The following is a 72,089-nucleotide window of genomic DNA, read 5'->3' as shown; positions in this document are numbered from 1 at the left end:
TAGTCGGGTGTGGCGCTTGTGTCCTGCTCGCATAGAGGTCGCTGCTGTCGCATTGTCGTCCTGGAGAGTGGTCAGTCTGCGTGCAATTGACGGACGCCTTCTTCAAAGCAATCTCTGCTCTCTCTTTCCCGACTGGCGTGCCGGTGCTTGACGTTACGCAGTAAAAACAACTAGCTAGTTATAAGTAGCGTACGATATTTCGTTCCTCATGCGAATATATATGTATTGGTTGAGAATCGTTGTTGGGGCAAAAACAGATTGTAAGGAAACTGGTAACATAAAACTGCTTGCATTTTATGCTGTTACTTCTCACATGATAAGCTCATTAGAAAAAAAAAAAAAAACTTGTGAACGTCAGGAGACACCAAGCTAATGCCACATCCAGCTTTCATAATAGCCGCCGCGCGTGATTAGCCGAGCGGTCTAAGGCGCTGCAGTCATGGACTGTGCGGCTGGTCCCGGCGGAGGTTCGAGTCCTCCCTCGGGCATGGGTGTGTGTGTTTGTCCTTAGGATAATTTAGTTTAAGTAGTGTGTAAGCTTAGGGACTGATGACCGTAGCAGTTAAGTCCCATAAGATTTCACGCACATTTTTCGTTATCGCCTCAGTTAAGCGAGGGAGAGACTGCGCAAGTTTGTTCACCCATTCCACACAGAGCTGAAACCACCTATTGGTGAACCACTGATTAGTGATTTAGTCGTTAGAAATACCAAAATGCGTAAATGTTTATTGCTAGACTCACCATCTGTCCCATATAGACCCACATATTTTCTACTGGATTGACATCTGCTGGTGAAGCCTATCGCTCGACATCTGATGCTGTGCCCCAGTGCACGGTAAATCAGGAATACATGCATACAGCCCTACGACCACGGCTGTTGTCACCTTGGAAGACGGTGGTGTCTACAAAATGCTCATCATATCGACGTAGTTTCCTATCATTTTTGTGGTGATCGACGACGGAGGATTTTTCTCTACCCAGCTCCTCCATCAGAATAATGTCATGCAGATGAAGGTGTAAGTAGATGAATGACGAACACTAACTTCACCTATCGAAGGTTTATTCACCACTTGCACATACAAGAGCTCGGAGCGAACGGCATCCGCCTAGATCACATACGGTACATATACAGCTACAGAACATTCCAGTACAATGATTCTTGCCATTTGTGGACACTTCAAGAATGTACTCGAACCAAATATAGAAATTAAAATTTTACAGTCCAGGTGAGTTTTGAACTCACGACCCTAGATACATCAGTTTAGTACAATCACATCCACTAGAGTACGGTGCTACTCAGCTTCTTCTGCCACAATATGTAGAAGAAAGCACGACACTTTGTAATCCAGTATGTTGAAACAAACATTCTGGCCCATTTTCACAGTGACTGGAATGAGTGGATCCAACAGATGATACGAGAAATACCGACAAATCATCACAGACCCAGCTCCAGCTTCGACCACCCGCTCCACAGTGCAGGTCAGATGTTTCATGCGGCAACCGGTGGTCTTGACGCCTCATACGATTTGGAAAGAGGTGAAGTCGTGACTGGTCGTACCATATTACATGCCTCCAGTCGGCCACTGTCCACATTCTGTGTAGTACGGCCCCTTCAAGACGAAGTTTGATACGCTGCTGTGATCAGTGGACTTTTGCGAGATACTCGGCTTCGAATGTCCATTGTTTGCAGGTACAATGTTTGAATGGTAACTGTTGTGGACTGGCAAGACAGCCAATCCACGACGGGTAGCCGAAAGGCACGCGTTTTAAGCTCACGCAGGCTGGCGTGAGGTCTGGAACAGTTAAAGGATTTGAGTCTAGCAAATAAAGTACGTAGCTGTTGGAATACTTAACTTTAATCCATAATTGGTGAACATCGGTCTGACGGTACATGCATCACAAGATAAATAGCAATTGATAATGGCGCCTTGCTAGGTCGTAGCAAATGACCTAGCTGAAGGCTATGCTAACTATCGTCTCGGCAAATGAGAGCGTAATTTGTCAGTGAACCATCGCTAGCAAAGTCGGCTGTACAACTGGGGCGAGTGCTAGGAAGTCTCTCTAGACCTGCCGTGTGGCGGCGCTTTGTCTGCAATCACTGACAGTGGCGCTACGCGGGTCCGACATATACCAACGAACCGCGGCCGATTTAAAGGCTACCACCTAGCAAGTGTGGTGTTTGGCGGTGACACCACAGTAACGACTAGAAATGGACCTGCATTCACTGACAAAACCAATTACTTTGATGTCTTAAACCAGCTGCCACTGAGAAGGTGTGAAACTCTTCTCCGGTCACTGTGTTAGGATCTTCTTACGGCTACTGCTCCTACATCACGTTACATAGCTGTGAATGATACAGCATTACTCTCAGGCATTTTGGACGGCCCATGTTGATACACCAACAAGTCTAACAACTTTCTTCACATCGTCTTGATGGCTACGGATAAACACGATAGCTCCTTTCTGTCATTCTATCACATCACCATGTCGACTTGTCGTAGTGCACTTATTCCACACATGACGTGATTAGCTCTTTCTTATCATGACTCTAGCGGGTAACACGACCGTCTGGTACCACTTCTACGCCAACTGTAGCGGTCCAAAGCGACCACAGTGCTCTTGTAAGAGGGTGCGTAACGTTTCGTGCTGTTAAGCTTACCATGTTAAAGTAAACCTAACAGACACTTTGCAAGCCGTCACTTGCTTTAATCATAAATATATCTCCGAGTGATGCTAAAATGTTATTGTTTTTGCACAAAGAAAAGTATTATCCCCTCAGTGACCTTTAAACTGCGAGCTAAAGCCTTAATATTTTATTTATAAAATTAGTAAATGCACTCATGTCACTTTTATTGCCTATGTCTGCGGTCACTTTCAGAACTCATATTAATAGTCAAATTAACTAATTTAATGATATTCGACTTTGAATAGCTGGTGCACCTATGTTTTACCACAAGAAACAGTGAGTAACTGAGCAATTATGAATGAGAACAGTGGCATATTTAAGTTTGCAAAGATAATGGCAAGTTTTTAGTCATAGTTTTATAGCTGTAACGAGCTGATAAACCTTACAAAGGAAACGACAAACACACATCAGAAAAGGGATGGTGCTTGATGGGCAAAGCATTAATTGGGGTGGAAACTATGGAAATTATGGCATGAATTAATCCCTTTTGCTAAGCAATCGGAGTTCGTTTACACGAGTCCACTGTGAGCCCCAATCCTACTGAAACGGAACCAACGACTATCACGTACACCACACTCTATGTTTCACGGCAGAACATGGAGCTGTGAATATCATCTAACAGCCCTACGCCGGTGCAGCAATACTTTACCCTTTTACCTTGATTCAGGCGGCATCAGAAAAATGTACGCTGTGGTCGGCGAGCGACGCGTTGCGGCAGTTGTAATGTTGTGACACATCCACGAAAATCTGGAAACCACGCAGACTGGCGTTCTGATTATTAGTACGCGGCAAACGTCCCTATCAGAGCTTTGAAATCCCAGCAGATTTCTGTGTGAGCAGCACCCGCTCGCCGGTCTGGCCAAACCAACTCACAGGCACGACAGTGCGTGCTAGAATTGCCAAACGTCAGATGGCCGATTCAGGACGAATGAGTTCATCGTCGTGACACACGATATGTTAGATGATATGCAGTTCCACTGTCGGTACAGTTGGAAACTGCCACTGTCTCTTAGTCCACCACGAGACCACTAGGGAAGAACCCGACGTTCTCGACCAGGGAGGGCCAGAAGATGAAGAAAACAATGAATCACAGTCACTTTCCACCAAGCCTCGGTAATGGAGACGAATTAGAAAAAAAAGAACAAAAGCACCTCGACGTTGTACAAACCAATCGAACTATCATCTGCTTATTGAATCTGTCTTCTTGAGTGTTTTGTTGACCTGGTAGCCAACCCAGCACCGGGTTCCCACGGTGCGGTAGTAAGCATCTGCTTTGCTTATCCTGAAAGGAGCCAATCAGCGACTCAAAATCTCTTTTGTCGCCAGCCGCTGTGACCGAGCCGTTCTAGGTGTTTCAGTATGGAACCGCGCTGCTGCTACGGTTGCAGGTTCGACTCCTGCCTCGGGCGTGGATGTGTGTGATGTCCTTAGGTTAGTTAGGTTTAAGTAGTCCTAAGTCTAGGGGACTGATGACCTCAGTTGTTAAGTCCCATAGTGCTTAGAGCCATCTGAACCATCACTTTTGTCTGAAAAATAAGATTTTAGACAATGGGGCGTCGTCCTCGTGGTAGGTATACAATGTCTGAGCAGAAAAAGTCTACTTAGACGGGACCACAGTCTCTCATTTATGGAGGTATTTAATCTTTCCAGGCCGACCATTTCCAATTTCAGGAAGAAAGCTGTTAAACTTCCCATAAGTTTTATGTTTTTGCTACTCGCTCAAAGAACTTGCCGACTTCCTGGCATCACTCTTGCCTCCACTAAAAACATATGTCAGCCGCTCTGTCTGTATCGTTCCAGCTTCTAACATGGGAATGACTTGAGTTTTATTACTGTCGAATCGTTTGCATAGAAGCTCAGAATACAGCAGCCTCTCTCAAATAGCTTCCTCCACCAACTTTCTGCCAACTGGCCACCATCGCAACAGCCTGTTGCTGGCACGTGTAAAATATTTTGTGAGCCGGCGCTGTCCTGCTCCGACCCTAAGTGGGAGGAGGGGAGTGCCACACAGCGAAGTCCCTCTGCAGCTACAACCCACAGAGCACTGCTTCCCAGAATCGTTCGCACAGCCAGGTCACTGGACGCAGCATTTATGACCTGCAATCCATCTTTGTCCCTGTTCTCCATTACCTCTACTACCGCCCCTCGGGTACAAGTTCTGTACAGGCTACACGTGCAGTTGTATGAACTTTCTGCCCACAATTTCATCATGTAAAACTCCATAAACGGCACATATCAAATGTAGTACTGGGGAACAATGAGATCATGACCTAAAATATGAATATTAATTTGACTTAAAGTGTTGCTAAAGTGAGAGAGTGGTATGCTACCTCTCACCTTGTCCTTCCCACTCTTACCTCCCCTTCGCCCTATTTCCCCTTCCATTTTCTTAGTGTACTTGTGTATCACTAGTCGAGTGCTGCAATTCGAACTACAGCAGCACATCAAGGGACACAGCTACTCATAAGAAGCGACCTATTTCAAATTTCGCTGTATTCTTTAGTTTCAACTCGTTGATTTGGTGCTAATTTTTTTATTGATGTGGCACAGTTTAATTTACTGTCTAGAGTACGTTATCGCCATACTTAGTATGCATAGGAACTGTGAATGCCGTGTTCAGATGAGAGCTTAATTGTTGACACTCGCTCACAGCTCCAGGCAGCGTTGGGTTTGGTCACGTACCTTCAGGCTGTTGCACATGAACATCACTATGAGGGGTGGGAGGGGTGATGTGAGGGATGTCCATCATGACCTATGTGTCCGCTCATCAGTCCACTACTGTGGCCACCCCAGGTACTGCCTGCAATGAGGTTGACTCTTCACCTATGTTTGAGATGGAGGTCGTTCCAAGGTATGCCAAGCAGTAAAAGACCATGTGAGGAGCTTTTGGAGAGTCTATCCAGTCTGTCAGGTGAATAGCTTTCAGACCCAATCTGTGGCTGACAAAGTCCCTGGACAGGCCCTGTCACTCGTCCTGTTCCAGGGGAGGCGCGTCGGCCCCCACGTCTCGGCATTCAGAGGCGGTAGGATTACTGGCAGCTGGGAGCTCCAACGTTGGGCATGTAATGGAGCCCCTTAGGAATATGGCTGCCGAGGAGCGGAAGGAATCCGATGCTCATCCTGTGTGCATACAGGGAAGAGCCATTCCAGATGTGGACAGGGTGTTTCCATATGCCACATACAGCATGGTGTGCACCCAACTGCAGGTGGTGGCCCATGTTGGTATCAACCATATGTGTCACATTGGATTGGAAGAAATTCTCTCTGGTTTTAAGCGGCTAGCTGAAGTGGTAAAAACTGAAAACTGCCAGCTTTGCTTGTGAGATGAAGGTGGTGCTTACCATCTATAGCATCGTCGACAGAACCAAAGGTGGTGCCTTTGTACAGAGGCGAGTGGAAGGTCTGAAACAGAGCCCCAGGTGGTTCTGTAACTGTATAGCGTGCAGAATCTTCGCCGTAGAGTTATGGGTTTCCAGATTCTGCTTAATAGGTCTGGGGTCAACTACACACAGGAAGCCGCCACATGGGTAGAGCAGGCTTTGTTGGCTAGACTGTTCTTTAGGTTTGAGCAGCGGTTATCAAACTGTCTTAGACTATTACCCCTGTGTGTAATCAGAAATTACCTACTACCCCCACCCTCCCCCTGCCTTCTGTTGCCCACCTCCTTCCCCACATTATGACCAACTTCGGCACGTAATTAGAGTGAAAGAATGGAACACTTCCATTTTTAAAATAATGAAAGATGTGAAAGATGAATGATATTTTGTGTATGTTTCTGTGTATGAGAATGAATGATGAAACAATTCACATTGCATCACAAGTGCTAACCACAACTCCTCCTCAGATAAGAAAGCAAACGATCCAGAGTGAAGGTAGACACTTACCATAAAATATAATTGCCTGCATTACGCCTCTCACCTATGGCACTTGCGTGACCTGCACGTTGCTAATCCACTTAAGATAAAACAAGTTCAGACGTGTGTACTATTCTTACTGTTGGAGAATCACTTGATCGTTGGACCCCCTACTTCTGAACTGGCACAAACTGGACATCATCAGACTGTTAATGCTTTGTTTCTAACCATTCTATAATAATAATAATAATAATGATAATGATACAGTGTACAGCCTTATGTAATCGTAGTTACCGCTCGGTTATGCTGTCAGTTAATTCATTTCTCTGTTTCGAAAAGCACAATGAAGCAATTTCTGGATGACTGCAGGTAAAACTTGCAGGTATAACATTTTCTTGAGATGTTTAGCATTTCTTATGTGTGTCTCAGTTTTATCATCAGCGATGTACGCGACAAAGCACAATATGTGTAGTGGGTGGATTATGTGAGGAAACTGTAACCTCCACCTCATTAATGCTACTGAGAAAAAGTAATTATTGACAACTTATATAATCAGTATTAGAGTCTTACAAAGTTGTGATAACAGTGATGATGTTTTGAAAAGTAATTTAGTTTCATAACACAGTAAATTTCATTTTACCCCTCAGGGGTACTAACCTCGAGGTTAGAAGGCACTGGGTTAGAAGGTCACGGCAACTACGGAAAGGGCATGAGTCTAAAAGGCTACTGGGAAAACAACGGCAAGGTAGACCTAGCAACAATCGGTATTTTGGTTGTAAATTTTCGTAGCAGTGTTGCGAAAGAAAGAGCTACAAGAGCTAATAGAAAGCGCTGAAGCTCAAACCACCATAGGTATGGAGAGATGGCTAAAGCCGGAAATGAGTTCTTCCGAAATTTTTACCAAGGACTTACATTCGTTCAGAAAGGATAGATTAAAAACAGTTGGTGGTGAAGTGTCTATCGCTGTCGGAAGTAGTTTATCTTCTAGTGAAATTGAGGTAGATAGTTCCTGTGACTTAGAATGAGTAGGGATTGCACTTGACAACCAGAATCAATTAATAATTGGATAGGTTCAGCTGATACAATTGCTGAACGCTTCAAAGAAACGTGAGTTATTTCAAATAAGTCCCCACTTAAACAATTATAGTTGGTGGCGACTTTAATCTACCATCGACATGTTGTCAAAATTGCATGTTTGAAGCCCACGGTAGGCGTAAAACGTCGCCCGAAATTGTATTGAAAGCTTTCTAAAAAAATTATTTTGAACAATTAGTTCAGATGTCGACTCGAAGTGTAAATGATTGCGAATACATACTGGAACTAATAACGACAAACAATCCTCAGCAAATAGGGAGCGTCATGACTGATACCAGGGTTTGTGACCACAAGGCTGTTGTAGTGAGACTGAATATCGTGACATCCAAACCCACCAAAAATAAACGCAAAGTTACATGAATTTAAAAAGGCAGACGAAAATTTTCTTGATGCCTTTCCAAGAGACAGTATCTACTTCTTCCAATCTGACGATGTAACCATAGACCAGATTTGGTTTGAATTCAGAGAAATAGTACCTACGGCAATTGTGCGTCATATATATCAAATAAATTAATACGTGATGGTACTGTTCCCCCAACGTGCGCAAAGGATCAGAACATTGTTGCAGAATCAGCTAAAAAGCATGCCAAATTGAGAAGTACGCAAAATCCCTAAGATTCACGAAGTTTTACAGAAGATAAAAATTTAGTTCAAACTTCAATGCCAGGTGCTTCTAACCGTTTCCACAACGAAACCCTGTCTAGACATCAGGCGGTAAACCCAAAGAGATTCTGACCATACTTGAGGTACTCCAGGGGCGAGACCAGGGGCAAGACCAGGGGCAAGACGCAATCATTACCTTCACTGCGCGATAACAGTGGTGATGTCACTGATGATAGGGCCTATTTTTAAATCATTAGTAAAGGCAAGGCCTCCGCTTCAGATTGTATACCAATCAAGTTCCTTTCAGAGTGTGCTATAGTTCCGTACTTGACAACCAAATACAATCTCTCGCTCAGCGAAAGATCCGTATCTATGGACTGGAAAGTAGGACAAGTCACACCAATACACAAGAAAGGAAATGGTAGTAATCCGCTGAATTAGAGACTCATATCACTAAAGTCGATTTACAGTGGGGTTTTGGAACACGAACTATCTTTGAAAATTCGAAGTACATCAAAAAAGAAAACGATTTATTGACAAACAGTCAGCACTTGTTGAGAAAATGTTTTCGTGAAACACAACTAGCTTTTTATTTTCACTAAGTAGTAAGTGCTGTCGACAGGATATGTCAAATTAATTCCATATTTTTAGATTTCCAAAAGGAATTTGACGCCGTTCCTCACAAGCGCCTTCCACTTAAATTACGTGCCTGTGGAGTATCACCGCAGTTGTGCAACTGGAGTGATGAGATCCTGTCAGAGAGGTTACAGTTCATAGTAATTAACAGAAAGTCATCCAGTAAAACAGAAGTACTATCCGGCGTTCCCCAAGCAAGTGTTTTAGACCATCTGCTGTTCCTACATCTACATCTACATGGATAGTCTGCAAATCACATTTATGTGCTTGGCAGAGGGTTCATCGAACCACCTTCATAATTCTCTATTATTCCAATCTCGTATAGCGCGCGGAAAGAATGAACACCTATATATTTCCGTACGACCTCTGATTTCCCTTATTTTATCGTGGTGATCGTTCCTTTCTATGTAGGTCGGTGTCAACAAAATACTTTCGCATTCGGAGGAGAACGTCGGTACTTGAAGTTTCGTGAGAAGATTCCATCGCAACGAAATACGTATTTCGTATTTCTGTGACCTCTCTCCCATATTTCGCAATAATACAAAACGTGCTGCCTTTCTTTGAAATTTTTCGATGTACTCCGTCAGTCCTATCTGGTAAGGATCCCACACCGCGCAGCAGTATTCTAAAAGAGGACGGACAAGCGTAGTGTATTTTCTAAGTGTCCTGCCAATAAAACGCAGTCTTTGGTTAGCCTTCCCCATTAAATTTTCTATGGGTTCCTTCCAATTTAAGTTGATCGTATTTAGTTGAATTTAAGGCTTCTAGATTAGACTGATTTATCGTGTAAACGAAGTGTTACAAGTTTCTTTTAGTATTCATGTGGATTACCTCACGCTTTTCGTTATTTAGTGTCGATTGGCACTTGTCGCACCATTCAGATATCCTTTCTAAATCGTTTTGCAGTTTGTTTTGATCTTCTGATGACTTTATTAGTCGATAAACGACAGCTTCATCTGCAAACAACCGAAGATGGTTGCTCAGATTGTCTCTCTAATCATTTATATAGATAAGGAACTGCAAAGGGCCTACAATACTACCATGGGGAACATCATAAATCACTTCTGTTTTACTCGATGACTTTCCGTCAATTACTACGAACTGTGACCACTCCGACAGGAAATCACAAATCCAGTCACATAACTGAGACGGTATTCCATAAGCACGCAATTTCACTACAAGCCGCTTGTGTGGTACAGTGTCAAAAGCCTTCCGTAAATCCATAAATACGGAATCGACCTGAAATCCCTTGTCAACAGCACTCAGCACTTCATGTGAATGAAAAGCTGGTTGTATTTCACAGGAACGATGTTTTCTAAGCCCATGTTGACTGTGTGTCAATAGATCGTTTTCTTCCTGGTAATTCATAATGTTCGAACACAATATAGGGTTCCAAAATCCTGTTGCATATCGACGTTAACAATATGGGCCTGTAATTTAGTGGATTACTCCTACTACCTTTCTTGAATATTGGTGTGACCTGTGCAACTTTCCAGTCTTTGGGTACGGATGTTTCGTCGAGCTAACGGCTGTATATGATTGTTAAGTGCGGAGCTAATTCATCAGCATACTCGTAAGGGAACCTAATTGGTATACAGTCTGGACCAGAAGACTTGCTTTCCTCATATACATAAACGACATAGGAGACGATCTGAGCAGCCCTCTTAGATTGTTTGAAGATGATGTTGTCATTTATCATCTTGTAAAGACATCAGATGATGAAAACCAATTACAAAATAATTTAAACTTGATATTTATATGTTACGAAAAGTGGCAATTGACTCCAAATAAAGAAAAGTGTAAACTCATCCACATGAGTACTGAAACAAATCCGTTAAATTTCGGTTACACGATAAATCACACAAATCAAATGGCTGTAAACTCATCGAAACACTTAAATCGGAGCGATCACACAGATAATGTGGTGAGGAAAGCAAACAAAAGACTGCTCTTTTTTGGCAGAACACTTAGAAAACACAGCATGTCTACTAAGGAGACTGCTTACACTACTCTTGTCCGTGCTCTTCTGGAGTATTGGTGTGCGGTGTGGGATTCACATCAGGCGAGATTTACGGAGACATCGAAAAAGTTCAAGGAAGGGTAGCTCGTTTCGTGTTATAGCGAAGTAGGGGAGACATGATAGGTGGATTGGAGTGGCAATCATTAAAACAAAGGCGTTTTTCGTTGCGGCCGGATCCTCTCGTGAAATTTCAGTTATCCGCCTCCTCCTGAAATTGCAAAAATGTTTCGTTGGCTCCCACGTACGTAGGGATAAACGATCATTATGATAAAATCAGAAGAATTAGAGCTAGCAGAGTGATATTTATGTGCTCGTTTTTCCCGCTCGCCTTTCGAGAGTGGAACGGTAGAAAAATAGCTCGAAGGGATTTGATGAACTCTCTGCCACACACTTAATTGTGCATTGTGGAGTAGTCATGTATGTGTAAATCAATAACTGATGGTAGTACTTAAACATTATTTTTCGAATTATGTTAAATTTTTGTCCTGCAGTTTATATACACATAATACAATATTCATAAATGAGTATTCCACCCATTTAAACCAGATCCTTCTGACTATATTTTAAAAGTTCTCAAAATAAGTAAAGTAAAAGAAAAACTGGTGGTGTGCCACATATTAATATTACGATTTATCGTTGACTACGGTTTTTATACTGTAGGATTTCTTTTGAAACAGATGGTTTTTCTGTACAGGCAAACGACAGCCGTCTACAATGAAGTGGTGCATTATATTCCTGTTTTTGGTCGTGCTCATAGACAAGAAAGAGAACACTTCATACGGAAGCAAGACGCTGAATGGTGACTTACACAGTGTGCTACGTAGGTTCATATCGGTAGTAATTTTAATTTTTTCCCAAGTATAAATTCCAAAATATAAGTTATGGCAGTTGTTCGTGCTTCCCAGTATGCGACTGCAGGTATTTACGGTATAAGGCCACCCAACTAATGTGGGGTATCTTAATTCATCACCTTTGCTTTCTATCATTCACATTTTTATTTATACGTATGTGAATTCTTTATTGTGTTTATTTCGATATTGCGCTTTCATTTCTCTTGCTTAGATCGACTTTGAAAATAGACTTGAGTCTTCGGTTCGAAGTTATAGAATCTGTAAAACTGTCGTGCAGAAAACTACGTTGCTTCCATAACAGAACAATGCGTATGGGAGTCAATATCTTTGTGTTAATGATGTCATGTGTCGCTCGGACGTTTCTAGGGCGGAACACTCTCGCTAACTAACATTAATATCAAATTTCTGCCCCTGGTAGCCACATTATTCTCTGGTGTGAACAATAAAAATAAGTGCTTCGTTGGCTGCACACCACATATATCCAGAAAGCCAAGTCTGACATGACATTATCTGCTGTCATTTGTCTCGGGTAGCTCCTGCCTAATAGGATTTGCCAACGGCCACGCCCTGATCCACGCTGCGAAGTTAGAATTAATACCCTCCTAAGCTGAGGCGAACGACTTGGGTGGCCGAAATGTCCCCATTGTGAGCAACTTGGCAGATTCGATAACTTTGAACGTTGCGTCACGAGTTTCCTAACACCCCCCCCCCTCCCCCATCCTCGACAACCCACTAGTGTGGCTGGGGATTAGCAGTGTCGCTAATGGAACGTCGCTACACGATGGGCAGCGCTCGAGTTCTGTCAGACAGCGTCGTCCACAAGATACACCGACCGCGAGAGTTACTTTGGAGGGTAGGAACACACAAAATATGCGTCGTGTGCGCGCCTATTTGCGAAAACTTAAGGGGAAATTGTACCTTCATAGGGGGCAAAATATAAACACTCCATGGAGCGTATTTTACTAGATAAATATGTTTTCTAAGGGAATATAACCTCTAAAGGCTTTAAATATTCATTTACTTTAAGGGCAGCACATGTTGGCACGCCCCCTTTTGCCTCCTGTCAACTTCTTGAACTTCTGAAATCTAATTTGCTGATTTGTGAAAATATTTCGTGTTCAGAGTTGGCTGCCCTGCTCGTGCGCTACATTCACTTGTTGCTTGTCCTTCCAGAACCCAAATTAATCATTTAACAGTGTCATATGGTCTAGAATTCCTAAAACAGTATTTGTAGGTAAAGAGACATTGAATTTGGATGTTTATGATGCAGTTCTTTCATTTAATGATGGCAATGTGGGGAGAGTTAGGCTGCTTCAAAAGTTATGTATACAACCTGCGGAAAATATGGTGATGGCATGTTCCGATTTGGATGCTGTCCGTGTGAAGAAAGCAGTTTATGAAGGGCCTATGATAGCTAGGAAGGCAAAAATGCACACAAGGAATGCTAAGAGTGCCAAGGAGGGTGAAGAAAATGCAGATGACCCAGGATATGGTGCAGGGATGTCTAAGGTCAGTATCAAACGATGTTCATCTCTAAAGCCGGAGTCCTGAGATTTTATTTGTTCAATTATTAGGTACTTTTTTTTCAGGAATTTACCATCATATAACAGTGAAACTTACACAACTTAAAGGAACTGGGCTGAACATCAATGATGTATTTTTAAAAGAAATTAATGTTGTAGAAATTATGAATTAATAAAGCTTAAATATGTAGAAAAAATTTTATAACTTGCAAAAATTTCTCTAAAAGATAAATTGTACAAGTGACATATCTACAAAAAGGACGATAGACAGAGGCTCTTCCTCCACCAGCTGTTAAAATTTTATAACATTATTCTGAACCGTTCAGTAGATAAATATACCTAAAATGGACAAATTTAACGTTGTAAGTATGTAAGGTACAATCTCCTCTTAAGGGCCTATAATACCTTCGTACCACGAAATACTTCCATTTCCTTGTGGTGAAGCAAAATTCTTATACTAATTGCGTTTTCATTTGAATGAGAATATTGAGAAACCCCACAAGTCCATTTCTCAACAGAATTGAGTTATCTATCATTCTGTTTGTTAGACATATAGACCGATCATTATGTAGAGAAACCCCATATGTTCTGGCATTTTCTGCGTCGTTATGCTGCCATTGTATCATCTAAACTGAAGAGAAACACATGTACAAAAGATATGGCCTTTTTTCAAAATTTTAAGTTGTCAGCTCTGTTGACTCTAAATTCTATATGAAAAATTTTCCGTGGACAATTTAACTTAATATTTTTGCAATCTCAAGAGGTCACGTGTTACACAACTGAAGAGATCAGGATAAAATCAAAGTCCAGCTCTAAGCGATGCTGCTAAAACGGAAGTAATAGCTGAATTAATAGTGCACAAAAAGCATGCTGATAAATTCTTCAATAAATTACAAGCAGTTAAAGAGAAAACTGAAAGAGGTTCTATTGCTGGTCTTTTTTCTTATTTCATACTGAACCTGCAATTCCCTCAGATATCAATACATGACACGTTTTATTTGCACCAGCTTTCGGTAAACGTCTTAAGGAGTGGAAGACCCAGGTTTTACCGCTATCATGAAGGAATAACTTGAAAAAACCTCGATGAAGTTTGTTCGTTTCTTTTTGATTATATAAGTGAAGGTGTTGGACAACATTTTAAACACTTTTACTTTTTGTCCGACTCCTGCTGAGGCCAAATTAAAGACCATGCTATGGTGAGATTTTACTTAATGCCTATGTGAAGGTTTCAGTACTTCACACACTACTTACCTTCCGTATGACAGAGATTTCAGCATGATGAAAAGGAAAATTGGAAAAGTGGATAGGATATTTTTCCTGAAAGATTATGCACAATTAAAGATAGAGTTCACTAAAAATATGAATATTGAACTGAATACCAAAAATGGAAGAGCTGTTAAATTTTAAGGAATGGTGGTCAAACTTCTTTCAAAAGTACGTTATTTCTGTAGAAACTCAACGACGGGATACGGTAAGAAGTAACAAACAGCACTTCCGTGTAACACAATTCATGGCGTCCTGCTGTTCACGACAGTCTTGGGGTTGTGTAAGTTAGGCCATTCATTGATGCGGCAGAAGAGTACACATCCAACTGGCTGATACAGCTGTAATTCCACTAAGCCCTGTAAGACAGACATAACAATTTCGTGTGCCTATAAATCAAAAGAAAATGGGCGACTTAAGGCGATTTCTAAAATTCCTACCAAAAGAAGAAAATATCCAAAACTTCTACCCTGACATATACAATTAGTCAACACGTGTCAAAGAATTAGCCATGTATGAAGTATAATGCCAAAGGAAAGGGAAAATAGACATTTTGTGTGGTTGCGTTCATTTTAGCAATAAAATACGAGTTAAGTAGTGACGGTTATCACTTAGGAGGTCGGCTTCGATGTGAAGAATGGAAAAGTCGTTCAATCTCTCCTCAGATAACGTAGAACGTAGGTACGATTTTAGTCTTTTATGAGTCGAAAACTAGCGTTCTGCTGAACAATTAGTAAGTGCCATAAGTAGGAATATTCTAAGAGCAATGTCAACATTCAGAAAAACGGACTGTAACCTCTCTTTTCGTGAAAAATTACTCATTCTGACTGGTATATCACCAATCGCAGAAGATTTCAAAAGTTCCGGAAAATGTATACATTCACTAGGGAAGAAAGGCTCTACATCTGTGTCATACGACCCTTGGAGTTCTGCTGCACGTTCAGGAATTTCGTCAGGTGAACTGTTCTTCAGGTTGCTGAAAACTGAGAAGGCGTTCAACAGTGTTCTATAGTTTTCCTTCCTCCTCACTAAGTTGTCGGCTACTGGGAGAAATGTTTCGACTCTAAATTTTTCCCTTCCAGTCAGAAAAACTTCTTTAGAATCCGCTTCTTCCTCATCATGAAGTTTGTATATTCGTGATCTTTTCTAGTTGCATTCAGAGTCTATATCAGTCACAATTTCCATGGATTTATTTTCATAATAGTCGAACAAGCCACGAATAGATGCAATAAATCATACAAGTGATTCATGTAATTCATGCACTATTTTAGTATGAATATTTACTCCTTGCGAGTTCAGATTTACATTATTAAATCTCTCGAGTATGTCCTTCCATTCTGTCATCATGAATACTGTTTCTAGTCTGCTGAGTTGATTGAATAAAGCTGAAGCCTCATTTCATACAAGTGGTTTTTCAAACGTATTATTGGCAATATGTGCGAGGGCATTGATAACGCCCTCACAGTTTTCATATAGACTAACACACGCTTAATCGCTTGCTGAGCAACGTGTTTTTGATAAACTTTTTACCATTTTGCTTCCTGGTTTCATGAAAGAAAGAAGTTTATCCCAGCGCTGTGTAGAAGTAGGGAAAAAATTATAAAGGTTTTGCACTACTTTGAAAAATAAACATGCTTAGAAACAACAGATAATGCTGACTAAATTCAAAGACTGTGCTGCACAAGGCACATACTCCGGTTTCGGATTTCGTTCTTAAATACTTGCCTCCAGACCATTGTAGGTTTCCGACATGCTTTGTCACATGAATGGCCTCTACAGTCAGTAATATCAATGGAAATTGTAGACAGGACTTTTAGTACGACCGCAGCTAAGTTTTTGGACATGTGTCCATGGTTTGGTAAAAACAAAATGAAACGTTCAACAGGTTCACAATTCTCATTCACAATCTTAATATGAAAGATAACTGATCAATATTTGAAATGTCCACAGTAGAATCTGCTATTATAGAGAAATATTTGGCCTGTTTTATTTCACTTATGATAATTCTTTTTATTCGTTTAGAAAGAAGCTCTATTATTTCATCACAAATTGTTGAAGAATTATGTATGTCCGTGCCCTGGAATTCCATATCGTTCAATGTGCTCTGCGAGAAAAGGATCAAACTCGGCTATAAGTTCAAGAGACATCATATTGACCATTATGTAATGAATGGACGTTTCAACGTCTCCACGTAGGGGAAGTCCACGGTTTGTTAGCTTCTTCACTACTGCAAACATCCTTTTCAACACACTGCGCAGGACACTTTTTCTATCTCGACATATGACTCGAAATGGTTATCTGTTGTTCCACGTGACTTTCTTCTTGTTAAGAGTGATAACTTAGAATTTTTGTGTTCAAGTGAATTCTCATGAGATAAAACGTTAGAAATATTTTTCCAATCTGCAATACCATTAGTAGCAATCGCGGCCTTACATCCGAACAATTTACATGGTGCACAGGAAACAGCACCGGTGATACAGAAGTATACTAGAAAATCACGCAAAGTTGATTAACGATTTGAAAGTTTACTGTAAAATAAATTTTTGTTCAAATATCTGGTTTTATCGCCTATTGATCTTCTTCAATTAGAAAAATCACGATTACAGTAAACTCTTCCGGGCTAAGTTGCCGTGGTCGATCTGTAGAACTTCTTCTCCCTGACGTTTCGTTCTCAACTACGGAGAACATCTTCCGAGGTGAGTCGACGACTGGCTGCTAGGAGCTGGGGCCGCCGCTTATATAGAGATCGTAGGGGGCGCCACCACACGTCACATGGCGTCGATGTGCAGCTATCTCTGGCTATCGTCTGTTCTCTCGATTGCAGGCAATCGATTGTCACGTGATTGATGCAACGTCGACCGCCATATCTTATCCAATTTTAATCCTTCTTCTTTACGATTAAAATTGTATTGATGTTTGTGGATTTCAATTGCCTCTCTATACATGCGTGTATAATAGTGCGACGTCCTCGCTAACACGCTTGTTTCACCAAATTTTATGTCGTGATCTCCATCCTTAAAAACATGTTCCGCTACTGCCGATTTGTCGATATGTCCCAAGCGACAGTTTCTTTTGTGCTCCGTCAACCGTGTATTGATGCTTCTTTTTGTAGTTCCTATGTCAACCCTGCCGCAACTACACGGAATTTTATATACCCCTGGGGTGGCTAGGGGGTGACGAACATCTTTTGTTGATCTTAGGCATTCACTAATTTTCTTAGTAGGTCTGAAAATGGTCTCTACCTGAAACTTGGCTAGTACTTTTCCAATGCGATCCGTGATATTATGGATGAACGGAAGAAATACTTTTCCAGCTGATGGTTGTTGCTGTCTCCTATTTTTAGGCTTTTTTCTATTTGGGTGAAGTGCTCGATTAATCTCGTTTTTTGTGTAACCATTTTTCGCAAAGGCCATTCGTAAATGATTTAGTTCTTCTTGTAAGTAGCCTGGTTCACAAATATTATTGGCCCTATCCACTAGTGTTTTTATGACCCCCCTCTTTTGCCTAGGGTGGTGGTTTGAGTTCTTATGGAGGAAGCGATCGGTATGTGTACCTTTCCTGTAGACCTTATGGCCTAAGGTCCCATCCGCCCGTTTGATAACTGATACATCCAAGAAGTTAAGTTGTCCATTCTTCTCCTTCTCCATAGCATCAATACACGGTTGACGGAGCACAAAAGAAACTGTCGCCTGGGACATATCGACAAATCGGCAGTAGCGGAACATGTTTTTAAGGATGGAGATCACGACATAAAATTTGGTGAAACAAGCGTGCTAGCGAGGACGTCGCACTATTATACACGCATGTATAGAGAGGCAATTGAAATCCACAAACATCAATACAATTTTAATCGTAAAGAAGAAGGATTAAAATTGGTTAAGATATGGCGGTCGACGTTGCATCAATCACGTGACAATCGATTGCCTGCAATCGAGAGAACAGACGATAGCCAGAGATAGCTGCACATCGACGCCATGTGACGTGTGGTGGCGCCCCCTACGATCTCTATATAAGCGGCGGCCCCAGCTCCTAGCAGCCAGTCGTCGACTCACCTCGGAAGATGTTCTCCGTAGTTGAGAACGAAACGTCAGGGAGAAGAAGTTCTACAGATCGACCGCGGCAACTTAGCCCGGAAGAGTTTACTGATAAAGACGCCGGCCGTGAAAGCCTACATGGAATGAATCACGATTACAATTTTGATTAATGTCACGTTGTAAGAGAATGTCGATTGTCGATTCATTGACACACGATTCCACAGGATCATCACTAACGAGGTTATTTCTTTTTGTGGCGTCTGACTCGACAATTAGATTTTCGTGAAACTTGAAATCAGGAACAATTTGCTTTTCTTCATTTTCAACTTTAGTTTCGTCTGTATTTACTTCTTTTACAACAGCAGCAGGGCCAGAAATATAATATGTACTACTTGAACTCGAAGTCGAACTAGATACATTTTTTGCAGAAAATTTATTTACTCTGCCAAGCTTTTTTAGAACATTGGCTTCTAGTTATCGCCTTTCCTTCGATAATTTCCGACATGCCGCCCCACTTAATTTTGCACGTTTGCTTTTTTCACTGTTAGTCATGTTAAGGCACTTACAATATTGTCAACTAACAGTCAAAACAAAAGAAAAAAATTTGTAAAATGAAAGAAGGGAAGATTGTATCCGGTTCCAAATGTACTACACCGCACATGAGCACAAAGATTTTTACTTTAAACATGGCAGACGAGCACAAAGATTTTTTCTTTCAACACTGAGCGACGAACTGACCAACTCTGATTACTCGACGTTACTGTGCTGTGGAAGAACGACAATACAGAATAATTTAATTTCATTGTCACCTGTTTCTCTGTTGTCAGTGAACAGTAGGAGCACACCTGCCGGCTGGAATTCGTCTCGTAAAGAAAACGGGACAGTCCCTTTTTGGGCTTCTGTTTCCCCGCATCGCCGGAATTTTAGCTGGGACGCAAATATGTTCTGAATATTCTTGACACTGTGTTTCTAATTTAAAAAGCAAATAATTTTTGCAATTTCTTACAGTGAGTGTGCTGGATCGGCTCTTATCCCACTTATTCTTATAACATTTTAGCGGTTTCAGTGGGCAGAGAAGGCAAACTACAAAGTTTAAGTAGTCTTGTCGGCAGCTGATGTGGTGTGTTGTCATTTGTGTCAACACTGTTGTCATGTCTACACGCAAATGCACCTTTTGTTCCAACATAAAATAACCTTTCCTCGAAGGAAAAAATCTTAGTGAAGAAGTTTATTATAAAATTTGCAATGCTACATACTATTCGATTGCACAGAGTGGGAACTTTGATATCGTGAAGGCTGCAGCACAATAAATGAGACAAAAGAAAGTTGGTTTCTTTTTCCTTTTTCTCCAAAAAAAGTAACTAAGTAAATAAATAAACAAAATTTTTAAACTGTTGTGAAGTATGTTTCACACAATATTAGATATTCTCCTTACGTTCTTTTCATATAAACATATGTTTATAAATGTAAAACATTCCCAGTATCAACATGTTTTGTTAAACGGGTGTCATTAAATCAAAGCTCGACCACAGAGCTTTCACATTAGTTCCAGCAATGGAGGGTTGACTTGATACTTCTCCATAATTTCTACAAGAAATTTAAATAGAGTCGGGTTTTACATACAGAGGCCCACACATGTTACAGTATTTAAGAAACTGCTGATTAGTTTGTCACAGCTTTTCAAGAGTCCCGGTATTTTCACGGGGAAAACATGAAAGGGTTAAATAAAAACCGACAACATTCTAGGAATAATAACGTTTAAAACTTTGTAGTGTCCTGACAGCTTACTTGAAAACATTTTGAACAATTGTGAAGATGATACCAGACAGAAACACAATGTTAAATTTCCATTCGGTCACCAAGTAAAATATATATATTTCCAAGCTTGTATCGCCGAATTTCGTTCATAAGGCTTATTTAAACTACCAATTTGTTTAACAATAGTAAATAATTTTGTCGTTTGTAAGCGCAGTTATTTTAAAACGTAAAAGGTTAAAATGGGTAAAGAGCAAAAAATGGCACCCCCCTTAATGTGTTGCCCCTTGGCCCTGCCTAGTGGGCCTGTTTGTACAGTAAATCCGCCATTGGGAACGTCCCACGTAAGCCGAGCGCTGCTCCCCCAGACATAGAGCGCCTAGAGCTTTACAACCACTGCGGCACGCTGTAGGTTGTTTGTGTTCTGCTGCTAGAAAGACCTCCCAGAATCCCTCTTGAATCTGACCCCGCCTTCTTCCTGGAGGCACTAGCGTTACTAAAGCTAAGGAAAAATACGAGCATTTTCAGTTGGCAGGTGTAGTTGCAGCTCTTAGCTAATCCCGTTTCTTTTCGCAAATATAGCAATGTGCAGTTTCATTCCTTCATATGGTCTCCTTAGAATACCGAAATTTATCATAGTAAAGATAATATGGCAAGGGATTTCACTACTACACCGAATAGAAGTTTAAGGCCCCTCATTGTGTTAACTGCAGAACCGATGTCATGAGGCCAGAAAACAGACGCACTGTGTAGCTGTGAGGCGTCCTATGCGAGGCGATGCTAATGGAGCTGACTGTCTACAATAGGTGAAGTTCGAACTTCTCTTCTCGTTGGGGAGTTATTGTGCAATATGTCGAAGGATTTTACAGACACTTTCATATCGAAAGCGTCCAACACACAGAAAAATTACAACATTTATATCTGTCATGGGTATCCCTCCACCACAATGTCGATACCTTAATCGGATTTATAGACTCTTATACTAACGTCGTCACATCATTTGTGACGACACAAGTACGAAGGGGGGAGGGGGGGGGGGAGAAGCAACGGGAATTTGGCTGCAGTGGGGAGGGACCGTAGGGGAACCCATGTGCGACCAGGTCCGTTACGGTAGCGCCATCTGAGTTGAGTGGGCTAATTTGTGTCGTAATGAGCACATCGATTCGTCTGTGAGAGTTAAAGTAAAACAGCTTTTTCCATCTCGGAGAAAACGGGATCTTTAGTGTCAAAAAATTAAGAGGTGAAGCCGTTATGACGAATTTCCCCCTTTTTTTTGTCCCCTCTCGTATACATCACACCGTGTAGGGATTGTTCCATTTCATTTCATAGAAGTTATTTCGTTATTCTCTTTCTCTGTCTCTGTCATAACTTAAAAAATATGATCAGTTGCAGAGCAGTTGTAAAAACCTGTACAAAGCAAGAGGTGAGATGACAGAGCGCTGAGGGTGCATATGCCATCTAATGGCAGCAGGGAAAATTACGGCAGCTCGCCGCTAAAGTACTGCCACCAAACTGTGAAGTAAGAAACCAATGATCTGTAACTGTGTTTTAAAGGTATAAATGTAAATAATATTTTTTGTATTAATCTGTATGTATTATTAATCAGATATTAGTTTTAAAAGTATTAACGACCTTTGTAATTAAAGCTGTAGCGAGTCATGGTTATAGGCTTAAGTTAAAATCTGGAGGGACCTCCCTGCAGAAGGGTTAGGCGGGAGAAACGTTGCCACTAAAGGTTCCAGAACAGTTCCCTTTGAGAGTCAGAAGGGTTGCGAAGTAGTGTGTGGTGCGATTCCCATGCATTGTATTGTGAGGTGATTAAAATGAGCACAATCATTGCTACATGGCCTCGGATGGACTGGAAATTATTGCTACATATAATTCTAAAGTATTAAGCAGCTATTACTCAACCAAGTAGAAGTGGCAATGTTTTTACGAGGACCAGTGGGAAGTCGTCGTTTGCTGGGAAGGAAACAGACATTACGTTTCAGCATTACTCACTGTAGTGGCCAAATACTGCGATGGGAGTTACGACTTGGAAGGCAGTGTGCCATCCATCGCTGGCAAAATCTCGTCAGTCTGCAATACGTTGCTGAACACCTCAAAGGGACTGAAGTATTTATTCCTATGGTAAGATTCAGTATATTTTATTTTTCAGTGTGACAGACATATTGTAAAAGTCATCATTCATCACCCTCTTGTACAAGTTAAGTAATACAAGTTATATGTTTAAAAACAACAAGCTTTATCACAATGTTGTTATTTCAGTACCGTAAATGTTTATTGCATCCTTTTTACATACTGTGATACTTAATTAGCAATATTTTCAGATCATAAGCTGGTTATATGTAAGCCTATATGAAGTACCTAAATTCTTTATTGCCATATTACGCAATGACTCATAGTGTTTACAAAATATCAACTATTTTATTACATTAACAAATATAATAAAAGCATTTGAAAGAGAAGACAACAAAAGGTATTGTGCACATTTTCATTACTACAAAAAATATTAATACTGTGAGGTTCAGAACATGCGATTTTACTAATTCAAGGTGTGTGACAAACTAAATTTCTGTTACAACAAAAGCGCAGGAAGGTGTTTTTGTTGCGTTGCATTGAAGTACTATCAGTTCAAAAAGTCTTCACACTGAAAATTATCAGGAAACATCAGTGTAAAAACTCATTTTCAGTAAGTGGTCAATTCTGTGTAAAGATATTGTTAAAGAAAGATGTTTATTAGTTACAAAAATTACAAATAGCACCACCTTAGTAGGAATGCATTTTCAGTGCTTAGCAGGATTTTCTCATTCAACATTTCGGTGTTATTTTACATAAACGTGTCTCAGGTTTTAAATAGATTTTTTTGTGCACTGATAAAAGTGTCTTTTCCTGAGGTACCAAAAGTAGTACATGTTTAGAATCCATGTTGTCCATATGCAGTGAATGTCACTATTTCAAAGTGGTTATGACTATGTTATGTCCTTTCCTCCCCCTTCTTGGCTTGTCAAGTTAATATATCGGTCTCAGTTGTTCAAAATTAAGGATTATGCGGTAAGAGCTTAGCTCTGCAGTGCTTAGAGTGATTAGTGAAATGAACACTGGAGTATTACATCCATATTTACATCTACATGAACATCATACTCCTCAAGTCACCTAATAGTGTGTAGCGGAGGGTACTTTCGGTACCACCATCTGATCCCTCCAACACTGTTCCACTCGCGAATAGTGCATGGAAAGAATGATTGTCGGCAAGGCTCCAATTTCTCGAATTTTCTCCTCGTGGTCAATACGCTAGTATGGGGGGCAAGTAGTATGTTGTCCAACTCCTCCTGAAAAGTGCTGTTCCGATTCAATAGTAAAACTCTCCGTGATGCACAATGCCTCTCTTGTAACGTCTGCCAGTGGAGTTTGCTTAGCATCTCCGTAACTATCTCTCGCCAGCTAAACGATCCCGTGACGAAACGCGCCACTCTTCTTTGGATCTTCTCTATGACCTCTATCAGTCCTACCTGACAGAGATCCCAGGTAGATGAACAGTACTCAAGAATCGGGCAAACAAGCGCCTTATAAGCCACATCTTTCGTTGGTGAGTTATATTTCCTTAAGATTATTACGATGAATCTCACTCTGGCATCTGCTTTTCTGTTTTGCTTGGTGATTTCACTTGAGGTTGCTCTGGATAGTTGCGCCTAGATATTTTACGGCAGACGCTGTCTCCAACTGTTTGTCATCACAAGTTTAGCTGCACAGTAGTCGATTTCTTTTCCTATGTATGCGCAATATGCTACATTTATTTACGTTCAGGGTCAACTGCCAAAACCTGCATCGTTCATCAATTCTGTGCAGGTCGTTCTGCTAATTCTTACTATCTTCTGGCGTTGCTACTTTGGTATAGAAAACTGCATCATTTGCGAATAGCCTTAAAGAGCATCCGACTAGATCATTTATATGTACTGTAAAACAGCAACGGTCCTATCGGAATTCCCTGTGGTACTCCGGATGTTATTCTTACATCTGTTGATTTTGTTGCGTTAAGAGCGACGTGTTGAGTTCTATCTGCAAGAAATCCAATAGCAAATCTGCTCCAATATTCCGTAAGCTCGTGTTTTTTTCATAAAACGGCAGTGCGGGTCGATGTCAAATGCCTCACTGAAATCAAGGAATACGGCATCAATCTGAGCGCCGTTGTGCATTGCACTGTGCATCTCATGGAGGAGCGGAGCAAGCTGATTTTCACACGATCTCTGTTTGCAAAATCCATGTTGATTTTTACAGAGGGGATTTTCATTTTACAAAAACGTCGTAATTATTGAGCATGTCAATGACAGATCTATACTTGTGTGGATCTGTTTTACGTCCTTTCTTAAAAACGGATATGACTTGCGCTTTCCTCCAGTCGTTAGGTATCTTTTGTTGCTGAGGCGATCTACGATAAATTGTTGCTAGAAGAGGAGCAAGCTCTTTCGCATTATCTTTAAAGAATCTTACAGGTATCTCATCTGGTCCTGACGCCTTTCCAAAACTAAGCGATTGTAGCTGCTTTTCTATTCCGCGATCGGTTATCTCCATATCTGCCATTTCGACGTTCGTACAATGATTAAAAGGAGGGGCAGTGTTACGATCGTCTGCGGTGAAACAGCTTCGAAAGACCGCATTCAGTATTTCGGCCTTTCCTCTGTTATCTCCCGTTTCGGTGCCGGTGCGATCGAGTGTCGGGAGTGTCAGCCCATTGAGAGTCCGATCACCAAAGTCGATCCTTTATAGACAAAAACTGATCCATATAAGAATAGAACTGGGAGGGGCACCGCACCTTCAAATAGTAGAATGCCTTGCAGACCTTGTCACCCTACTTATCTGTTTCTCCTTCGCCACTCGAGCCCCATGCGAAATTATCAATTTCTCTTTCTCCTCCCCCTGATTAAAAAATTCTCGCTTTTCCTATGTTTTCTGCACACCATCCTGCCGTTTCATCCCTGGTTGCCAAACCTCGCATTCAACAGCAGTTTCCCGAGCACTTCTTCCAATCCGTACACGTAAACATTATCCATGTGCTTTCCTAATGAAAGTTTAACCAGTTCCTCCTTCTCAATCAAGAAATTCTCCTGTCCTTTCAGATTTAAGTGAATATTCCCTTTCCTCTGTGTCAGAGATTCTTTTCTCCCAACTTTCCCCTCTTCCTTTCCAGACACTTCACTCCGGATTCTCCTCTTCTGCTTTCCCATCCTACATCCCTTTCAAACACTCACCTGCAACGACCCTTCACACCTACAGTTCACAGCAGCGGTGTGTTTGTACGTACCGTTTGACATATGGAAAAACGAAAAGGACGAGTAGAGGACTATGAAATAAGCAAATAATCGTAATCAAAATGGTTCTGGAATCCAATGGTTTCCCTGACACGATGTATTACGACTGAGTAGATGAACAGCTTGTAAAAGACTCCCTGAGGATCCAAAACTGCAGATATGCACTTGAGGGCAAACATATTACCAGCAGCGTACCAGATGATTACCATTCTTGTGAAGGAAGTTTGACGAGGAGTGGTCGTGGATACTTGTAAACTCTCAGGCGCATTCCGAGTGCGCTGATAACCATCAAATAGTTCAAATGGCTCTGAGCACTATGGGACTCAACATCTATGGTCATCAGTCCCCTATAACTTAGAACTACTTAAACCTAACTAACCTAAGAACAGCACACAACACCCAGTCATCACGAGGCAGAGAAAATCCCTGACCCCGCCGGGAATAGAACCCGGGAACCCGGGCGTGGGAAGCGAGAACGCTACCGCACGACCACGAGCTGCGGACGACAACCATCCACAATCCAGGAAAGTTCAACTACACTGTCATTAGAGCGGGAATACAGCAAACATTTTAAATACCCGCACAAAAAAAAGGCCACTCGTTCGCCTTGTATTATCTGGGAAGCTACAGTACTGGCCAGCCACAATTGGTGAGCATGTTTTCCAAGACTCGTGCTAGGTATTCCCAAAGTGGGCTGGTGCACCATCGTGCACATACACAGCATTTAATCATAAGGCGTATCTCCCAAACATCATTAACAGTGTTAATAATGCATACGTCGCAGTGGAAAAACAATTGTTTTCCTGATCCATGTTTGTTAGGACTGTTTCATTTTTACATGGTCGTCTGCCCATCCCTTTCGTTTGCTCCTATAGTAGTGAAATAAACTGTATAAAGAATTTTTTTGAAAGATTTAGTACTTACAACATTCGGTGTACACTGTCAATTTTAATAATTTGAAAAGCTTGTACCCCCTCTAAGAACTAAGTCTTCGTATTTCATAAATTCTCTTTGCTGAAGAATGGCTTTGTATTGCTGTCAGCTCATCCTCATGAATATTTTCAGAATTTCAGTTCTGCTTTTTCACGTACCCCGGGAAATGCAGTTATACTTCATCATGAAAAGGGAGTGTTAACGTACTGACTGCCGTATTCAGTAACGGCACGGACGTCGAGCGACGGTATCTGAACTGGCCAGTCGATGTAACACTTGTTAGCACGGTTACTGTTTGAATTTGTGCAGATGCTACTGACACAGCAATCTCAAGCTTTCTCGGAAATATTTCCAAGGCTGGTTGTAGTTGATCTATATTTTCCTGGTTGAAACCGATATGCTACCAACCAAACTGTTCTAACAATCGCCGTAGCGTCATGTAATAATCGGAGCGTGAATCCTGCCTATGGGCTATTGGTTCCTGGACGAGGCCAGAGGAAGCGCTTGCGTCGTACATTTCAAAACTTGAACAAATCAGTGATTGGCGGCTCTGCCTGCGGTACACACAGTGGCCGAATCATCTGTCATGGACCGATCCAGAGATTGTTTCTGGGGGAAAGACAGGAAGCGGCTTTCAGTACGATAATGCCTGGCCGGCCCTCACTCTCAGTTACAAGAGGCAGCGAAATGAAAACGAGAGAGGTGGAAGAAATGTGAGTAAACTCTGTATTATTTCACATGTAATCGACATAACTGTCACTATATTTATACCACTGTGAGGCAAGACGGTCAATGCTATCACGGAAAAAATATTTGCGGTTACTTATGGAATCACGATTGTGCCCAGCGTGCATCTTTTTGTTCAAAGCCAATCGACAGCCACGAATGTCTTTCTTCAGGCCTGCAAAAATTTGGAAATAGCTAGAGGAGAGATCGTGACAGTACGGATGTGTGAGTGCTTCCCAGCGAGACTTTGCAGCGCAGTCGAAACAACAGGCACCCCAGCTCCTGGAAAGTCACGGTGACCTTTATCTTTCTTTGCAAGGCCTCGCTGCTCAGTCAGTTCCTGGAACACGATGACACAGTAATGCACAGTGGTACGTGGACAATTTGCAATAATTGGAGGTAGCCATCAAGTCCAAATGCCCAGGAATGTTGACGAACAGCATCATTCCCTCGCAGAATTATGTTCACGCACATGTTGCAAGGTTTTTTCGACTACGGAGAAGAAATTTCGCCCTTACACATCCTCCACAGTCCTCATCTCTCCGCATGCGATTTCAACATTTTTGGAGTTCTGGAGGAAGATATTTGTGTTAATCGATTTGCTTCGGGGCGAAGAAGTGCACGGTTGGATACAGTCACGGTTCCGTAGGCACCACTAACAGGTTTCCATGAAGGCACTGGCCGTCCCGTCTCCCAATGGAATAAACGTATTAACAGTGACGGTCATTACTTTCGAAATAATAAACACTTTACTACTTTTCACCCATGTGTTTCGTTTCTATTTCAATGCCCTTTACAAAATTTGTTATCACGCCTACTTTTAAGGTGCCATATACGCCTAAAACATTAATAGTAACAGTAATAAAACACATAAAAATTTTAGTATAATAAAAATAAATTGTCTGGCTTCAGCCAGAAAACTGATGACAAGCAAACATAACTAGCAGAAGTAAAGACTTCTGTCTTTACTTATCGCAGATGGACGATCCACCCACTTACATGGGTACTTTCAACATTCAGACACTCATTCAAGCAGGAAAACCCACGAAGCAGAAAATCCAAATTCTCACCCTGCAAAAGACACATATACAGGAAAGATTGACTACAATAATTACAGACTCTTTAAAAGTGGAAAAAAACAACAAAATTGACAAAGATGTTGCACTAATTGACATGGGCTTCATTACAGATAAACAAGTTTGGGACTCAGTCAAATAAGCGAAACTCATCTCATGACCTTAAGAAACACACAAACAAATACTGCACCTTTATTAATGTATCTACACCTAGAAATGGTGACAATAAAAAAAGAGCCCGAAATAACAGGAAGATTCTGGGAAGAACTTCGCACACAGATTGCCAACATACTGAAAGGTGGTACGAAAATTCTACTTCGCGATTTTAATGTACAAATTTACAGGAAACGAAAATAAAAGATCACAGTAGGAGACTATCGTGCACACAACTTCAGCAATAATAATAACACTCGGCTCGTTGACTTATGCCACGAAACAACTAAAATTTACACTATGCGATCAAAGGTATCCGGATACCTGGCTGAAAATAACTTACAAGTTAATGGCGTCCTCCATCGCTAAAGCAGGAATTCAATATGGTGTTGGCCCACCCTTAGCCTTGATGACAGCTTCCACCTTCGCAGGCGTACGTCCACTCAGCTATCAGCTGCTGGAAGGTTTCTTGGGGAATGGTGGCCGATAATTCACGGAGTGCTGCATTGAGGAGAGGTATCGATGTCGGTCGGTGAGGCCTGGCACGAAGTCGGCGTTTCAAAACATTCCAAAGATGTTCTACAGGATTCAGTAAAGACTCTGTGCAGGCCAGTCCATTACCGGGATGTTATTGTAGTGTAACCACTCCGCCACAGGCCGTGCATTATGAACAGCTGCTCGATCGTGTTGAAAGATACAATGTCCATCTCCGAATTGCTCTTCAACAGTGGGAAGCAAGAAAGTGCTTAAAACATCAGTGCAGGCTTGTGCTCCCTCTCCATGAAAAGCACGACTACACCATAACACCACTGCCTCAGAATTCTACTGTTGGCACCACACACCCTGGCAGACTACGTTCACCGGCCATTCGCTATACCCACGCCCTGCCATCGGATCGCCACATTGTGTACCGTGATTCGTCACTCCACACAACGTCCGTGTTTCCACTGTTCAATCATCCAATGTTTACGCTCCTTACACCAAGCGAGGCGTTGTTTGGCATTTACCGGCGCGATGTGTGACTTATGAGGAGACGCTCTACCATGAAATTCAATTTTGCTCACTTACCGCCTAACTGTCATAGTACTTGCCGTGGAACCTGATGCAGTCTGGAATTCCCGTGTGATGGTTTGCATAAATTCAAATGGCTCTGAGCACTATGGGACTTAACTTCTAAGGTCATCAGTCCCCTAGAACTTAGAACTACTTAAACCTAACTAACCTAGGGACAGCACACACGTACAAGCCCGACGCAGGATTCGAACCTCCGACCATAGCGGTCGCGCGGTTCCAGACTGTAGCGCCTAGAACCGCTCGGCCACCAACGCCGGCGGTTTGCACCAGTGTCTGCCTATTACACATTACGACCGTCTTCTACTGTCGGCGGTTTTTGTTAGTCAACAGACGAGGTCGGCCTGTACGCTGTTGTGCTGTATGTGTCCATTCACGTTTCCACTTCACTATCACATCGGAAACAGTGGACCTAGGGATGTTTAGGAGTGTGGAAATCTCTCGTACAGACGTATGACACAAGTGACACTCAATCATCTGACCACGTTCGAACTCCGCAATTTCCGTGGAGCGCCCCATTTTGCTCTCTCCCGATGTCTAATGGCTACTGAGGTCGCTTATATGGAGTACCTTGCAGTAGTTGGCAGCACAATGCACCTAATGTGAGAAAAGTATGTTTTTGGAGGTGTTCGGATGCTTTTTATCACATAGTGTATGTCAAACTCACTTTAGAAAAATGTCGAAAAAAAAATGATGGTAACCCATCCATCATTTAGAAGACTTTCAGACTGAATATGTGAAAATATCGTACGACTGTCAAAAATATATTAATGACAAGCAAGTACGCAGAGGCGCAAAAATGGATTCGGGTCATTATTTAACCAGAATCAAAACTGAACTCACACCTAAAAGAAAAATGAACAGGTAACACCTGTGACCCAAAATTTGATCTGCAAAAGTCAAAGGCTCTAAAATAACAATAAAATGGAAGAAGAATGTGCAGAATAGTGGGAGAAATTTCAAATTAAAATCATCGAAACAGCGAAATATCTGAACCTTCTTCAGGCAAAAAAACACCCATGGTGGTTTGAAGAACGTGACAACGCAGTAGAAGAAAAGAAAGAGGCGTCTCAAAATTGCAATTGTTACAAATCAGAAGAAACAAAGGAGCAATTACATGAAATTGACAAACGAATGTCCAAGATTTTAAGACAATTAAACGAAAATATGTTAATGACCAACTAGAATCAATTGGAGACAACTTAAGAAATTGCAGCACACACGATTTCTACTAGATCGTTGCTAGACTCATCAAAGAGTACTCACCACGGAACCTCTATTTTCGAAAGCAAGATTGGCAAATTAGCCTTGGAAAATAAAGAAAATTATTAAGAAATGGTCAGCTATGTTTTACAGCCATCAAATAGTCCGGAATCAAATGATTCCGGTAAACACATCCACAAGTACGTCTCGGCCAACATCAGAAGAAGTTTATTCGTACTTCAATAAAAAACAATAAAGCATCAGGGACAGACAGGATTGTAGCTGAACTCTTGAAAAATTTAGGCCCAAACTCACTCAAAAAATTACGCAAATAATCCGAAACATTTGGAGAACCGAAAAAATCCCGGATGTTTCTCTAATCCATTAACTACACCAAAAGACGACAAATTAGATGTAAACAACTATAGCGGGATCTGTCTCTTATCGGTAACTTCCAAAATACTACAAACTTGTCTCTTGAATAGACCACAAAAGCAACAACAACCCCAAATTATCAGAATATCAAGCAGGATTCACATCGAGCCGGTCATGCCAAGAACGAGTTTTTAACCTCAAAACCATACTCAAAATGCGTGGCCACGGATAAAAACCTGTAGTATGAAAATTATTTTAAAAATTGTGTACGACTCGATAGACAGGCCTTCATTATTCCAAATTTTAGAACAGAGGATATTAGATCCCAAAACACGGGATCTCATAAAGCAAACACTGACTGGCAGAAAATCTAAAGTAATATTTATGTGGGACACGTCAAACCCTTTCACGTTCAATCTGATGTGAGACAAGGAGACGGACTCTTTCCTGTTGCGTTCAGTGTCGTCCTAGACAAGCTTACGGAAGAATGGGAGAAAGAACTCGAGAAACGTGGGTTTTCGAAGAAAATCCTACCGGGATTTCCCGAAAACGATCTCTACATACCATATCTCGCATTTGCGGGCAACCTGGCGATACTTTCAGGGGATGAAGAGACTGTCGTCAAACAGCTAGAGATACCTAAAGAACGAGCACACAGCATTCGAGAAAACTGAATTCTTATTTTCAGAGACAAAAATTGCGAACGTGAAAAAAAAATACGGTTAAATCAACACGTTCGAGTACTTTACACACCTCGGAGAATCCTTCGACTTGACAAGCCTTGAAAAATCTCACAGTAAAGTTGCCTCAAAAAAGTCCAAAAAGCATTACGGTTAGTCCAAAAACAGTACATAAAAAAATCTGTGTCAAGACAGACAAACTTTCGGCGCTACGACACAGTCCTATGACCAAAAGTCCTCTACGCAAGAGAAACACTGACACTTAACACAAAACACAAACTTGAAGAAACCAAAAAGTAAGTGAGAAAGGTCATCAGCAAAATTTCAGGAGCAACAAATAACCAATGCGGTACAGGCTACAGTCAATTCAAACAAAAGAAGTGTTTTAAACGTTGAAATCGACATTAAGAAAAGGTGAATGAAAGTCCTTGTTCATGTCAACAGAGTACCAACGCATCGATTGACAAAATGGATAATAGACTATGTAACATCACTTAAGAACTCGATACCTTGGTTGAAGGAAATTCGGGAGCACCTGAAAAACGCAAACATGAGACCAACTTATAGAAAGAGACACTTCTCGTAATGAAGTAGGTAAATGGGAAGTTACAGCAAAGCAGCCGAAACAACATTAGTGCAGACCGCAGTGGTCTGAAGAATGCAAGCAAGCCTTCTTGGAAAGAATGTATGCCTATTGGGACAAAAAAGTTTTCGGTTTATTACGAGAATTCCCTAGTAATAACAAACAGATTAGTTAAAATAAGATACATATATATTTTTACTATCTTAGTACAATATTTTCTTTTACATCAGTGTTTATTGTGTAACTTAAGCATAACAATGAAGAAATTTGAAGCAGATAAATGTTTGATTTGCAAGGATTATTTGGAAAACTCGAGAAGAAGGGGTGTCGTGCAGTTGATTTTTAAAAAAAATCATAACAGCAGAAATATAACAGCAATATAGTGGAAAAACTTTAACAAGTTCGTTTGTATGGCCATCTTCCGCAGCAAGCATATAAATACTTGTTTTACAAATCGAACTGCCTTTTCCTACTGCTAGTTACTTTATTTATCCCTTACGCGTTTCGCCTTCTTCTGTTCTAAGGCATCATCAGTGGAATGATTTGCTGATTTGCGTTTCCTCACATCTGGTCTGGAGGTCGCACTACCACTTTTATCACTGCCACATAATCACATCTTTGTGTTCTCGCGATCCACACACTGTTCACCATGTTTCTCACTCTCCTTTTGTGGTGGACTATTGTTCTTTTGTCACTCGATACAACTATTTGGTCGTACACTTGTTTTCACAGCGTAAATATTGCGACTCAATTACGCGTAATTTCGTAAATATTCGAGAAATGATAAACACTAGATATCACGTATATGTTGGCAGTCGGGTTTGAACTGCCCATCCAAGCACCCCGCCCTTCCCCCTCTCTCCCTCTCCACCTCACAGCAAGCGATAAAAATCGCCGTTCCACACAACATGCAGCGCTACTCGCCGCAATATCGTTTTTTATTTCATAGACCTCACATGATGTCTAATATGCACAGGCGATCTTATTTGCTTGAAAACAAAATTAAGACTGAGTTGCAAAAGCAAGAAATATTAATTGTTATCTACATGAGGAACGTAGTTGAAGTAGCAACGAATGAAGAATGTCTGCACATATATAAGACTGCTATAATTTTACGTTGCAAGAACACTAGCAGTGTTTGATATACACTACTATATAAAGACGAGACGTTGTTTAACATTGTCACCAAAAATCTCGAAAAGTTCTTGACCAGGTTTCTTCAAATTTTTACGCGATGCTTTAGTAGACACTCAGGTAGACGTAGGATGTATTACTGAATAAAAGGCCGCTCCAATTGTTGTATTTGGAACTTCATTGACTTTTAAGGATGTATTACTGAATAAAAGGCCGCTCCAGTAGTTGCATTTGGAATTTTATTAACATTTAAGTTCACACTTAAGACAGTACTAAAAAAACATTGAACAACATCACGGAATCAGCATCATCCAGACATGGACAAACTGATAATTGGATACATATTTTTAATCTGTATTCATAAAAGTGAAAAGTTACTGTCGGTGTATCGAAAAGTTATTGACAATTTATCTCAATTTTTTCGCACAGTACTCGTAGGGTATATATCCCATGAGTATTGTGTAAAAATTAGAAGTAAATCATAATATATATATATATATATATATATATATATATATATATATATATATATATATATGTGTGTGTGTGTGTGCGTGTGTGTGTGTGTGTGTGTACATCGTTTGAGTGTTGTGTAAAAATTTGAAGTAAATCGTCAAGAATTTTCGTTTACATTGTTAACAACTTTTCTCCTTTATAAATACATATTACAAATACATACCCAATTATTAGTTTCTTCATGTCTGGATGACGCTGATTACGCAACTGTTGTTCAATTAATGACAACCTGCTCCAGTTGCTTGTTTAGTACCTTGTTAAGTGTGAACCTAAAGTGATAACTTAATAAAGACGTAAAACAGCACATTCGGACTGACATAAGCTATGCATTTTTTTTTAAAGAACAGTGCTTAAGTTTTCTGTTAAAAATGACTACGAGAAAGAAATTGCTGTGCTACGAAAGTGTGCTGTTTCGTTTTCTTTCTTACTTACAGCTTTCGCAGAAGAAAGAAAAGTTGTATTTATGGCATACCAGGTTGTGATTGGAATGCTGTTATGGAATCTGAATCTTCCGGACTTCATAATTTCAGACACGCGCGGATTAAAAGTATGCAAAAAACTGCTCTCCTTATAGATCCGGCAGTTGACAGGTTTTTCTCGTACCGCCTGTACCAATAACACCAAGCTGCTTACCCACTCATTTTAAACGACCTCAAGTCCCAATCAAGATTTTGTTTGCAGTAAGAATAAATGAGGCTCAGGGTCGGAGAAGGGGGGAGATGGGATGAATAGAGAGAAAGTGAAGAGGAAATGGACATAGAGAGGGGAAAGGAGGAGACGCACAGAGAGAGGAGGAACAGGAGATGGTGATAGAAGGGGAGAGGAGATGGACAGAGAGGGAAGGGAGGAGATCAGGGCTTATATCCAATTCCAATACAGATTTAGCAGTTGTGAAGCTCTGCCGAATTTTATAGTGGGTTTCATAGACGAAAGCTGTCGCGGGTGATGTGACTGCCACAGTAACGTGTGGCCACTGCGGGCACCCATAGAATCAGCCCACCGCTGCCCGACCTAAGACACTAACGGCGTGGCGTGGGCCTCTGACGAATGGGGTGGTTCGGCAGCCTAGCCTGCAATTACAGCCCTCCCCTCCCATCCTCCATCCTCTTCCCCTTCCTGTTCCCCACTTATACGGTCGATGTTATCTTATGCGCCGTCCGGAAGACACTTCCAGCGCCGTTTTGTTGCCTCGTGGCGTGCCGCCCTTAATCTCGCTCAATGGGCTGCTCGCTGGTGCCGCTGCCCGTAAATAACGTAGCTATATCTAACGAAGCAGCGTAGCGCCCGCACACTGGGCAGCTCGGACACCACGCTACGGTTCAAAATGGCTCTGAGCACTATGGGACTCAATTTCTGAGGTCATCAGTCCCCTAGAACTTAGAACTACTTAAACCTAACTAACCTAAGGACATCACACACATCCATGCCCGAGGCAGGATTCGAACCTGCGACCGTAGCGGTCTTGCGGTTCCAGACTGCAGCGCCTTTAACCCACGCTACGGTGTGTGTACGAATGATGCAAAACCAAAGAACAGGTACGTAGTTTGTAACAAGAAAGCACTGTCACGTGAAGATTTTTATGGAGATTTAACTAACTATTCATGTCATTTGAGGCAGGAAACTCCAGCACCAGGAAATAATACCGAATTCTCCTTGTGGCAGCTGAAGAACTATCAACTGTCACTAATATACACTCCTGGAAATTGAAATAAGAACACCGTGAATTCATTGTCCCAGGAAGGGGAAACTTTATTGACACATTCCTGGGGTCGGATACATCACATGATCACACTGACAGAACCACAGGCACATAGACACAGGCAACAGAGCATGCACAATGTCGGCACTAGTACAGTGTACATCCACCTTTCGCAGCAATGCAGGCTGCTATTCTCCCATGGAGACGATCGTAGAGATGCTGGATGTAGTCCTGTGGAACGGCTTGCCATGCCATTTCCACCTGGCGCCTCAGTTGGACCAGCGTTCGTGCTGGACGTGCAGACCGCGTGAGACGACGCTTCATCCAGTCCCAAACATGCTCAATGGGGGACAGATCCGGAGATCTTGCTGGCCAGGGTAGTTGACTTACACCTTCTAGAGCACGTTGGGTGGCACGGGATACATGCGGACGTGCATTGTCCTGTTGGAACAGCAAGTTCCCTTGCCGGTCTAGGAATGGTAAACCGATGGGTTCGATGACGGTTTGGATGTACCGTGCACTATTCAGTGTCCCCTCGACGATCACCAGTGGTGTACGGCCAGTGTAGGAGATTGCTCCCCACACCATGATGCCGGGTGTTGGCCCTGTGTGCCTCGGTCGTATGCAGTCCTGATTGTGGCGCTCACCTGCACGGCGCCAAACACGCATACGAACATCACTGGCACAAAGGCAGAAGCGACTCTCATGGCTGAAGACGACACGTCTCCATTCGTACCTCCATTCACGCCTGTCGCGACACCACTGGAGGCGGGCTGCACGATGTTGGGGCATGAGCGGAAGACGGCCTAACGGTGTGCGGGACCGTAGCCCAGCTTCATGGAGACGGTTGCGAATGGTCCTCGGCGATACCCCAGGAGCAACAGTGTCCCTAATTTGCTGGGAAATGGCGGTGCGGTCCCCTACGGCACTGCGTAGGATCCTACGGTCTTGGCGTGCATCCGTGCGTCGCTGCGGTCCGGTCCCAGGTCGACGGGCACGTGCACCTTCCGCCGACCACTGGCGACAACATCGATGTACTGTGGAGACCTCACGCCCCACGTGTTGAGCAATTCGGCGGTACGTCCACCTGGCCTCCCGCATGCCCACTATACGCCCTCGCTCAAAGTCCGTCAACTGCACATACGGTTCACGTCCACGCTGTCGCGGCATGCTACCAGTGTTAAAGACTGCGATGGGCTCCGTATGCCACGGCAAACTGGCTGACACTGACGGCGGCGGTGCACAAATGCTGCGCAGCTAGCGCCATTCGACGGCCAATACCGCGGTTCCTGGTGTGTCCGCTGTGCCGTGCGTGTGATCATTGCTTGTACAGCCCTCTCGCAGTGTCCGGAGCAAGTATGGTGGGTCTGACACACCGGTGTCAATGTGTTCTTTTTTCCATTTCCAGAAGTGTATATGTCGTTGCGTCATCACTGAATGAATAATACGTCCATCGCAAGTAGTGTAAATCTTAGGGAAGGACTATCTCGCCATACAGTGGACCAGCTATATGTCTGCATCTACACGTATGTCTACATTCCACAAACCTTCTTACGTTTTGTGATGGAAGATACTTCAGAAATCCTCTCTACTCTTCCTTTACCTGTTTCAATAGTGAATAGGTCATGGGACGAGTGGCTGTCAGTAGAGTTACGAATGTGCTATAAGGTCTTTAATTTTCTCGTCTTGACCATCTCGTGAGACGTATGTGTGAGGAAGTAACGTGTTCTCGCAACGTACACTCCCGGAATTTCAGCAACAATTCTCTCCGTATTGCACGACGCCTCTCTTGTAACGTCTGCTGCTAGGGTTTGTCGAGCGTATCAGTAAGATTCTCTCTTTCGTTGAACGAAACCATGTATATTTTCTTCCATCAGCATCAGTCCAACCCCGTAAGGCTGCCAGATTGACAATAATACTGGAAAATCGTTCGAACAAGTGTTTTGTAAGTCACTTCTTTCGTGCATCAGTGACATTTCTTTAAGATTTCTTTAAGATCGCGCTAAGTTTTAACTGACCGCGATCCGCAGAATTTCTCGACTTCCGGCGCCGCCATTGCGGTTTATCAGCGCGCTACTTCCTGCCGCGCCCATTCTTATCAATAGGCACATCGGCTACAGAGGCAGCTGCAGGCTGATTCGACTCGAGGCAGCCGCACGAAGCACACAGCCATGCCGTACAGGAGGAGAACATACAGACGCAAGAGCAGAATGCCTGTCTACAAGAGTGTGGATACTTTTTCTATTACTCCAAATGAGGCTGGCCAACAAGAACTACTCCAAGGACCTATTACCTTTGTAGGTTGCAAGATTCAATTTTCTTGTACAACTACAGAGGTAGTTAGTGTCAATTCGTGGTTGACTATTGCTGTATTAAGAGGAGGTGATTCACCACTTGCAGGACTTGAGAGCTATAACGAGAGAGATATTACATCCTTTCCTTCTCAGCTTGTCATCTATTTTTCCTAAAGTTTGTTTTATGTCTCGTTCCAGTTTATTTCCCTCCGGATGGTTCATCGAAATAATTTTACTAGAGTTGCTATTTCCGCGTTGCGGCGCTAATACTGTAATACTACATTAGTGGATATCATTTATGGGCAATATGTTACATATATTTACATTCTGATTCGACAGTTAATCGTTAAAAACCTGCATGATTTCCTGCTACAGTCCTCTGGTGTTGCAGCCGTTCCATACACAATCACACCGTCCGGGAACAGTCTTATGGAGTACACTCCCTCGAGAACTATACAAATTACCTAAACATCTGTTAATTTGAGTCCGTTCAGGACGACGTCTTGAGTTGTACCTGTATGTAATTTCTCAGTCCAATCTCAAAATCTAGTCGAAACTCAGCAAGCTATATCAGCTAGAGCCCGCAGTTCCGCATTACGTTGTTTGGGCCGGCGACAGGTCGACGAGAAACAACTATCAAAGCGAAGAAATTTAGTTGGACACGTTCTTCAAGAACTTCGGTTCCACGCAGCAGTGCCACAATCTTGCCATCCATATATCGACAGAAGAATATTCATTTGAACTTACAAGTAGTGAATTCTGGCTCAAAAACGTCTTAAGTGTCTGCTTGCCACGCCGGCCGATAAAAGGCAATACATTTTCAGTGTATCATGTCGTCTGCAATATTTTCTGTGACACGGAAAAGAGTTTCATGAACTTTTTGACTACAGGAACAAGCTCGTGAATAAGGCTGTGTGTACCATTTCACCAAATGTACAGAGATAGCGCAGAATACATCCGACCTAAAAGTAATGACAAAGCAATTTTTTGTGAACGTATTTCTACTTAGCACGCACACAGGCAAGAATACGCCGACAACATCACTCACAGTCATTTAAGCAGTCCGTTCGCGAATGGAACGTGGTGGACCCCTTACATTATATTCGTCGTCTGCTGACACATAGGGTGAGCCTCTAACTCTTGTCAATTCTTACTGAGGACACCAATGTCATGAGCGAATCTTATCGTTGATGTCCTTTGGCCATGAATTTTAATCCCTATTCTGAAACTTTCCTTTATTTCAGTCACTGATTTTTCGATGCAGACATTGAACAATACGGAGAAAGACTAGATCCCTGAGTTATATCTTTCTCAATGCGAACATTTTGTTCTTGGTCTTCTGTTCTCATAATTCCTTCTTGATCATTATACATATTGTATGTTACCAGTGTTTCATTTCCATCAATTTTTCTGACAATTTCGAAAGTGTGGCACGATTATACACTGTCGAACGCTTTCTTCATGGGCGTCTCTTGAATTTATCACAAGTCTAACTGCCATCATGAAGCGCAACGTCAGAAACGGCCTGTCTGGTGCCATTACCGTTTAAATGCCAAACTCATTGTCAGTATAAATGTTGAGTGGATGCAAGGGATCATCTGTGCCCCACTCCTTGATTGACTTTTACCTTACCTGTCGATTTCTCTCCTATACATATTAGCATTTTTGAAAACACGTGGTACAATAGTACCGTTTGCCAAGCACCAGGAGTCTTTTGTCTTTATTCGGTTATACAGAGTGATTCAAAAATACTTTTACAAAATTTGGCGACAGGTTCCTTACACCAGAACAAGAAAATAAGATCAGGTAATGATATGTCCGGCACATACTCTGAATTGCTGTAATATTTTGCCTTGCACTACAGAAAAATTACACACGCCACGGAAGCAGACCAAGACGTCAAGATTTTGTTGCATTACATTCGCACGTCTTGGCCTCGTTCATTGAACAGTATCCAGAACTCAGTTGTATGCCGATATATTGCACGTCGGCGTAACCTTACAGTTCAACGGGGTGTGATTCTAGTTCAAAATGGATGCGGACAATCGCGCATGCTTATTCCCAAAGCGTTGCCAGAGGCTGTGTTGCGATTGCTCCACCAAGGACATTAGGGAATTGTTAGACTATTTCAGAATACATTTTCACCCAATCACACACCCACCTAGCACCACCCATCAGCAGTCCCTGCCCACGTCCTCTACGTTCGCTACACCAAGATATCTACAGGAGGGTAGACATTATTGTGCATCTGCACTGAAGAAGGTGAGTTCTTGCCCGATGAGGTGAAATAAATTACATGAATGTTTGGTGCCTGTTCTGTCGAACTTGTCAGAAAGAAGAAACAACATGTGGAATCGACAGCTGTGACATATTATATGTAAATTTGAAGGTGGAGACGGGAGAAAGGAAACGTAATTTTTGAATAGTCGTCGATATTGTAGAGTCTTGTACCAGGGGAAGCAAGGGAGAGGATGTTGTTTGGTGGTCTGTGTCCTCTTCCTGCAACACAACTGCATACGTGTTTGAAATTGGTTCTTTATTAACAAAAACAAGAAGCTACTTACCCTTAGGCAAATTGTTGTGGTACAAGCTCTTCCGTAATAGCTTCACTGCTGATGAAGTACAAGTCTTGCTATGTACATTACTCTGGTCGCTAGGTACTGACTGACTCTGAGCTAGAGACTGTGACTCTGACTGACTGCGACTGACTCTGTGACTGACAGCTGACTGTCTGTGTGTTGTGTGATGTCCTTAGGTTAGTTAGGTTTATGTAGTTCTAAGTTCTAGGGGACTGGTGATCATAGATGTTAAGTCCCATAGTGCTCAGAGCCATCTGAACCATTTGACTGGCTGTGACTGGCTGGGCCCACCGGTTCGTGGGGGCGATCTAAATACTCGCTGTCAAGAATGCGTTGCGGTGTGTTGCTTGCTACTACGTCTTTGGCCTCCCTCCTGATAGGCCACTTGATTCAGTGACTATTGTCGATCTTCTTGCAAACTCTTTGCCGATCGGTGTGCTTGTCACAGATTACACCAGTAAATTCCTCCTCCCCCCACTCCCGCCGAATTGCCACTCCGTTGTCATGTGGGGCGGCTGCGAACGGCACTGGGGAGGGAGGGAAGTAGACATGAGCAGGGAGCCGTGACTGTGGAGAACAGCATGCTCCCAACCATACCCCACCACCTGGTTTGCGAGGCAACAGGAACACCCTCCAGAAAGCTGCTGCCAGGGCACACGTCCAGGCCTGAGGCCACGCCCGGGGGCACTGACGGCGATGGCGATGGCGGGTCCAGGTCAGATAGGGAGAGGGGGGGAACGGAAGTTGAGGGCACTATCTTGCCCTTGGGCTGTGAAAATACCCCTAAAAGGCGGCGAAACCAGCAACGAACAATGGCATGAGAATGCAGAGGGCAACGGAAATCACTGCATTAAAAAAACATCATGCGCACCCCCAGAACATGTGCCCTTGCAATTGGAAAGTGTCACGATGATCTCTCCATTGGCAAAATATTCCTGAGTAGTCCTCCATTTGGTTGTGTGGGAGAGGACCGCCAAGGTGCAGGAGGAAAAGATTGGACAACCAACCAAAGGACGCCATTCTACGATTTGGGGCATGGAATGTTAGAAGTTCAAATATGGTAGGGAAGCTAGAAATCTGAAAAGGGAAATGCTAAGGCTCAGTCTAGATACAATGGGGGATCAGTGAAGTGAAATGGAAAGAAGACAAGGATTTATGGTCAGACGAATATAGGATAATATCAGCAGCAGCAGAAAATGGTATAATGCGAGTAGAATTCGCTATGAATACGAAAGTAACAGAGAGTCAGTTACTGTGAACATCTCAGTGGTGAAATTAAAAGCAAGTGCAGTAGCATTTACAGTACAACGGGTATTCCACTGTTAAATGCAGAGGAGAGAGCTGGAACGTGGAAAGAGTCCTCTACGAGGACGAGGGCTTGTGTGATGATGTGATAGAAGAAGAAACTGAAGTCATTGGGGAAGAGAGAGGGGACCCAGTTCTAGCATCAGAATTCAAAATAGCTTCGGAAAAGATCAACTACGGGAGAAGGAGTCGATAAAATCCCATCGGAACTTCCAAAATCATTGGGGGAAGTGGCAACGAGACGAATATTCGCTTTGGTGTGTTGAATGTATGAGACTGGTGGTATACCATCAGGACTTCTGAAAAATCATCCACATAGTTACGAAGATTACAAGATCCAAAATGCGAGAATTATAGCGCAATCAGCTTAACAGCTCATGCATCCAAGTTGCATATACACATGAATGGGAAAGAAAATTGGGGATCAGTTTATATTCTTTACCAGATTACGCAAATCTTTGATTGTGTACTTTTTCTTGAAAGTATAAAGTTTCGTTATTAATGTGTTTATTTTTTTGCTTATCAGATGTGATGGGATATTAACGAAATTAATTGTGGGCCAAATCGGAACAGTTGGTTTATGTTTCTTTGGTTGGGCTCGTAATTTTGGTGTAGCTCGATTCATTAATATGTATATATTCTTTTTTCATGTTCCATGAGAACGGTAATACAATTTTTAATGGATTTCTTTATTTCAGCTGCCAATTTTTTGGTAGGCCTTGTAATCTTACCCTCCCACACATCACTATTAAAATTCTCTGTCTCTGCACAAGTTTTGAAAGCTTCGTGAGACGTAAGATATACAAAAGGAAAAATATTTACTTAACTTCATTTTCTCTTGTTGTTGGCTCCAGTCCTTGCGTTTACAGTTAAATTCTTGCAGCTGAAATTATGGTTTTTTGGTTCTTGATGACTAAATAAGTGATGAAGATTTGCCTGTACTACTCTTGAATTTTATTCTTTGTCACAGTTTTCAATCACACATCTCTTTACAATTTACACTTCTGTAACACCGCAAATTATTAGTGACACAATCAAAAATACGGCTGATTCCAGCAGAGGCATGCCCACTGCTACTTAAATTCTGCAGTACTCACAGTATTCCAAACAGTTAAAAAAAAGGGTTTACATACTTTCTTGACAAAAGAAGTATCTTTACTAAGCTCTATCATAGTTTTGTAAATGAATCCAGAAATAAATTTAATAATTCGCATTAGATTGCCCAATTAATATAATGAATTTTAAATATTCCAGAAATATCGTAATTTCCAACAATTCTAAAAGAAGAAGAATTTTAACTGTACATACAGAGTGTAACAAACTAAATTTTTTTATACTTTTCAATCTGAAATATAATACATCGTATACAAAATCAAATGAAATTCTTTCAATGAAACAGCCGAGAATGTTCACCTACTGTATACCAGATTCGGAATTCATTCTGGCATCGGCTGGTTCTATAAAATGATAATATTAGAGGAGGGTATCCCATTACAGGCTATAAAGCAGTTCTGCATATTGTTAGATTCAAAGACAGACATCACCTAATCCATATAGCCGTTTATGTCAAGTATCATCACACTATTTGCTTTGTCGTCTTTTAATGCTGTAGTACTATTTAATAGCAGTTTATGGTTCATATTATTGAGAATTTTATGTTTCGTTTTGGATTAATATTTGTAAGCATTCTATTTACAGAGTGTCTTGTCTATAACGTTTGTTACGTAAGCTGTAATTTCATTCTGTTTCCTCGATCAGATATTCACTACAGTTATTGCAACTTTAGCAGTGGCTATCAAGTGCTTTACGGAACTCTTCTGTAGTATTGGGACTATGCAGTATTTCAGAGCTTTTGCGAGGAGATTTGTTTTGTTATCTGCAAATTATGTACTTGGAAATTTTCTAACATGGGTTAAATTGAAAATCAGATTCATATTCTTGTGTAGGTTGTCGCATGAGATGCTGAATGTCATAAAGTTTAGTGAAATTCGTGGTATGTGTATGACGAATGTGTCGGCTTGTGTTGTATATTGAGGGCGTGTCAAAAAGACTCATCCGATTTAAAATAATCATAACTATTACGTTATTTGAGATATGCGAGTGAACAACGTACTGTTGGAAAGAGCAAACTCTCGAGTTTTACACGGTTCCCGTCAGGTAGCAGCAGTGTGCGCCCACTTCAGTTCTCTCTCAGAACAACAGAAAGCATTTTGTGTTCTTGGTTTTGCACAGTGCGGGTCCATAATAACTGTTCAACGCGACTTTCGTGATGGGTATGGTGTGGATCCTCCTACAGCACAGAGCGTTAGACGATGGAATGAACAATTCCGAGAAACAGGTTGTTTGTGTAGAGGAAAATCGCCTAGTGTCTGACACAGACGTCGAACGCATCCGCCATAGTTTCACAAGGAGTCCTAAAAAATACGTTCGCCGTGCTGCTCGACAGCTCAACATGATCCGATGTCCGTCCGACGTGTTTCACGTCGACGTTTGTATGTGAAACCATGCAAAATTCAGCTGCTCCAAGCTCTTTGTGAAGGTGACAGACAACAACGTGTGGAGTTCTGCAATTTCGTTCATGGCAAGATGGAGGGTGACAGTTTTCTTCCACGTTTAGTGTTCAGTGACGAGGCATTTAATGAAAAGGTGGACCGTCATAATGTGAAAATGTGGCATACGGAACAACCACATGAAGTTGTACAACATGAGAGGGACTCTCTAAAATTTAATCTGTGTTGTGCAGTTTCAAGGAAAAAGATGTATGATCCATTTTTCTTTGCCGAGAATACTATTACAGAAAGCACAAAACTCTATATGCTTGACAACTTTCTTTTCCCACAGTTGGAGACTGATACGAGCGACTTCATTTACCGACAGGACGGGGCATCGCCACATTAGCGTTTGGAGGTGTGAGAATTTCTGGTTAATGGCTTGATTTAGCTGGTATGTTCTCTAGTTTCTGGATGAGGGCCTCCCTGTCGATGCTATCGAATATTTCAGAGTGTTCTATAAAGATCGCCAACAGTGGGGTAATGGGCTCCGCTCCTGTCTATTTCTTGAATGACATGACGGCGTGTGGTGTTGTACTGCCTGGAGTGAAGACTTATTGATTTGTTGAGATATCAGGATGTAGTCTTTGCTCAGTGCACGCTCAAAGGAGTTTAGGAAATAGTTTCAACATAGCGCTCTCCTGAGCGATTCCTCTGTAGGAGTCCGGGCTATTTTTCCTTACTGTGCCTTTGTACAGCAGAATTATGTCTTCCTCCGTGTTTGTGGAGCTAATTTGTTCTTCAGGCATTCGAATAGGCATGCCAGAGGTTCTACCACTTCTTGGATTGTATCCTTCATGTACGAGTATAATATCGTCTGTGGCCCTGCCACATTGTACAATGGGTGACTTTTTCGCTGTAGTTAGATCCATGACTTTTAAGTTTGCCGTGTGCAGTGTGAAGCAGTTTGACGTTCTGTTCTCTTTTCCAAGGAGGTTACTGAAGTGTGAATCCAATTGCTTCATGTTTACAATTGGGGTCGAGTAAGCTTCTCTGAGGATCTGAGGATGTCGTAAGATTTCATTTCTGTCTCACTAATTAATTTCTGTGGAATAAGGATGCCATAAGTTATCTTCTTTTCTGTCGGCTGACGTTTCTGCTGCCGACATTCTTCAGCGTACCCCAATAATCCTGTGACATTTCTGTGTTCCCTGTCAGCATGGAGCAGTTGTAGTGTCTTTTGTCTCACGAGGTAACATTTTCGTCAAACCTAGTCTCCCATGGCGTCTGAATAAGATTACTTTAGTGGTGGCGTGTGTCATTATGTTGATCTGAGTTGATGTTGCCTTGTCTCAGTTCCCCTGCCTCATAATGTGGATTACTGTTGGTAGCTCTGCTTTGTTTGATAGCCATCTTTCTTCATCTATGTGTCTTGAAACTTGTGGTGCAAGGTTTTCACCTGCGTTTTCCTATGTTTCTGTGCTTAACTGGACCGGCCGGGCCGGCCGGGGTGGCCGAGCGGTCTAGGCGCTGCAGTCTGGAACAACGCGACCGCTACGGTCGCAGGTTCGAATCCTGCCTCGGGCATGGATGTGTGTGATGTCCTTAGGTTAGTTAGGTTTAAGTAGTTCTAAGTTCTATGGGACTGATGACCTCAGAAGTTAAGCCCCATAGTGCTCCGAGCCATTTGAACCAATTTTGTGCTTAACTGGATTGAGATTTCTTAACTGCGACTTCTTTACTTCCACCTGTGGTTGGCTTCAAGCCTTAATGGAGATCAGTTCATTGTGCTCCTCCCATTTGCTGCTATGTACGAGCATTCCTCCTTTCTTCTGAAAAGTCTCAGCCGATAGTTATCTACATACAGAAAGCGACTTCGACAGTGTGCTTCACGCTAAAGACCAGCGGCCGTATTTTAAGTACCTTGTGAAGAATTTGCTGCTCAAAGATACATGCGAATTAAAATACTCCACATTTGTGAAATATACTTTCCTGCTGTCGACTTCGTCTAGCCGCATTGATAGAATGAACATAATAGAGAACATTCGTCAGGTGTCACGCCCGCTCTATTTTCTGATCTCTGTGCGTTATATGTAACGTTAAACCTAGAAAAACCGTTAAAACTAGACAAACAGTCTACCAAAAACCATAGGGGCGATCGGATTTTAAACGTCCCTCAGCTAGGAGAAATATACTTAACTGAGGTTGACAGCATAACATGGACCAACTGCCAACGTTTACCCGACAACTTCAACTCAAAAGCCGACTGGTGGGCGAAAATTGTTAAAACACATTTACGAACGCTTCTAATAACTCACGGAGAACATAAAACTAACGAAGTACATAAAATCATTGCGTTTTACGTCGACATCCTTAGAGAATTGAAGGAAAAACCCCACCTTACGAAGGAGCACATGCAACAGGTAAAAAGAATTAATGCAAAACTCGGAACACATGGTCTAACGATCAAATCCAAACCAAGATCCACAGTTAAAGCCCAGAAACCGCCCATGTCTCACATCATCAAACATCAAACGAACCACTGACTCACATTCCTAGACAAGCTGCAAACAAAGGATGGGAATATATTTACTCACCATAACGAGATGTTGAATGAAATACAATGGCATTACCAGAAATTCCGTAAGCCCCACAAATTAGCATTTGTTGCTGAAGTTATACAACCGCTAAACAGCGAAATCACTGAAGACGAAAATACAGAATTTGTAGCTGATTTTTGCGTGAATGAAGTATTGAATTCACAATTTATTCACCAGCTCACAAAGATCCAGATTGAATGAAATCCTCGAATAATTTTATCACAAATTGTGGGATGTCACCGGAACTATTTTTACTGCTATTTTAACTGTCGTAATTAGTGGCGGAGCTGTGGATAACTAGACGGAAGAGAATAAAATTGTTCTCCTACCAAGGAAAGGACTGAAACACGTCGAAAAACTGCGGCCTATTGTACTGCTGAACTTTTAGTAGAAAATTGTCACCAAAGCTATTATCAGCGCCCCGGGAAGGGTATAATGCAGTTGTTGCTAAAATTTGAGACGTCAGTTCAATAACTGACGTGATCAACATCAAATGCGTCTTTTCTTCATCGATTTCCATAAAGTCTTTGACGTTGTCAGGCACCAATATTTAACGAGGACGGTGGAGAAAGTGGGTCTGGAAGGGAATATAACAAAAGTCTTTCAGAATATGAAAACTGGCATGTCCGCTAGGGTACAAGTTAATGGACAGTTAACGATATCTTTCAACACCCAGGTGAGTGTGACGCAAGGGGATAAGCTACTTACATTTCTTTTAGTGCTGTCACTGAAGCCAGTGTTACAATTTCTTAGTGAAACATTATCAGATATTTAGATATCTGGTCAAATGCTAGTCGTAAGAGCATATGCTGATGACGTCATTGTCCTAATTAGAAATTACCATGTGATAGAGCCCATGAAATCAAGACAAATATATTATCGCATAGAGGGAACAAATCAATGACTGAGGACGTAAATCCCTAAACATCGGCGGAATCGAAAACTTAGATGGCCACAGGCACGAGTTGTGGACAATTAGAAAATACTAGCCGACATCTTACACATGTGCCCTCTGAAGGTAACAGCCAAAAATTTGAGACCTGCTACGAACAAAATGTAAGGAGCAATTGTGGAAAATAGCTGGCACACCGTAAATATAAATAAACAAAAAAAAAAGAACCATGAGCCCTTTTGTCTCCGAAGTATACTGCGTAGCACAGTTCATTCCAGTTTCAAAAATGCAAAACAAAAAGCTAATGCGACTAATTAGTAAATAAGTATGGAGTCACGTTCAAGCTGTCTTATCGTAAATTATCCAAACAGTAGGAGACTCTTGGCAAAGAACTACCGTAGTTAACGTCAGCTGACAAGCAACGGCGTTGTTATTTGAGAGAATAGTGACACTGCTAAATGGAAGTCCAGATCACGTCACAATAAAGGTTTTCCAAACCGTGCACCCAGGTTGTATGTATACCCCATCTAACATGAGTAACATTGGCTCTGAGCACTATGGGACTTAGCATCTGTGGTCAACAGTCCCCTAGAACTTAGAACTACTTAAAGCTAACTAACCTAAGGACATCACACACATCCATGCCCGAGGCAGGATTCGAACCTGCGACCGTAGCAGTCACGCGGTTCCGGACTGAGCGCCTAGAACCGCTAGACCACCGCGGCCGGCTGAATAACATTAACTACAAATTAAAACATATAAGAAAATTCGACGTCCAGGTCTCTTTTATAGAAATGTGGACAAATATAACGTCCTTAAAAAACGGGCTACTTCTGACGCTACAGCACCGTGGTAAAGGGCTGTAGCGCAAGAAACGAAAAACTTCACAGAATAGGTCTCAGCGACTTGAATAAATGCCTCTCATGTGGATTAGTTGATACCATTCTTCACCGCCTCACTTGCTGTAGTTGTTTACTAACTGGATCAGGAATAGACTTGTCCAGGTGACATTGCGCCCCGAAAGGATTTACACGTCCTATGTCGACGTGCATCCAAACTATATTTTTTGTCACAAATGCTAGCATTGTGATGTGGTTATTGGGATGTTAATTACAAATTAGCGTCAGGGAGGACGACAAGATTCCGATTTTCATTATGTAAGTGGAAATGTTCTGCTGCGTAACAAAAGGATCGATAACACAAAATAATCTGGTAACATGTTGTAAATAAACTTAAACTTGAAATAGTACAATCCATTTGATGACTGAAGGAAGACAGAGAGGAGAAGAATATACTTTACGAGAACAAACTTAATTTTGAAAACAAATTAATTTTACTGTGTGTATCGAAATAATTTGGAAGCAGCAGCATAAAAGAAATTTAGTTTCTTAACCGGTTTCGGGCAGTGCCCTTCTTCAGTAGGTTATACGTAACGCGTTATTTGTGAGGGTACATAAAGCAAAATGCCGTGGTCATGTGGTTCATAGTGCCTGTACAAAAACGGCATAAGGAAGCCATGAAAGACGTGACAACGGCATTTTGCTGTGTGCATCTTATTGTTGACACTTTCAAAAAATGCGATAGGTGAAACCTTCCAAAGAAGGGCAAGACGTGTCCGAAAACCGTTAAGGAATTAAATTTCCGTGATGCAACTGGTTGGAGGTTATTTCGATAGATACAAGTGCAGTTGCGAGGATGAATAAAATACTAATTCAATGCTGTAGAATATGTTTTATATTGTTAAATTTTTCCTATTTAAATTATATCAGACCCCAACAATTTGTCATTTTTCACGTATTTAAAAACGATTTGTTAAAAACGTTATGTGTTTTAAGACACTGTGGTAGGACCAGAGTTTGATTCCAGTTCCTCCTCAAATTCTTTTCTGAGACAGAAAAGTCTGGTCCACAGATTTGTGAGACCAGATGAGAAGCTGACTAAATAAAGAAGCAGCAGCAGTAGCACCATACGCCTGTTGCCAATAGCGCCTACAGCGATTGGCCATATGCTGATCACATATGTTCCATGAGCATTGTCTGAGATGAATAAAGTCATGGGATACCTCTTGATATCGTGTCGGACCTTCTTCTGGCCGGCGCAGTCAGCATCTAGAAATGGCATGGACTCAAGTCGTTGGAAGTCCCAGCAGAGATGTTGAGCTGGACTGCCTCTGTGGTTGTGCATAATTAAGACAATGTTGCCAGTGTAAAATTTTGTGCACTAACTGACCGAACGTTTATGTCCCACAAATGGTTCATGAGATTGATGCTGAGCGATCTGGAAGACCGAATCATTCGCACGATTTGTCCAGAATGTTCTTCAAAGCAGTCGCGAACAATTATGGCGCAGTGACATGGCACATTGTCATCCATAAAATTCCATCGTTCTGTGGGAACATGAAGCCCAAGAATGATTGCACATAGTCTACAAGTAGCCGGACATAACCATTTCCAATCAATTAACAGTTCAGTTGGACCAGAGGTTCCAGTTCATTCCATGTAAACAAAGCCTGCACCAGTATGGAGCCACCACTAGGTTGTACAATGTCTTGTTGACGACTTTGATCCATGGCGTTGTGGGCTGTATGCCACATTCGAATCCTACCATCAACTCTTACCCAAAGAAATCGTGACTCATGTGTCCAGCCCACTGCAGGCGATGTCGTGCTTCTAGCAAAGGCACTCGCATCGGTCGTCTGCTGCCACAGCCTAATTTCGCCGCACTGTCCTAACGGATATGTTCGTCGTATGTCCCACATTGATTTCTCCTGTTATTTCAGGCAGTGTTGCTTGTCTGTTGCCACTGACAACTCTACAAAAACGCCGCTGCTCTCAGTCGTTAAGTTAAGCTACAGCGTTGCCCGTGGTGAAAGATAATGCTTGAAGTTTGGTACCGGTAGGCTCTTGACACTGTGGATCTCAGAATGCGTAATTCCCTAACGATTTCCGAAATAGAATGTCCCTTACGTCTAGCTCCAACTACCATTCCGCGGTCGAAGTCTGTAATTCCCGTCGTGTGTCCACAATCGCGTCAAAATTCTCTTCACATACATCCCCTGAGTCCAAGTGACAGTTCCGCCAATGGATTGCCCTTTCATGCATTGAGTATGCGATCCTTCCGCCGTATGTGTATATGTGCATATCGCTATCCCAGGATTTTTGTCACGTCCATGTACATCGTGCCTCCTGCAGCATTGAAGAGGGCAGTCGGCCAGCAGTCGGACAACGCCTCAACCTTCAATGGTGATTACGTTTACAAAGAACGTATAATTGAACACGCTCTGCAATTTCAAATGGAATGACGCCAGGGGTGCCTCATATCACCTAATCTCCTTTATTCATTCCTTGCCGGTTTCATAAATAAACGGGAAAAAATATTACCAAAACACCTTAAAATTAATAACACTACTATAGATACACAATATATATAAATGACTTAGTAGATAGTGACGGAAGTTCCATGCGGCTTTTCGCGGATGATGCTGTAGTATACAGAGAAGTTGCTGCATTAGAAAATTGTAGCGAAATACAGGAAGATCTGCAGCGGATAGGCACTTGGTGCAGGGAGTGCCAACTGACCCTTAACATAGACAAATGTAATGTATTGCGAATACATAGAAAGAAGGATCCTTTATTGTATGATTATATGATAGCGGAACAAACACTGGTAGCAGTTACTTCTGTAAAATATCTGGGAGTATGCGGACGGAACGATTTGAAGTGGAATGATCATATAAAACTAATTGTTGGTAAGGCGGGTACCAGGTTGAGATTCATTGGGAGAGTGCTTAGAAAATGTAGTCCATCAACAAAGGAGGTGGCTTACAAAACACTCGTTCGACCTATACTTGAGTATTGCTCATCAGTGTGGGATCCGTACCAGGTCGGGTTGACGGAGGAGATAGAGAAGATCCAAAGAAGAGCGGCGCGTTTCGTCACTGGGTTATTTGGTAACCGTGATAGCGTTACGGAGATGTTTAATAAACTCAAGTGGCAGACTCTGCAAGAGAGGCGCTCTGCATCGCGGTGTAGCTTGCTCGCCAGGTTTCGAGAGGGTGCGTTTCTGGATGAGGTATCGAATATATTGCTTCCCCCTACTTATACTTCCCGAGGAGATCACGAATGTAAAATTAGAGAGATTAGAGCGCGCACGGAGGCTTTCAGACAGTCGTTCTTCCCGCGAACCATACGCGACTGGAACAGGAAAGGGAGGTAATGACAGTGGCACGTAAAGTGCCCTCCGCCACACACCGTTGGGTGGCTTGCGGAGTATCAATGTAGATGTAGATGTAGATGTAGATACAATGCTCTATGCTAACGACCAAGTGACTTTAGCTGGAACGGCAGATAATGTACAACGTTGGATAAGAATGCTTGTGAAAATAGAGACTGCATATGGTTTAAAAAGCTTCACATTGCAGTAAGAAGTGATGGTATTTAGAGGATGTGACCTACTTAGAGGCAGAATAGTCAATAAGAACGTAACGGTACATCAAGTTAACAAATTGTATATTGTCTCTGGTGCTAATTACACAGAAAATAACGATGTGAATAAAATGTTGCCGAAATAGTAGCACGGTACATAAGAGGTACAATAAATTTCCATCTTAAAATTTGCGTAGCAAATAATGAAATCTGGAAACTAATCAAAGTGAAGAGAAAAGGTTTCTGAGATCATCAGCTGGCTACGCATTACTTTACGTGAGGGTAAATGAAAGTATCGGGAAAGAGCTAAACGTACTTAATCTGAATATGTGAATAGTGAAACTGAGGAACAAATGAACAGAGCATTTAACAACAGTGCAAAGCACCCGAAGCCTAAAGTCGCTGATGGATTATCAGACACAACAAGAAAGTAGGAAAAGTGCTCGGACATTGAAACAATGGACGGAGTAAAATACTACGAAGCAGAAGAAATAGCCTTTATTCCTTGTGATGATCATTATCATGATGGTGATTTTGATGATGTCTTATGCTGACACTTTTACTGTTTCCACTGGTTTGAGACCCACACCATGAAAATGCGTAACTCACGAAGGGCATATGAGTCTTTCACATCTTTCTGCAGGATCATAATTATGGTAACTCCCTAAGCGGCTAGCACCGTAACTTGGTGACACACGTTTCAATCTGAAATAACTATAAATTACCAGTACCCTCACAGAACGTTCAAAGGACTTTAACGATCCCCAGCGAACCATGAACTCCTGATACACCATTTTCTCCCAGGATACTTGTCTAAGCTATGACTGCCGCTCGTCCATTCTTGGATACCGCACCCTCAAGGGTGCGATAAAGCTGCAGAATTAATAAGAGTAAAGAAAATGAAGGCTAAAAATTAATTCAGAAACATCTGTAGGGCATGAATGGGCTAATTTTCGTATCACTTTTAAGTGATGCAAGGTCGACGAAGAGATGATATATAGGTATAAAGGTGTTTCTTCCTGACTATCGCCTGGATAGCGATTTACATTTGAAAAGTGGAGTGCTTTATGTCAGCGGAAACATCCGTTGATAAACCGCGAAATAGGTGTAATAGCGATAAGAGTATTCATTGACGAAAGACGGTGCGGGTATTATTATGATATGGGAGACATTCGTTAAACTTGTGGTAATAATCATTCTTTCACGCTTTGTTATTTCCCGATGAGAATGGTACCTTCCAGCTGGATTCCGAACTGTGTCACGACGGCAGAACGAAACTACTACTCTTTGAGCATGTTTGTGATCCTGAACTGACGTTGATACCTTTGCCACCAAATTTGCCTGTCGTGCAGCTGATGGAAAACGGGAACTGCGTCACCTGGTGCTACATATCTCCAAAAACTTACCACGTACTTATCGAATGCATGACACGCAGAAAACCTCCTGTATTGGGTTCGTAAGTAGGACAAATACGGTGTTAACCAGGTCCTCATAACTTTTTAGCTCGCCAATGCATACGGTAACGTAAAGGTTTTAAAATTACGACTTCTCGGCCTGAGAGAAAATCGGGTCCGACCGACCGCTGTGTCATCCTCTGCTAAGAGCGTCAATGCCCGTAGTATGGAGGGGCATGTGATCAGCACACCACTCTGCGGTAGTTGTCGGGTTACTTGACTCTGGAGCCGCTTTTAGTCGATCGAGGAGGTCCTCAGTTGACCCCACGAGGCTCAGTGCACCCCGTGCCAGTCCTCCCGCCAAAGAAAATTCCCTGCCTCTACCGGGCATCGAACCCGGTTCCCCGACGTGGCAGTCAACCGCACCGACAATAGTGCACGAGTATGTGCAATGTACTTGGAGGAAGATGTAAGAGGCACCAAAATCTCTTTCGAAGATAGTGTGTCGGAATGAGTACACCAGCGATTATTGTGACTGTATACCGTATACACCTTGTACAGTACGTGAGTAAACGTGATTTTTGTAGAACTACTGATTCAAAGTCTAATTTTTTAATGTCATGTATCATCACTTCTTACAGGATGAAGAAATTACGTTTCATGTAGAATATTTCAAAAAAACCTATACAAACTTTTGGGGCGGTTTCTTACACCGAAGCAAGAAAAACTCCTTGTAAAAATATGTCTCAAAACCATTCATTTTCGAGTTTTTAATGAAAATCTACAATTTACATGGCTCGAGCTCATCAATAATGATCGAATGATCTTCCTTTTGCTTGTAAACATGCATGCACTCGTCGAATCATGGATTACCGCACCCTTTCAAACACTCCACGACGGTGTCGAATGCTTTCGTAGGCTTCCGTGGCATGTCGATGAAGAGTTTCTGCATCTGAATGGTCAGCCGCATGGAACAATTGTTTAACGTGTCCCCAGAGATAATCCAAAGGGCTGAGGTCGGGGGACGTGTAGTCCATGAAACTGGTCTTCCTCTACCTCTTCATTTCGCATTTTTGATACCAGCCAGTGCATCTCGAACAATGAGGCTTGCATCATGCATAATCCACAGGTTTCCTTTCATGTGGAGGGGCACGTCTTCTAGTATGCGTTAGAGGATATTCTGAATAATGCCCCTGTAAGCGGCACCTTTAAGACGCGACATTAATCTTAAACTGTTACTGATGGCTAGCCTGTGCTGTAACATGATGGTTGCGTTCGGCCATACGTATTACTTGTGGACATTTGTTGTTCCATCTTTTCCAAAGCTTGCCTTCTACGTAAACATAATGTAGAGGTAAACGATGGCCAGCAGTTGGTACGACAAAACATCGGCAAAGGTTCTCCCGTGATGGGTGATCGGCAGGCCTAATGACCTGCACACGTCCAAGACGATACGGATCGTTAAGTGTCCTCCATGCTGAAGACGGCGATACACCAGATTCTTCGACAGTCCAGAGAGCACGCTCTTCGTCGTCAGGTGGACGAGAAACACGAGGTCTTCCTGTGGTGCTGTGCTGCGGGTCCTAGCTCGACGACGCGAAGATGCTGAGCACCGGACTTTCAGTTAATTCACTACCTGCAGTACGTGCACACAATGGACGCACTGAAGGAATGACAAATATAAACAAGTCCCCCTGGCAACAAAGCCCCATCTAGAATAGATGGGTGCATAGGAAAGCGAAGCTGATAGGTTGTACCTGGAAAGCGACTGAATTTCAGTTTTCATGAATACTTGGACAACGAAGGATTTTCGGAGACATGTTTGTACGAATTTATTTTCTTGTTTCGGTGTAAGGAATCTGTCCCTGAAATTTGTCAAACTATTTATGAAACAACCTGTATAATTCTTGCTACAAAGAAGAAAAAGCAAACAGGATATATGTTGACTTAAATGTTTACATTAATGTTAAACGTTGCTTTGATAGTTTATGTTGTTCGGCGTCTGTACAGCGCTCCGGTACTCGCTGCTGTCCCACGAGAAAAGGTTTGGGTAATGCGTGTCACAGCTGGAGCGGAGACCGGGAATGACTCCCAGGTGGCGTTCCATTCGCTGCACGCGTCTCACCTAAGAGCCTCATAAAGTTAACGAGGCTTTCCCAGAAAGACCTCGGCTGAAGGGAGCTTGCCTCGAAGTAACACAGCGTGCGATACTTAGGGGGTGTCCCGCTTGCGGCCGCTTTCCCGACGTGTGTTCCCCGCTACACTCCGTAGTTTCGCTCCAGGACTTGTCTTAGTGAAGCTCGAAAACCGTGCACGTGCTCACGACACTTCGATACGAGCTTGTTACAGCGGTAGCTACGCTAGTCGGCAGCCTTGGTTACCGAGACAAGTTTGGTTTTGTGATTTGTGGGATGGAAGGGACCAGATTACAAGGGCCATCTGTAAAGACAAGTCTGTCTCGAGAATGTGCGCATTTTGCCTCGCTTTTACCATACATTTTTCAATGATTCTTTGAAAAATAGAGACTATGAATGTGTTTCCGGCTGATAAATTCACCGAACACCACCGCAAAAAGTGTGCCCGTAACAAATACTTTACGAAAACCTTTTTAGTGTCTGCTCTTATATTAGTGGATGTCATATGGGGAGAAAAGTTATCGTTGTTCCTGCAGTGAATCATCAGTTTCGAGGTCACTCTTGCGTTAAACGGTTCTTCTACAAGACTTAACTGTTTTTCACTCGTGCTGGACTATAGGATGTAGGGATTCTGAGAATACAACTATACTGATTCACTGGTAGTGTATCCCATATCAGTAAGCAGTTCAATTCCTGTCGGTCACCGACTCCTGAGTTACACTCAGGCGTTACCCTGGACAGCTGGATACAAGGAGATTGTAAGAGTTTCGTAGAACTCCCACGAATAGTCATGCGCGTTAGCCCGACTGTTGTAGTACTCGGAGAGGCGCACCGGCCAACGATCGAACTCGACCAGTGGATTAACAGCGAGGTAAAGGGTGCCAGCGGGACAAGGTTCGGCTTTTAGGCGGTTTCCCACAAAAAATACGTGAATACTGAGTTGGTACCCTTATCCCGTCTCAGTTATACGACTCTCAAACATTTCACCAACGTTCTTACACATTCATATGGGACGCAGACAGAAGCGGCACACGAACTACGTCCCTGGAAGGGAGACAGGAAGCGCATTCGGTGACCCTCTACCGCTAACAACGCCAAATCCAATAACTGATATGGGATCAAAGGTAGAAGAAAGAAGACTAGGAGTTCCCCAGAAACGCAGCCTTCAGGGTAAGGTGTGACTGGTTGGGTGCAATGACGTTTACAAACTCCGAGTACCAGTCTTTGATGCAACGTTCTACTGCTTCACAAGTTTTGTCAAGTGCCTGTTTGATGGCAGCTACAAACATTTTATTTATCGTTACTGGTGTGCAGGAATGAATACTGAAAGAAGGTAAGGTGGCCCAGTGAGATTTGAAGATGTGTGCTGCAGTATTTCTTTAAGACTAGTTAAAGAACTCATTCCAAAAAAACTGGAAAGCAAATATTGTTTCGAAAAATCTATAAAGCGTCGTCAGTACAGATTAGGAACGAGAAGCAGTTTGCGTAAGACATAAGAACAAACATTTCACTAAACTAATGGATGTTCCTTCCTGTCAGCCACAGTCCTCAACGGACGGTGCAATCAGTAAATACTGAGAGAACCCTAAAAATATTCTGTAGTTATTACCGGGTAGTATCTGAACAGAAATTTCCACCTTCAAGTTATTATTAAGAAGACGATTTGACAACTGTTACCCAGACAAAGGCTTTTGTGAGATCCTGCTAAACTCTTGCTGCTTTTTCGCGTGGTTGTAGGAATCAGCTGTCCAAGGCTGTCATTATATAGATGGAGAAGAAAAGTAAAGGAACTATGTTTACGATTAAAAATTTCATTCAATAGCAATTTAAACTTGGTAAAAATTCCGCGACGATTCTTCAGTTTAAACTGAAATGTGTTATAGAGTGACAATGCATCTGGAGAGGATGTGAGGGACACTAAGGGCACGACGTGATTTTCTGACAATATGGAACGTTTGTTTCTCGGAGTCTTTTGCGGTCGCATGTCTGAATAAAATCTTTTCGGTTTTCAAGCCGAGCCTTCAATAGCTATCTCTGCAATTGTCGTCAGGAGAAAAAACTACTGACCGCCGGGTCTGGTTCTTTTCTCTTTCTTTATTTTTGTTTCAGCTCCCGACAATGTGAGCCGGCTGGTGCCAGATAGAAACCGCTCTTCAGCCAAACGTTACATAACCTTTTTGTACATAGTTAAAATATATAAAAGGTGGACTATTTTCACATAAAAACAAGAGACAATGAATGAGGATTTAGTAAAATAAAAATATACATACATGGAAAATACTGATAGTTTTTAAAACTTGTTTGAGGATTTTATATCACAGGTAAAATACAGTCACTGGATGAGTGTGAATGATGCCATGGTGTAATGGTGATGCTAGGAGACACATGAGAAAATTGAGATGATGAAGGTGCAAGGGTGAGTATGACTATGGTGGCGCGTATAAACGCTGGCGGGTTGGTTGGTTTAAAAGAGGGGGGGAGGGGGGAGGAACAAACTACTAGGTCATCGATCTCTCGTTCCAATTAAAATAATGCCACCAGAGTAGTAGTAAAGCAAAAGAGACAATCAAAACAAAGCTGGAAGGAAGGAAAAACCACAAGAATGACACAAGGGCAACAAACACTTAAATGGACAAAAGGGGACAAGAAAACCACAGAGACGCTACAAACAGGCAGAAAAGATTAAAACAAGAAAGCAGGTTTCCATGGCCCGCTGGCCATGAGAATAAAAAGGAGAAGCCCGCCACTCTGCAACACATTAAAACCTCCACCCTGAAAGCACCAGGGTGGCGGACGCATGGGGCAAAGGACATGTGCTAAAACATAGATCAAATGATAAAACCTGGTCTCGCCAATAAAACGTAAAACTAAATCAATCGATGAGGCATTGTCAGATAAAATTAGCGGCAACGCGTCCGGTAACCTAAGATATCGTCGCAGGGCTGTCAAAGTAGGACAGTGCACCAGAATATGGTCCATTGTTAACCGGGCGTTGCACCGACACTGTGGTGAGTCATTATGGCGCAGGAGGTAGCCGGGTGTCACCCAGGTGTGGCCAATGCGGAGCCGACAGAGAACCACAGTCCCTGCGAGAGGCCTGCCTGGAGGTCTTCCACACATTCATAGTCTCCTTAATGGCACGCAATTTGTTGTGCATACTGAGGTTACGCCATTCAGTCTTCCAAAGGCAAAAAACCTTGCGGCATAATACTGAACGCAGGTCAGTTTCAGAGAAACCGATCTCCGGAAGCGGTTTCTGTGTACCCTGTCTGGCCATCCTGTCGGTAAGTTAGTTGCCTGGGATGCCGACGTGACCTGGGATCCAGACCATCCCCACTGAATGACTGGACTGTTCCAGGGCATAGATGGCCTCCTGGATGGTCGCTACCAAAGGATGATGAGGGTAGCCCTGGTATATAGCTCGTAGGCTGCTCAAGGAATCAGTACTCAGGACAAATGACTCTCCAGGACATGAGCGGACGTGCTCAAGAGCACGGGATGTAGCCGCCAGCTCTGCACTGAAAACACATCAGCCATCTAGCAAGGAGTGCTGTTCGATATGTCCTCCATGAACATAGGCAAAGCCAATGGGACCATCAGCCATCGAGCCGTTGGTGTAAACCACTTCATGGCCCCGGTACATGTCGAGAATCGAGAGGCAGTGACAGCAGAGCGCTGGAGGGTTAACTGAGTCCTTAGGCCATGTGAAAGGTGCAGGTGAAGCTTTGGCCGAGGTTTACACCATGGAGATGTACGTGAATGGACCTCGAACATAGGTGGTAAAGGAAAGGATTCCGGATGGAAGGGATCTGACACGAATGCAATTGTAAGCCCTGACCTGGACCGCCCATGTGCCAGATGAACCGCCGTTTTTGGGGAAGGGAGACGGTAACTCAGATGCACAGGAGAACTAATAACGTGTGTAACGTAACTGGCGAGCAGTTGTGCGCACCTAGCTTTCAATGGACGGACTCCAGCGTCCACCACGACGTTGGTCACCAGACTCGTCCTAAAAGCTGCCGTTGCTAGTCGAATGCCACATGGACCTGTAGCTTGTAGAGCAGTCCAGAGTGCAATACACGGACAAAGGCTTTTTGGATATCAAGGGCGACAAACATGGAGCATTTCCTTTTATTCAATTTATGGATGATTATGTGGGTAAGGTGAAGAAGTTAGTCGTCGATTGAATTGTTGGGACGAAAGCCACGTTGGGTATTGGGAATGGGACCTTGCAATCCAATAGATAGGTCCATGTCATGAGGTCGGCGAGTGTCGTTTATCCGGTTTCAGGAAGAGGAGGACTTTGGGCGTTTTCCACTGACCTGAGTAACAACCCATGCACAGGGTGGTACTGTTCATGGGGGCATGTGTTTCGTAATAGGTTCTGGGACGTTCATTGAGTTGGCGGTGGGTAACGTGACTGGCACGGTTTTCCAGCTTCTACAGGCACGACTGCAGATTCTGCCACCAACCACGCAGGGCCGAAACGACATGTGCGCGCAAAGTGAGCTGTACAGTTAATAGCAGATCCGGACCGCCGCGGGGCCGTGTGCTGTCAAGTGGCGTGTTCTTTTGGATACCGAAAGGAAGATGCTTGACGCGAGTAGGGAGACGGGAGCGGCAGATTCAAATGTGCTGCCGGCCTTTTAGGCCACTTGACGTCACTCGAACCCCCGCTAGGCCCAGGAGAAATATAGGCCGTGGCGCATGCGTCACAGCCCTTAACACTGCAGGTCTTACTAGCGGCCGCAGCCGTCTCCGGTGGAGAGCGAGTAACTATTTCAGACGAGACTAATAATTCTTGACGGTGCGTTTAAAAGCATGCAAACTGTCGATAGCACAAGACGAATTTAAGAGCTTTGGTGGGTACTTTTCCAGTTAATATTGCTTTCCCGTGGGCCCTGCACCGGGCCGGGAGATCACGAAGTGTGGCCGATAAGCCGACTAGTGCGACGTCACAAGTTATATGCGGGGTCACGTATTTCTCGTGGAACCTGTCCCGCCACGGGCCAGAAGGTGCTATGAGCTGCCTCAATCATCTTCTGCGCACGCGTCGTTTCGGCCCTCTCTGATTGGTGGCAGATGATGCAATCGGACATACATAAGCGGAAAATTGTGCCTTCGGAAGCTCAAGATTTTTATTCTAACGAACGCGTCTTGAAAACTGAAAAGATATTATTATAGCATACAACGTTTTAATGGAAAACAGTGTGTGGCTTCCGGCAGGCGGAATAGAGATGTAGGGAATAGCAGATATGAAGCGATAGGAAAACCTTCAGTGTGACAGCTTGCACATGATTAGAGAATAGGTGGCTGTACACTCATGAGTCACCAATGGCCACTACCCACCGCGAGACTGAAGGGCGCCTGGAGGCCTGCTTGAAACTTCTGGTGCAGTACGTCCCGAATATGTGGAAACGCAGTGACGTAAGCTACTTTGACAAAGAGCAGATCGTTGTGTGCGGACGCCTGAGAACGAACATCTGGGAGACGGTGAAGTTGGTCGGCTTTTCTCGTGCTACTGTTGTCAGCATCTATGGAAACTGGTTGGGGAACGGTGAAACCATTAGCAGGAAACAAGCTGTTGGGCATTCACTCCCCATCGCAGAACGTATAGTTGAAGGCTTACCCACTGCGTAAAGAAAGAAAGACGTCGGTGTTTGGTAGATGTGACGACACAGTACAGGGCTACGGCACAAGTGTTTAGCAGCAAATCATCCAGAGCTCAATGTTGAACGTGAAGCTGTGCAGCAAAAGAACCCTACGTGTCACCTTGCTGACGCATCGACATCGTCAATACTATTACGGAGGGAACGGGATCATCGAGACTGGACCGTGGATCAGTGGAAACAAGTTTCCTGGTCGGAGATTTCTTCTTACGACAGGTCGATGGCCGTGTCGTCATACAGGTGAACGGCTACTCGAAACATGCTCTACGCCACGAATGTAGGTCGATGGGGGCAGTATTATGCAGCGGGTGGACATTCACCTAGCCTTCCACGGGACCTGTATTAGTAATCTAAGGAATCACGTTAGCCATAGAGCACGTGAACAGTATTGCATTTCAGCTACGCCCTTACACGCTACAGTCTTCGCCAACGGCGATGGCAACATCGAGCAGAATAACTGTCCGTGTCACAAGGCTATAATTGTGCTTCAATGGTTTGATGGACATGATAGTGAGCACACGATAATGTACTGGCCACCAAATTCGCCTAATATGAGCGCAATGGAAGATATCTGGGATTCAATCGATCACCGGCTCCTCAACCTCAAAAACTACCAGGTCATAATTTAAGGAAATCGCTTCAGCTTTTCATACATACTTATTGCTATATACCTCTGGCAATCTAGAAAGGAGCTGTCGAATCAATGACGCACATAATCGCTGCTTTACTGCGTTCCATGGGTGGACCAGCGATCTATTGCCTCATCAGAGTACATCCGACTGACATGAGTACTTACACCCAAATCCCAAGTTGTCAGACACTCAGATCTGCACCAAATGTTGTGTGCCGATAATCAACCACATCTCCGATTTAGTTCGTACTATGCGCTGTCGTCCAGCAGAAAGGGCGTAAACTTTTATTAGAAGTAACAGCAGTACTATCAAAGAGTAGGAATAGCATATCTGTGATATCTCTTAAGTGTGTGAAATCTCATGGGACTTAACTGGTAAGGTCATTAGTCCCTAACCTAAATTATCCTAAGGACAAACACATACACCCATGCCCGAGGGAGGACTCGAAACTCCGCCGGGATCAGCTGCACAGTCCATGATTGCAGCGCCCTAAACTGCTCGGCTATTCCCGCGCGGCGATATCTCTTTAAGTGCAGTCTCGTCGCGTCAGCCGTGCTGTGCAGATGTGTGCTGGGTTTCGTGCTCCGCGGTCTGTTGTGCTAGGGCGTGGTAACTCGCAGTGCTTCTTGCAGCGTTGCAGAAATTTCTACACTCATAGAAATCTGAAATACAATACCGTGATTGCTCACTTGAACAGAAAAGTTACTTTGAAATTATCGTGTGATCGTAATTACGCTCGACCCAAGCTACATGCAATCGAATATTGGTTAGAATATGAAGTAAAACTTGATTCAGAGGATGTTATTGGAATGCGTCTGTCGATAGTGAGCTACTTTGCTTTTGTCAAATAGAAGAATGCGAATTAATGCGATAAAGTAGAAATGGCTCTGAGCACTATGGGACTTAACATCTGTGGTCATCAGTCCCCTAGAACTTAGAACTACTTAAACCTAACTAACCTAAGGACATCACACACATCCATGCCCGAGGCAGGATTCGAACCTGCGACCGTAGCAGTCCCGCGGTTCCGGACTGAGCGCCTGAACCGCTAGACCACCGCGGCCGGCCGATAAAGTAGTTGAGTCTTACGGAGGAATTATGAAGTTCAAACATTGTGACGGAAACGTAGGCGAAGGTAACATAAAACATGCAGGATTTGGAATACTGACGATCAGGATATCCGAACTGCCATTCGAAGTACCAGCGGAATAGGTAAATGCAGTGATAGCACCGTACTGGAAGTGCTCAGTAATGTTACCGAACGGTGGTCCCATGCACGCAAATTCCAAGTGCTCAGCGGAGTGGGACAATTAAAGGTCGACTTGCACAATCATGTACCGTCGTACATCAGCGTCTGTGGATACCGAGGCATCTGTATATACGACGGCCAGCCGAGGTCGTGCGCGGCGTGTAACTCTGCCGGCCACGTCCGCCGTCCGCGCTGAGTGTTCACAGCGGCGAGTGGGGCAGCTGCCGGCTGGTGAGGAGCCGAGAGGGACGGCTATGACTGCACTGCCAACGACTTTCGCTACGGCTTCCCGCGGCCATGTCCCGACCCAGAACCCTAATGTGAACACGGAAAACTGACCCAAGTACAAGCCCAGAGTGCCATCACTGACACTACAGAATAAAGATGTTGGGAACCACCGCAATTTCTCCGATTTCTCCGCTGTTGAGAATGATATTATGCAAGAACCAGTTCTGAATGAACAACCTCAGTGAACCGATTTCTTTATCAAACCGACATCCACTAAGAGCACAGGTGACAGTTTGACTCAAAACATCACACCCTTAGCCTTTAAGAAAACTGAGAAAGACAACCTCAGGCAGCAGCCGGTGGAACGCAAACGGCAAACACGTAAACAAAGTCCTGAAGAGGTTAATGAACTGCAGCAAAAACTATCACGTACAAAAAAATTCTCATAACAGATCGGAGCGGAAAGCATGACGTGGTAGACGTCGGAGAAACAGACGTCCTAAATACGAATGAGGACCTATATATGAAACTGGCCTCTCCAATTGAAGAACTAGTGGAAACGATTGACCACCGTGGTGCTTATAAGGGGACTGCGTGCTCTGATGACGCTGAATCTGATTAGTCGTACTACTCAATGACCCAGACGTATAAATTGCCACGCTAAATGAAAACAGAATGGTTTCTAACATGAAGTTACAATACCTAAACGACTACTTATACGCCGCCGATATTGATATAGCGGTGATACAAGAGATAGCTTCGACGAAATAGTGGATGTGTACCGATATGAGGCAATCTTGAACATAGGCAATGAATGCGGAACAGGAATATCGTTCAAACATTGTATACCATGTACAACACAAACAACACTTTAATCTGCACGAGGGATAGCTGCAAAAATATATGATCTACTTCTTGTTAATGTTTATGCTCCCTCCGGATCCAGCGGGAAACGAGCAACGACCAGCGCCTTGCGGGATTAAATTGTCCCATAAATGAAGGATTCTCGATTGCACATAATTTTGGGTGGAGATTTTTACTGCGTATTGCGTCCGAAATATCATGTCCCGAGCTTAATCTTTTGCGAAGAGCTGTTCTTGTTAATTAATGGACTAGAAATGAGATATTTGGTGCCATCTTCGTCCGCATACGCGTGGATACACGTACGTATCCAGTAATTCGGCACCTGTTTCAGCGTCGTGGTCGGCTTCATCTAAATGCGGCTGTTAGGCGCTTTAACGTGGGGCTGGAGAGGGCGCTGATGCCAGAGGGCATGGGTCACATTTCAATGGTGCCAGTTGGGTCAGTCAGCAGATCAAGTTTCACTAGGCATGGCCTGCACCTCAATAGGTATGAGAAGGGAAGGTTGGCAAAGCTTATAGCTGACAGTGTAGTGGGTGGTGGTGGAATCACTCTTGGAAAAATTCCTGTAGTAGTTGGTGTTACAGGTGCACCTTTTTTAGATTGAAGTCTGCTGATAGGTATACCTGCTTAAAGGAAATCCCTCTAAATAAGGGCTCACTTTCAGAGGTTGTCATGTTCCCACGTAGAGAAGGAATTAGCATACTTCATCAGAATATAAGAGGTATTAGAGATAAAGTTAGTGAACTGCTTATAGATGTTGACTCTGAAATTATTGGTATGTGGGTGCACCACTTAATTAATTTGACAATTTACAGACTTCCTTTACCAGGAAACAGATTAGCTAGCTGTTTTTGAAGGAGTTCCTTGCAGGGTGGGGGAGTGGCTATACATGTAAAAAACAGTATTCCTTTTGAGTCCATAGACCTATCACAGCACTGCACTGAACAGATATTTGAATGTTGTGCAGGGGCAGATGAATTTCATGAAACTAAACTTCTAATTGTTGTTGTTTATAGGTCCCCTAACTATGAATTCAGAGCATTTCTGCTCAAACTAGAGGGGGCTCTTGATTCACTTTCTAGGAAAGTACCAGAAATTAGTTATATGTAGTGACTTACGTATAAATTTTGTGCCTGATGGTGTAAGAAAAGGGACGTTGATAGATCGACTAAATTCATATGATCTGATGCCGACTGTGTTTTTTCCAACTAGGGTGCAGGGGAACAGTACCACAGCATAGTCAATATTTTTATTCATTCTTCATTACTAGATGGCCATTCTGTTAGTAAGAGCTTGAATGGCCTTTCAGACCATGATGCACAAATTTTAGCACTAAAAGGCATTTGTACCTAAACAAAGGTCACATGTAATTACAAACTATGTAGGAAAGTTAATTCAACAACAATAGAGATTTTTTTAATCCTTGTCAAGGAACATGAGTGGCAGCATGTTTATAGTGCCGATAACATAGATGATAAATATAATACTTTCCATAACACATTTCTCATGCTCTTTGAGAGTTGCTTTCCATTAGAACGTTCCAAACGGTGTACTAGCAGTAATAGCCAGCCCGGGTGGCTGATTATTGGGATAAGGGTATCATGTAGAACAAAGTGGGAATTATATCAAAAGGTTAGAAGTAGTCACAATCAAGCTGCTGTAGCCCATTACAAACAGTATTGTAAGGTGAGACCTAAGTTTCTCCTGGCGTATACATCTTTCAAATAGCTTCATCCAGGAAACACTTTCAGTGACCGGCGACATTTCGGCGGGAGGACACCCCTCCATTTTCAAGGCAAACTGCAACGGCCAGGTGATGCATATGCAAATTTAAAACTTCGGTTCTCGGACTGATTCAGGAAAGATAACACACACACTGAATACTAGAGCCACCAAAGATGACCAAAGTCAGAGCTATCAATAGTGGATAGTGAGACTACCAAATCGCAGGTGAGGTAGCATTGACTCTGTCCCTCTGTTTTTTGACAAAGGAGAGAGCCGGATTCCAAACAGAGTTTAAACAAAAAACCTCCGTCCCTGTTAACGAGGTTGCTTGCTAATTTAACCTCAACTGCTTCCTTAACAACACTGTTGCAATAGCTGGACGTGAATGACAATATCTCAGTGTTATTATATATAATGGGGTGACGAGTATCCAAGAAACGTTCGACAATAGCAGATATACTTGGCTGCTGTAATCGTGTGTGCCGTTTGTGCTCAGTAAATCGGTCCTCCACGGTCCGGACAGTTTGATTTGATCCATTATAAATGGTGTTTGAAAGCCTGCGACTGTAGATACAATAGGTTTGTTTATAAATAAATAAATCTTCTGCTACCAGTCACGATTTTCTTTATTTTACTATTTGCACGACGCGTTTCGAGAAATAATTCCCATTTTCAAGTGCGTTTTTATGATGAGTGTTAAGCCATTTCTTTTGATGTTGTCAGTGTGTGTGAGTCTGCTTCGTTTTGTTGACTTTTACTGTAATACATAAGAAACGCGATTTTTAGTCGGGTATCAATATTTTCTGTGAGGTTAGTGGCTAAGGTTTGAGAACAATTTGTACTTACAATTTTCTAATGGTCCATTTGTGTAGAGAGTCACACACACTTAACATCACACACAACTTGTACATTTTACACATCGAAAATATCTTATATAAACAAAACAGTTACAAAGATCTTCTTATAGGTAGTTCACAGAGATAACATTATAGGTCTTCCACAGATTATGATATGCTTTTGTACAGAGGTTAATTTATCTTTACAATTTGGCTCATGAATTACTTATACTGATTTTACAATTGTGCTTATTGTATAAGTAATTCATGAGCCAAATTGTAAAGATAAATTAACCTCTGTACAAAAGCATATCATAATCTGTGGGAGACCTATAATGTTATCTCTGTGAACTACCTATAAGAAGATCTTTGTAACTGTTTTGTTTATATAAGATATTTTCGATGTGTAAAATGTACAAGTTGTGTGTGATGTTAAGTGTGTGTGACTCTCTACACAAATGGACCATTAGAAAATTGTAAGTACAAATTGTTCTCAAACCTTAGCCACTAACCTCACAGAAAATATTGATACCCAACTAAAAATCGCGTTTCTTATGTATTACAGTAAAAGTCAACAAAACGAAGCAGACTCACACACACTGACAATATCAAAAGAAATGGCTTAACACACATCATAAAAACGCACTTGAAAATGGGAATTATTTCTCGAAACGCGTCGTGCAAATAGTAAAATAAAGAAAATCGTGACTGGTAGCAGAAGATTTATTTATTTATAAACAAACCTATCGGACAGTTTGAATAATATATGCCATGCCGCAGTTACAAGCAATGTGATATACACCCGCCTTATGCAGACCAAGATCATCCTTAACAGAACCCAAAAGCACTCTAATTTTAGATGGAAGTTGGAAAACCCATTTCACATCGTATTTTCGTATAAATACGACCGATCTTGGTCGAAGTGTTTCATACGTAAAGCAGAAAGGCAGTGGACTTAGGTTTCGACTCAGAATTATCATCAATCACCCGATGTACAGTTGGGCGATAGCGGAAAACACGTTCAGTCTGTCTATCACTATAACCATTTTGACGAAATGTAACTTCAAGATGGGACAGCTAAGCTGGAAAAGTCTCAGCGTCAGAAACGGCATGGGCCCTGTGTACCAAGGTACGATGTACTAGCTCTAGCTGAGCCGAATGGTTACAATTATTATCCTGTAAGTACAAATCGGTGTGAGTACGTTTCCGGTAGACTTCATGTCCCAATGATCCATCATCCTTCCTCCTAACCAACACGTAAAGAAAGGGAAGGCAACCATCCTCTTCCACCTCCATCGTAAAACGTATGTTCTGGTGGATCGAGTTCAGATATTCTAGAAAGGCATTCAAATTAACCCTACCATGAGGCCAAACAACAAAGGTATCGTCAACATATCTAAAGCAACAGGCGGGTTTCAAAGGCGCCGACTGCAAACACTTTCGGAATTCTAGTGAAAATAGGTGTAAACTATAGGAAAAGACGGGTAATGTACAGTTTGAACAAGAACCGGGAAGGGGGTGGAGGAATGGGATGGAAGTCCCAGAATGATATGTTCAAATTTGAAACGGTGTAAGGTGGGTATGCAGTCTTCGCCTCACTATTCAATCAGTACATGTACGAGACAATCTCGGAAATAAAAGGAAGATTCTGGAGTGGGGTTTATGTTCAGAGTGAAAGGATATCAGTGATGAAGTTCGCTGTTAACGTTGCTATCCTCAGTGAAACTGAAGATCTGCAGAATCTGTTAAATGAAACTAAGAGTCTAATAGATATAGAATATAGACATATAAACAGAAAAAAAATCAAAGAAAGACGAAAGTGATGAGAAGCAGAAGAAAATGAGAATACCGAGAATTCAAAATTGAGGATCACGAAGTAGGCGAAGTTAAGGAATTCTGCTAGTTAGGCACCAAAACAACCCAGCGTCGACGGAGCAAGGAGGACATAGAAAGCAGACTATCACTGGGAAAAAGGAAAAAAGGACATTCCAAGAGAAAGCTAATAGTATCAAATATAGGCCTTAGTTTGAGGAAAACTTTCGAGCACAGCCTAAACACGGACTTTGGGAGAACCAGAACAGAAGAGAATCGAGGCGTTCAGATGTGGCCACAGGAGAATGCTGAAAATAAGGTGAATGGATAAGGTATGGAATGAGGAAGTTCTCCGCCCAACAGGCGATGAAAGGAATATCTGGAAAACACTGACAAGAAGAATAGAGGGGTTGATAGTCTATATCTTAAGACATAGTATTAATGGTATTAGAGGGAGCTATAGACAGTGAAAGGTGTAGGGGAAGACCGAAAGTGGAATACAAATGGCTCTGAGCACTATGGGACTCAACATCTGAGGTCATCAGTCCCCTAGAACCACTTAAACCTAACTAACCTAAGGACATCACACACATCCATGCCCGAGGCAGGATTCGAACCTGCGACCGTAGCAGTCGCGCGGTTTTGGACTGAAGCGCCCATAACCGCTCGGCCACAGCGGCAGGCAGAAAGTGGATACATCCAGCAAATAGTTGAGGATGTAGGTTGAAAGTGCTGCTCTGAAATGAAAAATTTGGCACAGGAGAGAAATTCGTGATGGGCCGCATCAAACTATTCAGAAGACCGATGACTCAACAAAAAAAGATGCCGATCAGTTTGGCTTTCATAAAGGTAAAGGCACCACAGAGACAATTCTGACGTTGCGCTTCATAAAGGAAACAAGACTGAACAGAAATCAAGGCAAATTCTTAGAATCTGTCGACCAGCAAAACAGAGCAAGACTCTTGAAATCCTGAGAAACATAGGGGTAAGCTATAGTGAAAGAACGGTAACATACAATATGTACAAAACCAAGAGGTAATAGTTAACAACAAGAGTGCTTGGATTACAAAGTGTTTAAGGTAGGGATTTAGTGTCTCGCCCATACTGCTCGATCTATACATCGAAAGAGCAATGACGGAAACACAAGAAAGATTCAAAAGATGGATTAGAATTCAAGGTGAAAGGATATCAATGATAAGATTCGCTGATGACATTTCTATCATCAATGTAAGTGAAGAAGAATTACAAGATCTGGTGGTGAATGGAAAGGGCACACAGTATCGATAGTTCGTAAACCAAAGAACGATGAAAGTATTGAGGAGTAAGAAAACTGAGATTAGCTGTAAACTCAATGGCAAAACTGCGGACCATGAATTTGAAGAAGCGAAGGAGTGTTACCATCTTAGAAGAAAAAACACCCATAGCGCTGTAGACAGCGGCTCTCAGGTTGACGTCGTGTTCCTTGACGTCAGGAAGCCATTTAACCTGAGAGCCCAAGCGTGGCGGAAGTGGCAGCTCGGCGCGCAATCAACAACGAACAATGTGCGCAAGAAATGGGTTCCGGCGCCGTCCTGCACAAAAGTCATATCTTCGAGCATGTGTTTATCAGTCAGGATAGGCATGATGCGATTCTGTAATCTGTCGGCATACCTCCCACCCGTCATGCTCACAGTTTCAAAATCAGCATCCCGTATTTCCTCAAAGAAAGAGAGTCTGATCGTAACTGATGTGCTTGCAGTGGGGCATCCGCGATAGTTCTAGGAGTGTCGGTAGACCAAATTCTGCACTTCTGGGTGCTGAGAGACCATCGGAGTGTCAAATAGGGTTCTTCGGTCTACAACACGCTAGGCAACCAATAATCATCTTCCCTCATTCTCTGAAATGCTCAAATCACATGCGCTCTATGCATCACAAAACGGTGGCTAACAGTTCTTGATGATGAATTTCGTACCTATGGCATTGGAATGTATGCGTTAGTGCTCTTCCAACAGTACTTCATGGAATGCTGATGGGGCTTGCCGACGTCACTGGCGCTGACTTCACTATACGGAGGTTAACCCCCTAATGCCTCCATTTGCTCCTGAACTGTCCGAGTAGCACTTGTGTCTGCACGCCGACTACGGGCCGATCGTCTGAACTAACCGTGGCTTCCAACTCATGATCATTTTCTTTACAGCGACAGTTGTCACAAGACCTTTACCCATTCGAGTACACTTCTAATGGCGGTGGGATTGTAAAATTGTAGTAGAGGATTATCCATTCTGATAACAAAGATTCACTAACAGTACCTTTTCTTGTAGAGTCAACATGCCGCGATGGAAGGCGTATCTGGCTGAGGTAGTTGTCACTGCAGATAATTTTACTCACGATTCTCAGGCAGCATCATTGACGTGTTGCGGGTATTTGCACTTATTTTTGGTTTCAATAAAACAGCATGTCATTTCAGGCATGTGGCTCAACTTCTACCTTTCTACCTATATTAGTGCATTTTCAAATATTAACAGACATTTGGGTCACCACGTATTTTACGTGTACATTTCGAACGAGGTAGAGCCATACCTCGTTATGCGTTTTTCAGAGAATTCTACTTACACTTTTTTCTTAATTGTCATTTCATTCTGCCGTGCTGGGCCCGGTTGACAGCATTGATGTAGCCGCACATCACCATACATGCTGTGAAACATGAAACTGGAATCAAAGAGGTAGAAAGCCGATGAAAAGATAATATAATTAAAGAGAGGATAATGGTGAAGGGAAGAAGTTGACGCTGCATGGAGATCGGTTCGGAAACGATGTGGTTTCTTGCTTGATGACCAGCTCCAGGTAATGGGTAGATGGAAGTGATCATGGTAGAGAGTTGACAGAAAACGAAAATACAGAGTTGACATTGGAGTTATAGTTAAGGGAAAAGGTTGTTGGGTGTGGTTTGTGAGGTTTGTGGAGATGGGAGGGATCTAGCTATGTTGTTGTGGGGTGAGCGGGTGCTGTGCGGTTGGATGTAGTTCATACAGCTGAGTAGGATAGTAGTAAGTGAATGAGTCTACTCCGAAGTGGAACGGGCTCTGTGGGTACATGACAGTGGCATTTAAATGGAACACGGCAAGGGCAGCCAGAACTACTTGATTGAGGATACGTGGGCGATAAAGTGGGTGGACACATTTAATGAAAATGGTAACAAGAGGAT

Source organism: Schistocerca piceifrons, chromosome 2 (genome assembly GCF_021461385.2).
Source record: "Schistocerca piceifrons isolate TAMUIC-IGC-003096 chromosome 2, iqSchPice1.1, whole genome shotgun sequence".
In the NCBI taxonomy this organism is placed as follows: Eukaryota; Metazoa; Arthropoda; class Insecta; order Orthoptera; family Acrididae; genus Schistocerca; species Schistocerca piceifrons.
Note: the sequence above shows the minus strand (reverse complement) of the source record.